Here is a 72,089-nt window from a genome sequence, read left to right on the forward strand (position 1 = left end):
GTGCATTTATGAATTAACCGCCTTGTCTTGGGATATAATCAATATGGAGGTCATTACAAATCAATTTGTTAAAAAGCATTCCCATTTTTGTGATCACTTACAGTTTGACATTCTTCACAATTATCCTTCTTTATAACTCTTCCATGACATTCAGAAACGTCAATACTGTATTAAAAAACATGACACAACTTTCTCAGGCTGTCGGTAGAGCTGAGTATTCCACTGTCCATATTTCAATTCCCTGCTATTACAACCAGTCAAACTAATGCAGAATTTAGATGGAAATATTCAGGCAAAAACTTTGCGTTTTATTGGTTTAATTTGGAAACCATTTCTATTGATTACAATAAATGGCCTATAAAAATATTGAAACACATAAATGAATGTTTTACTGCATATATATCCGAGGTATTGCACCTCAGGGAACAAGACTCATACGGTCGGGATTGACTTTGGTTTATCGATAAACAGCTGGTGTTAGAGATATGCATGCAAGACATGTTCTTCAGATTTAGCAAATGTATTCTTCCAGTCCAAAATAAAATAAGTATCCTGTTATAGTATATTCATCGATCCTTTTCGGAAAGATAACCAAATTTAATTTTAACGATTTTGAATGTTTAACTCTTTAGTGTAAATATGTATCAGGAATCATGCAAAACATCTTCGACTGACAAAATTTGGCACTTGTGCTGACATTCTGGAGCATTCTGGTGAGAGATCCGTTCCTTGAAAAGTGAAGGTTACGTTGCTCGCAATTATACAACAGGCCGAAGGTTTCATATTCTGATGTAGATTCAGATTGCAATGCTACAACCCATTTGGATCCGTGAAGATCCGAGTTAGAATTGTTCCTCAGTAACCCATGCTTGTCGTAAGAGGCGGAGTGCGGAGTTAAAAAACAACCAACAATCCAGTTGCCGGAAACTATGGATAATTTTGCGACCAGTGACTATACAGAAAGTGATGTGTAAATCCATGATTAGACACTACCTGAAACCGGCGCCCAAGGAAACCTTAAGAGTGGCAAATCACCTGTTCCAGAGAGGATTTTAGTAGAGATGATAAAAAGACCTTATGTTACCATTCTTGCATAAAGGTTTGAACTGTGATTTTGGTACTGAAATTATTCCAGAACCTGGGCGATTTCTGTTGTAGTCCTATCACATAGGAAGGGTGACATCAATAATTAGTCTGGTAAAATTAGTGGAAAAAAACCTGAACCCTGGTACAGAAATGGTTTTGTGTTTATATCATTTACAATAGTTATGTAAACAATATATAAAAAGTCCTCCCTTGGATGATTATGCTAAGTGGCTTTTGGGGGGCAAAAACTATGAAAAATGGTATTTTTTCAAATATTTTTCTCTTCTATCTGAAAATAATTCCAGAAAATGGTATAAAATCTTGCAAACATACAATGAAGTGCACAAAATAGTAAATAATGAAAATTGAAACTGAAAAGAAATTATGACATGAGGTTTGAACTTGGATTTTAGACTCTCCAGCACACTGGAAACAAGTAAATGAGAGTTATCTCCCCTTTGTTTACAATAGATTGAAGAAACAGAATGGAAAGGAAAGGTTATATCTTTTATAAAACTCTAACTAGATGTGGCTATAGTTAGCCAAATAGATAAAGGATTAAAAAGACAACTAAAAGCTACAATTAAAAGAGATGAGGAGGACTTAGGTGATTCTGCTCCCATAATTAGCCCACAGAACTATATGCACTGCGGTCGTGTAAGACTACGCACCTTGGTCATAAATGGGACATTCTGTATCAAGATTTAACAGAACTGGAAGAACCATATGCCAGAATGATAGATTAGGAAAATATGTAACCATTTATATTTTCTATGCTATTAATTTTTAAATCAATTTCAAAAGGTGATTGAAGGATAAGTTTGTTCCCTTTTAATTTAAACTGGCAACTACATATTATTATGTAAGCAGAGTGAGTATGTATTTACGCCGCTTTTAACAATATTCCAGCAATATCACAGCGGGGGACAATAGAAATGGGCTTCACATATTGTACCCATGTAGGGATTCGAACCCGGGTCTTCGGCGTGACGAGCAAACGTTTTAACCACTACCCCACCATCCCCCTTATATGAGCAGAATTGAGTGAACCCTTGCAAATATTTATAGTATAACGAGTATTTTTTTATCTGATTTGAAATCTCAGCAACATTTAAAAAACAGACTGAAATCTTCATGAAAAACTTGAAATTAGATATATAACACATATTTTGTCTGAAAAACATCTTTTTCTTAAAATTGGAAAAATCATTAACTTAGGCTCCTTATAGTTAGTGAGTTTAGTTTTACGCCGCAATCAGTAATACTCCAGCTATGGCGGCAGTCTGTAAATAATCAAGTCTGGACCAGACAATCCAGTGATCAACAGCATGAGCATCGATCTACGCCAGTGGGATACGATGACGCGTGTCAAGCAAATCAGCAAGTCTGACCACCCGATCCCATTAGTCGCCTCTTACGACAAGCATGGGTTGCTGAAGATCAATTCTAAACTGGATCTTCACTGGTGCTGGGCTACTTGATCAAAGCTCTAGAAAGGTTTCGAAAGCACAACCAGTATTGTCCTTTTTACTGCTGGTAAAAAATACTAGTATTGGTATTTTTGAAACTGAAATAACAAATGGACAAATACTTTAAGTATTTCAAATACTTAAATAGTAGGTGGTACATGTTTGTTTATCAACCATCTTTAAATTTTGCTCAGGAAACAAAAAAGATCTGACTGACAGAGAGATGACCATATATCCCATGGTATTACATGTCGTTGGAGGTAACTGTCAAGAAATCATGTACAATTCAATGTCCCGGTAAGTGAAAAACTATTGCAAGCACCGTTGAATCAAATCACCTCACCCAACCACATCTCAAATATTCCCTTCAAATTATTGGACTTCCTTTACTCAGAATATATTCTGTTACTGTTAAGTTTTGCTTGGAATAGCCAAGCATGATACTCAAAATTAATTCAAATATACAGACTATGAGACCAAGGGTATCTCTGTCAAGCCCTTGGTGTTCAGGGTCACCATCACTATAGTTCAAGCAAACCGATATGTTAATTAATATCTTGTTCATTATCACAATCTCTAGTTACAGAAGAAGGAGCTACGTGCAGCGCTTCCGAAAATGTGCGTACACAAGTTCAGTTCATTCAGTTTGAAACGGATAATGTAGATCAATCTGAGGACATGGATTAACGCATACCGATGACGTTTCTTGCCAATTAGGTGACTGTTTGAGCTGTTGTTGCGCTAAAAGGGATGGGTTCATATGTCCTGGGTTCATATGTTACGGAGATGCTGAAACAAATTTGAAAATATGCATATAAAACTACACATGGGTCTCAGTATGAGATTTTTAAAATTATTCTCTGAAAATTTTTACTTTTCAATTTTTTACCCCATAATAGGATTTAGCATACATCTATTTGACTTTTATAACCCATGTATTAGTAATACCTTGTGTTCTCTTTGAAAATATCCATATAAAGTACATTTGTGTCTCAATATGAACTTTTTAAAAATATTCTCTGAAAATTTAGTTTTTTAACTTTTTACCCCCAAATAAAACTTTGGGTAACATTATTTGACTTTTCTAGTTCATCTGTTAGTAGTACCTAGTGTATTCTTTGAAAATATATATATAAAAAGGTAAACTTATGTCTCAATATGCGATTTTAAAAATTATTTATTTAAGATTTCAATTTTTAAACTATTTATCTCCCCAAAGAGGACTTAGCATCATTTTAGCAACTTTTAAATACTCATTAGTTATAACTTAAACATTTGGAGGTTTTGTCAAATCTTTGACAAATTGTTTACTTATGTATTTTACGGAAAAAAACTTATTACAAGTTTGTCAGTCTATATAATCATGAATATATCACATGGGCATCAAATATACGGTATCTGCTTTTCCAGGGTGTTGGAAATGAGTGTCTGTTTATGAACGAATTTCGTGAAAGTGCTATGTTTAGTCAGAATTGTTTGCTTCGTTTTTAGCCACGCACAACTGTGTACTTGCTTTCGTCAGGCAGTCTACCTGTACATACAACAGGAAGCGCAAGTCTGATAAATGGCACGCATGCCCAACAGAGCAACCTAAACGCCATGTCATGCTGGCCCAGGACCTTCAAAAGAACCCGGAAGCTCAGCATTCTGACCAATCCACAACTTTATCAGTCTGTACTTTGTACTTCGTTTGTTTGGCAAAAAAGATTTATTGGGTATCCAATGCATAGTTACTTATAGTGTGAAAGGAGTGAGTGTGGTTTACTCTGGTCTTGGCCACATTCCTACAATATAGTGGTGATGGCTTCCTGTGATGTCTGAGATCACGAGGGAAAATATATCCAATATATCCTACTATCGACATCAGCAGTTAAGATGATTGTATTCAGCACGACCTGACACCAGTGGTGACAAATGTGCATTCCCCTTCCAACTCTTTCTGCCATGGGCTAAACCTTGTAGAAATAAACTAACAGTTATGTCTCTGGCACTGCTGAAGGGTTGTTGTAAAAAAGATTTGGCTCCCCCATAGTAAAAGTTCCATTCCAATATTTGTACCTGTAATAGTGCATGCAGAACAATTATTTCGTTCCGCACTCACAGAATTTATTCCCGGTTAATTGGAACTTTCACACACATCCTAAAGTGTCTAAAAGAGGGTTTTGTTTGTTGGGGTGGTCCTAAAAAATGGGACGTGTTTTGTTTGTTTTTGTTACTGCTTGTTTGTTGTGGTTTTTTTTGGTTTTGTTGTTGTTGTTTTTGGCGTTGGTTTTTTTTGTTTTGGTTGTGTGTGTGTGTGTGGGGGATAGGAAAAAGGATTTTTCCTACGGTATTTGTTCTATATGGAACAAATCTTGTGGCTATCAAGAAGCAATTATCATGTGTGAAAGTTCCTTACAAAAGGACTCAATACAGTATTCTCGTCAGTGGCATCATTTGTCTTCATTGTGGGCATTGGTTTCATCTTTTGGTAATGCATACATGAGAAGTTATACTCATAAATGCTACTGTCTCTTTTTATCCCGACACTTTCTTCTAGGTCTGCTATTTTCTATGGTCATTTTTGAAATAGATTCCCCAGAATCCGAACTAATTATTCTAAATGAATCTTGTGTTAAAAAGAGTTCACTTTCGCTTACATCTGTGGAATGTAGTTTAAAAGATGTTTCAACCACATTGCAGTTTCCATCCATATGCTCACCTTTAATAGTTTCTGCAACATCAACCTTGTCAATCTCTTCCTGTGAGCAATTTGCGACTAGCACAACTTCACTGTTCTAATTCTTGTCATTTTGAGGACTACATGTTGCTGCTGGCTCATGATATATTTCTTGATATTGTTTGTATGTGCTGATAAAACCACCTTCCATAGAGCTAACTTGATACGTGTCCTCTCGGGTTTTTCCTGATATCATGTAGGGTCCATTCAATTTTACTTTATAAGTCCTTTTTGTCTCTTTCGCGATTTCACCATCACTTTGTCACCTACTGTAAACTTTTGTGCTTTTTAATTTGATTTTCACCTAGATCTAACGTGATTCACGTGTATTTCGGGGTAGAGAAATCCCGGATATTGACAAGTTGGACGAGTCCATTTTGCATTCAATAATGACTGGAATAGGTTAGGCCTACGGTTTTTGTTCCTGATGGAATATTTGCCGTATGTGCGGAATTTATATTCGTGTCATCCATTCTCTATTTCACGGCATTTTTTCGGACATTTAAACGGAACATTTACTACTCGGAACTAAATCATGTTTACATAGTCCATTGGGAATAGTCATCTGTTAATTGGAGGTATTACTTCCATTCTGGATCGAGTCCATGGTGACAGTCGTCAGGTCGTAGGAAGGGATTATAAGTCTCACAAAGCACTTTCTGGACAGGCTAGACCTCATGGACGGCCCGCTCTGTGGTTCAGTAACACAGTGTGAAAGAAGTGGCTGGTTAATGTTTGTTAACATTTGTGCATGTCGACAAAAACAAATTTCCTTCTTTCATATTACCAGTTCAGCAAAATTGTGAGATGGATTATTTTTGCTTTCTTTCTCATCGGGAACAATAATTGTTTTCTTTTTATAAGTCAATGCCTCCAAATGAAAAAAGAAAGAATCGTTTACTTAATACAAAAATACAATCATAGTAATGTGTGAGATGACAGCATTGGTGCATCTGTTGCCTTCTTTATAGAGTGCAGCCTTGGGAAAGCCATTATGGTGCTGGAATTGGAAATATAAGTATTGAGTGTACAAGTATTGAGAGTTAAAGTATAAGTTGTACAAAAAGAGAGAATGAAAGCAATAACACTACAAACATTGAGAGTAAAGGTAATAGCAGGTTAAATAAGTGATACTAAACGTACCATGTGTACTAGAGTGAGTGAATATGAATTTACGCTGCTCGTAGCAATATTCAATCAATATCACCAAAGGGTGGGTACGCAAGAAACTTCAGACATTGTAGCCGTGTGGGGAATCGAACCCGGGTCTTCGCTGTTACGATCGATCGCTATAAGTAGGCTACTCCACCGACCCAGATGGACTGTTAGTAAGTGTAAAAGCTTTACGATTCCAAGCATTGAAAGTATAAATATTAGTATTACTGGAGTTAGAAATATAACCAAAGAGTACAAACAATGAGAGTAAAAGCATTCCAAGTACGAGCAATCTGTTTAATGGAAACATCTGTAGAGTATTCTTCGTTAAATAGTCCTTGCTTAAACCTTCAGTTATGTTGTTCATTTAATCTGCATGTAATTGACATGACATGTTTCCCTTGAATAACTTCATCGATCCGTTTGTATCTGCATGAATTCATGTTAGCTAAGATTTTAACACGTATTTATTCAGACGAAACAACACGGAACTCAATACTCCTGTAAATGAGTATCGACCAGTATTGACTTGTCCGTGTAAATTCTAGTGTGGGATTACAGAAGTGGACGCAAGCCATTCAGACTCTAATCGGATTACATTTTTGTATGTATACGGTTTAGGATTTTTCACGAAGGCTGAATTCTTATGCAATACGTCAAATGAAGTTGTAGATCACACCTTGTTCCACTTCCGGCGTACAATTTGGTCAGCTGGACAGCTGGTGTTACAACGTGGGTTATGTATAAATAAACTCGTATCACGACCCTAAGGGACATTTCCCACTAGCTGGAATGGACGGTACATTGTTCAAGGCAGAGGTGCCCCACCGACCAATTTCCACAAAGGCAACCCAAAGCAAGCAGCAGTAGCTGTGTAATTATTTCATCGAGTTAAAGCCACAAAACCGTTTCCATAATCACAAGAAACCTCTGCTCCATTTTAGATTTCAACTGCAGGATAAGCATGTGTTTATGTCAGTTAAATGGGGATGACACCAGGTGTTCACGCATAACATTCTCAGTTTAATGTATGGCTTACCATTTTTGTTTTCTTGATTTAGTTCTATTGAAAGATGGCAACTGATGTGTTTCCTTTTATTTAGTTATTATTTGAAATGGTGTCACTAATTCTCATTTTACTTATACGGGTGTGGGGTAGCCTAGTGGTTAAAGCGTTCGTTCGTCAAGGCCAGTATTCGATTACCCACATTGGTATAATACGTGAAGCCCATTTCTATTGTCCCCAGTCGCGATATTGCTGGAATATTGCCAAGAACCGCGTAAAACTAAGCACACTTAATTATACAGTTGAACCTCACTGGTACGGAAACCAGACTTCCGGACGATTATTGTGGGCAATGTCTCGTTGAATACTCAACCCGTTGATCGGAAGACATATGTTGATCACGATGGATCCGGAAGATGAATTTCTCCACTAACTTGGGGGAACCAACTGCAAACCTTATGCAGATGAATTGCACGAGGATCATGCATCAAATTGCTGAAAAGCATGTGCAAATATCGTGCATGTGAACAGCTGAGTTTTGGTGTAAAGTTTTGTTAAATATTCGCCAATTTTCACTGAGTTTCATCATTGATTGAACTCATGATAATAATCTTTTCAACGTTACGAATTTGTTTTTACAATACATCGGTTCATGTGTAAACAGTACCCTTAAACTGTATAGAATATTTTACAAAATCTAATTTAGATCTGAAGTGAGTGGCTACATTTACACTAGTGAGTCTAAACTTTTGATGAGAAGTATATTATAAACGGCGTCAGTGTAAAATTCTAAATGTCAAATCATCCGGTTGGTTGAATGAGGTTTCCAAGAGAATGTTTTATTTAACATACCTAACATATGTTCATTCCATTTTAGAAAAAATCACTCCCATAGCAGTATACTCTCCTAAAAAAACCGCATAGGTGTATTTTCACGAATTTAATATGCAGCCAAAGTTCACAGTATAAAAGATCAAATGTCTGTTAACATATCAAGTTTATAAAAAGTGAAGGTGTCCGTTCTCAGTTGGGTGTTGTCTTCAATATTTGTTGTGGCCACCAGGAGCCCCAAAAACTGCTCTGCACCGTCAGTTATCGGAACCATGTGAATCCTTAAGATTTCGTCTCTACCGAATGGCAGCTTAATTGCCCCGAAGGCGCACAAAGTTAGTTTTGTTTTCTGTGTGTAGGATATGGCTTCCCAAATCTTGACACTTTCACCACCATATCGGTCAACCTGCTGGGCGACACAATTGTGGGTAACACGTTCATTTCGACATCAAGAGACCTTACTCTTCCGTCAGGGCACTGAAGTATAAAGCGTGATTCGTCACTGAACCATACACGTCGTCAGCATTGTAGATTCCAGAATTGAACGTTATTGCCAACGATTCCTCTAATTAAGTACCCGGATGTACCTATAATGCGCTGCAGTTGTAATCCGAGATGTACCACTTCGAGGGCGATCGTGCGTAGAATTGGTTTGTTGATGTCGGTCCCATAAACGACTGATGGTACTCTGATGAACATTGAGGTGACGTGTGACGGCAGATTGAGACTCCCCAGCCTGCAGACGTTCAATGGCAATGTTTCGATTTACAGCAGTGAGTCTAGACATAACGATATTCTTTCATTTAGCAGAAAGAAATGTCAATGAAACTGTTTTTGGTTTAGGCACCAGGCAAGTGAATCTCGTATTGTCGTTGCACATGCTGATCAGCCAAACTCGCAAGAGTACATGACCGAAACAATACTCCCAGCGTCATCATGTGACTCGTCTATTTGTTACATCGATTTGTCTTCGGGGACAGACCTTGTTCACAAGACAAGGGGTAACACCACAGGTTCTACTACACTTAATCAGAATCACGTACTTCTTCAGCGAGTTGTGTGTGAACACCTGAAGAGACAGAGACATGTGACAGCTGTGATTGGATGAAATAGTGTAAGATGTTTATGTTTTCTAAAAGCACATTCATCCAGTTATTAAAAGTGACCACAATTTTAAGTATTTAGTGCCATGACTTATGTTTAATGTGTGTACAGATATTTTCAAGTAGGTGACATTTGGTGCGGAACTGGGGTTGATATGTTCAGCTTCCTGTGCTCGGAAAATTGGCAGGCAAAGTTAGGGGGAAATTGTGTTTGTATTGTAGTTTAAAGGCCAGACTGTACCCGTGTGTACATGGAATGGCTGTTGACAGCCTGGGGGATTTTAAAATATATATAACGTTACTATAGAAGTCTATGGGAAAAGATTTGGTGTTGTGTAACCCATACCGCCTAGCGGGTCCAGCATACAACGAATGTCTGATACCAGCTGGTGGTAATATGAGGCTTGGGTGCACCTACACCAGGGGGAACTTATCGTATTATAGCAAAACGCTACACTGAGTTCAGGCCTCAACGACGTCCCTGACTCCACGACGCCACGTCCACCTCAGCTAATCAGTTCTGATGTTGACGGGGCGGTGGGGATAGCCTATTGGTAAAAGCGTTCGATTTCGCATATGGGTACAATGTGTGAAGCCCATTTCTGGTGTCCTCCGCCGTGATATTGCAGGTATATTGCTAAAAGCGGCGTAAAACCAAACTCATTTACTCACTCTGAAGATGACCTTCAATATTGTGGTTAAAGCGCGGGAAGTGATGGCGTTGTGAAAGATGCAGTGTGACGTCTGAAGGCGTCTGAAGTTGTGACTTGAGAACTGTAAACAACTATATCCGGACGATATTTAACGGTTGTATGTAATTGTACATTTGTTGCTTTCAGTTATTTGAGGTTAAACATTCTCAGCCTTCATCATTATAATCTTACAAGTAAAAGATGTGTACATGTGAGTTGAATATCATGAAAATCGTGATTCTGTTCAATTGCACGTGCATACCATGCAGTATGAAACTGAGTCCATTGAGATTGGAAATGGTATACATGTTACATGTGCACATCAAAATAACAAAATTATGAGCAGCGGGGCAAGAACGAGCCTCTGGAATGTTACAGACATGGGCTTCAAACAGCATATTGCCAGAATGCCAGATCACCAGACAAATGACACTGACCAGACATCTGTCATCCACCGGATGTAGAAGACCGATAGTGACTATCACCTGCGCATTTTCCATCTGTGCAACTAGATGCTCACAGTAACGGCCGCAACAGCATCGTAACAACACCACATCAGCAGGAACACGGTGATAAGACGACTGCGTACTGTCGGCATCCGGACCTATTGACCATTTCGGTTCATTTCGGAACTCGTCAACATCGACTGAATCGTCTTCCTTGTGTACGTTAGTTTGTTTGCAATACATCGTAAACTGTGTAACTGTGTTAATTTGTTCATTCAAACTTGAATTAGTTTATTCATATTCAGTTTTCTCATCAGGTTCTCAACATGTCTTCTACTTCCCCTTACACCAACTCCCTTCACTCGTTAGCTGGTATGTCAATAAGAAATTACGACATTCAAAATTGGTCATATATATTTAAATATATTCATACTGTCCACAAATGTTGGAGGAACGTAATATCTCGTAACGACCAGACTCGGGTTCGCGTCTCCAGGTTGGTAAATTATTCTTGGAGTCACCTGTTTTGATAAATATTGCTAAAGTCTACGGAACCGTAGTACCTCAACCAATGTCAATTGGCCGTTTCCAAACTTCAGTGATCTGCATTTTGCATCTATAGGCTATTGTTTCTATATACTAGTATTATCCAATAACATATATAAGAACCTACACATCTCTTGAAAGGACATTATACAGTTTGTGTTTGTGTCAATATAATGAGACTTGGCAGAGTAATTATCCTTTTGGATGACCTTCGAATAAGTATATACAAAGTACACATAGCAATGTCCCATGTCGGCAATGTATAACAAAGGCAGGGGAAAACACAGCGTTGTTGAGGCTGATATAATGGCCCACACGGGAATAGCTTCATTCATTACGGAGTAAATGAAATGGTCTCTATATTTAACTAGTCCTTTAAGCCAGAATGAGACTGGTGCTATTAATCTGCAATAACATCAAGTAACCCTACAACATTTACGCCAGACTCTCTTATCATCAGGATTAGGTATGACTTGATAGAGTTTTCAGACAGAGCAAGGCGTCTTTTCTGGACATACAGTTACAGGTTTATGGCTGCGTTCCATGCTGACCTGATGGTATCCGCATCGTTATCTCCAACAAACACTCATCTTCGTGACACAAGGGAACAGTAAAACAATGTCGGAATCATTCAGAAGCGACAAAAATGATCAATCGATTTGTCGGTGTGTTTTGTCTGAATCCCGATGGCGTTACTTCTATATTTTCTTTCTTCTTTCAGAGCTGTTTCTTGAAGAAAACGTTCTTAGGTTTGGCCACGGATGTACTTTTGGGTTTTTCACTTCACACAGATGGTACCATGTCTCTACGAGCTGTACAGTATTACTACGTTTCTCTAACGTGTCTGGATCCGTTGGCCTTGACCTTGAATCTTATCCTATAATCCTTTTTTCTCGTTGAGTGGCTGTGATGAAAAGCTAAGTTCGCTAGATAAGCTGGGTGCCCTTTTGAAATTGCCTTGTTAAAGACTGATACATTTTAGCCCCTTTCCCATTCCGTAGTGCCTGGTAACAAACAAAAGATTCACCCCCTTCCAGTATATATATATACAGTATAAGTGTCAATAAAAAGAGTCTTGGTAGAGTAATTGTCATTACGAATGACCTATCGACAACTATATACAAAGTTCACATTGCAATGTCCCATGTTAGCAATGCATAACAAAGGCAGCGGAATAACTGCGTTTTATACGCTGATATAATGGCCCACACGGGAATAGCATCATTTGTTACGGAGTAAATGAAATGGTCTCTATATTTAACTAGTCCTTTAGCCAGAATGAGACTGGTGCTATTACTCTGGAATAAAATCAAGTAACCCTACAACATTTACGTCAGACTTTATTATCACCAGGATTCGGCCTGGTTTGATGGAGTTTTCAGACAGAGCAAGGCGTCTTTTCTTGACATACACATTTGCTGTCTCCATGCTAAACTGATGGTATCTGCATCATTACCTCTAACAAACTCTCATCTTGGTGACACAAGGGAACGTTAAACAATGTTTGGATCTTTCTGAAGTGACAATAATGATTTGTCTATGGCTTTCGAATCCCGATGGCGTGTTTTCTACATTATCTTTCGTTTTTCAGTCCTGTTCCCTGAAGAGAAGAAATCTTAGGTTTGGCATTGATGTAGGTTTAATTTGGGAGGGGGTGGGGGTCAGTTCACACAGATGGTCACGTGTGTCTACGAGTCGTGTGGAATTCTGTAATGTGTAGGGATCCATCTATCAAGATTGACTGAGTTTTCAGACAGAGCAAGACCTTTCCTGACATACACATTTGCTGGTCACCGGCTTTGTTCCACGTTGAAATGAACATCCATGTATGTGCATCATTTTATCAAACGCACTCTCATCTTCGTGACACAAGGGAACATTAGAATAATAGATGAAAGTGATAAAGGGCATCGATCGATTTGTCGATTAATTTTCTTGGAATCCCGATGGCGTCATTCATTCTTATTCTTTTTTCTTTCAGTGCTCTTTCTTGAAGTGAAGAATTCTGAGGTTTGGCATGGATGGAAGTTTGGGGTAATTTTTCAGTCCTCACGGATGGTCATGTGTATCTACGAGCTGTGCGGAAGGTGTCGGGATCCGTACTATTCGAATCCAATACTATTCAACTATTAATTCTATCAAAAATATTCCATGTCCTTGTATATTGTACGAAACGTTTGATAGCATTATAACAAGAAATTTCTCTAGGGCGAATATTTGGTACAAAGTTCAAACCCCGGTAAAACTAGCATGCCTGTCCTTTAGTCCCAAGAGTAGCCGCGGCATGGAGCTAGCTGTTCAGGAGATGCCTGTAAGCTTTGAAAACCGTCTCCCCTCTCGCAATTTCCGGCATCCTTTTTAATCTTTAATTTCCATCTCCGAGAGAATCAGTTTGCCTACAAAGCTCTGGAAATCAGGTAATATATTGTTATCCTCTCGCACCCGATCAGACGGAGTCAGGGATATTCCCCCGCAACAGCGCTCAGTTGTTGGTGATAAGGCCAATAGTAACGGTAATATTGTGATTGACCTTTCACGTTCTGGCCCAATATGGGGGATTTTCTTCCAATTAAAGCAGCGATTTATCAGTGAGTCTGGTTTTTCATTACGTACAATGGAGGTCTTATTACATCATTCTATTACCGGCTTAGATTGAGTTTGCTTCAGACGTCAGCAGACTAGCTCTAGCACCCTCTCTCTCATGATCACGGTCTGTTGATTGCTCTCTCTCAGCTCTCTCTCACATCTCTCTCTCTCTCTCTCTCTACTCTCTCTCTCTCTCTCTCTCTCTCTCTCTCTCTCTCTCTCTCTCTCTCTGAAGTCTCTCTCTGAAATATGAAAGGCACGCATTCTCAAGTGTAATATTACCTTTTGGTGTATAGAGGCTATCGTGCGATATCCGAAGACTGGAAGTCCTAGAGTAACACGTGACCTTAATATCTCACACAGGCACATAGATTGGGCATCAATGGTTACCTTGAATGTGAAATGAGGGATTGAGTACGGTTTACTCTCATTTTGGAAATATTCCAGCAATATGTTGGTGTAGGAAATGGACATTACAAATCTTACCCGTATTTGGGAATCGAAAGCGGCCTTCAGCGTGAAGAACGAAAGCTTTAATCACTAGTCTACCCCGTCGCCTGAATATGATATGTACATATACACAGAGTATTTTCTGTGAAACACCAAACAATTTGATAATTTAGCCATACTCACTCCACCTCTTACATTAGCGAACTCGCGGCAATAATTGAAACAGTACAAGCAATTGCTTTAATGAAAACATTCACATCGTATTTTTATATCGTTAACATAGACCTTACTTTAACCTTCAGTTACAGGATTCATTTCACCTGTATAAATTGTCACAGGCTTCCATAGAAGAAGCTTCCTTGCTGTTATAACTTCATCGACCACTTTGTATCTGTATGAATTCATGTTAGCTAAGATTTCAACACGTATTTATTCAGACAAAATTACACAGAACTCCATACTTCTATAAATATTGAAGAGCATCGACTAGTATTGACTTGTCCATGTAAAGTCTAGTGTGGGCTTACAGAAGCGGACGCAATACATTCAGATTCGGATCACACTTCTGTAAATACGGTTTAGGATTTTTCACACAGTACTAATTCTTACACAATGCCTCAAATAAAGTTGTATTTTCGAAGTGGTTCTCACCTTGTTCCACTTCCGGTGTACATATTGACCGAGTTGGACACCTGGTGTTACAATGTGAGTTACATGAAAAATCGTACCACCGTCCTGACGGACATTCCTCACTCGAATCGACCGTATGTACCAGGCAGAGGGCAAAAGTACTGTAAGTCCCCATGGTCCCTAGTATGGTGATCTACCTTCAGTTGCTGGTGATCTTTATATTGTATTGTCTGCACTATTTGTCTAATTTTAAAAGTTATTTGCTAGTTTTAATTCTCTAACTGTGATAATCTAGTTATTTTTTTGTCCTTTGTCGACAGATGTTTTTATAATTTAATTGCGTTTGTTGTTAATTTATACCTTTTTAAGTCACAATATGGCTGAAATGTTGCCTATGTGACTATAAATCTCAACTCACTCACTCAAGGCAGGGTTCTCCAACAAGCCAGATCTCAGCACCGACAACCGGGGGTAGATCACAGCAGCTGTGTAAATATTTCATCGAGTTAAAGCCACAAAACCGTTTTCTTGACCATGAGAAATCTTTGCGCGAAGCCGAATCCATTTTAAATTCAACTACAATATAAACATGTGTTTATATATCAGTGACACGGCGATGACACCAGGTGTTAACAATAACATTCTCAGTTTAATGCTCATTTGTTTTCTTGATATAGTTCAACTGAATGTTTTCAGTTGATATACACGTCATGAATAAATATTTCATATACGTTTAACTTCATTTAGTTATCTCATATACGTTTAACTTCATTTAGTTATTATTTGAGATGGTGTTCTTAATGCACATATAAATTTATACAGTTGAGCCTCACTAATGCAGACACCTAACTTTCGGACGATTGATCTTAGCAACCCGTTGATCCGGAAACATGTTGATCTGGGTGGGTCCAGATTAAAAGGGTTTGACTTAACACAGTTTATGTTACCTGTTTTTGATGAACGCTCGACGAAACGCCTCTGCTACAACAGTTTACGTGAACCATTTACCTTATACTTTGATCATTATTTTCTGGAAATAGTCACTTTGGAAGTCCTCTAGGGAAAGGTAATTCTGAATTCCACTCCAAAATGCTAAATGTCAAACGAAACATGGTAACCGATCCAAAAAAGCCGGTTTCCTATGTAAATATTGTACATAAGTTTCCTACAACAATATTTTACTCACAAACCTTACAAAAATCACTTCTGTTCAGGAAAGAACACTACCATAACAAGCATATGTGTTCCTCTGGCTGTACAAACCAACTTCAATTGCACAAATAAATCTGCAGACAATTCCTTTCTCTTTAATGATATCCAAAGTCAGAGTCACCAAACAAACAAATTACACACACATTTAGTGAATTATCAAATAGGAGAAACTATGTTGTCGGATGTTGTATGATAAATTGCTGTATTGCTGGTTTCACACCAGATTGAACCTTATGTTTAAGAAGAATCAAAAGAAAAAAGTGTCTACTGCAAGTTATTGTTTATTGTTTAACTCCGTACTCGGCAATCCTTTAGCTTTATGAAGCTGGTGATCGGTTTGAGAGCGGACATGTGATTAAAGTGAATCTCGGCGTTACGAGTGAACGCTTCAACCACTACTCCACCCCACCGCCCCTTACATGTATTGTTTTTACTCATTATCCAATAACATATATAATAACCTGCACATCTCTTCAAAGGACAGTTTACAGTTTGTGTTTGTGTCAGTAGAACGAGACTTTCGTTTTGGGTGACTTGTCAATAAAGAATATACAAAGTACACATAGCAATGTCCCATGTCGGCAATGTATAACAGAGGCAGCGGAAAACACAGCGTTGTGGAGGCTGATTTAATGAAATTGTGTTTATATTTAACTAGTCCTTTAAGCCAGAATGAGACTGGTGCTATTATCTGGATGGAATAACATCAGGTAACCCCACAGCATTTACGACAGACTCTCTTATCATCAGGATTCGGTTTGATGTGATGGAGTTTTCAGACAGAGCAAGGCGTCTTTTCTTGACACACACATTTGCTGTTTCCATGCTAAACTGATAGTATCTGCATCATTACCTCTAACAAACTCTCATCTTGGTGACACAAGGGAACGTTGAACAATGTGTGGATCATTCTGAAGTGACAATAATGATTTGTCTATGGCTTTCGAATCACGATGGCGTGAATTCTACATTCTCTTTCGTTTTTCAGTCCTTTTTCCTTAAGAGAAGAAATCTTAGGTTTGGCATGAATTTAGGTTTAATTTGGGAAGGGGGTGGGGGTCAGTTCACACAGATGGTCACGTGTGTCTACGAGTCGTGTGGAATTCTGTAATGTGTAGGGATCCATCGATCAAGAACCCAATGCCTGGATCCTTAGTTCTCATCAGCATCCAGTTATGCTCGTACTTTTCAGAAGTTCATGTTTTGAGGTTGGTTGGCTGTGATAAAAATATAGTATACGCTGGACAAGTTATATGCCCTTTAAAAAAATCCTTTTGTTAAAGAGAAATACATTTTTCGACCCGCCCCTCTTCTCCCATTCCTGAGAAAAGGTGAATGGAAAACAAAACTGGTAAACACACAAGCTCAGTGCCCTTCCAGTATCAATGGACGGCCCTTTTGATACCGAAAGAATTACCATCATGTTATCAGCAATGGTGGTAATTCTTTGCTGTAAATATTGTACTTGTTGGTTTAGCACATCATCACCTCGACACAGTGGTAATACTGGTGTCAAAAGGACGTCATCCAAGTCAGTTCCTTGAATAAATCATGAAGCCATCAGTGTCAAGCTGGGAGACTTCATGTTTCCACACTGTCGTTGTGGTTGGTCATATCCACACGGGAACAGGTGAGGTGAGGTGAAATTGGGTGTAACGTCATGCTTGAGAATATTTCGCTCATATGACGACGTGCATGCGTATGTGTATGTGCGGCTGCTTGTACTAGCCCAGACTGAAGCTGGTTTTATAGTGCTAGCCCAATGAGATACCATCCCGCAGTGAAGCATGAATACCCCACTCAGACACATTATACTGACTCCGAGCCGACCAGTCCTTGTTGTACCCATTAATGCCGAACGCCAGGCAGGTACCAACAAGTACCATATTTTAACGTCTTTTGGTATGACGCGGTCGGGGATCGAACCCGCGACCTTCCGCTCTCCGGGTGGACGCTCTAACCACTACACCACGGAGGCGGTCCACACGGGTACAGTAACAATTGAGTCTACATTCGACCTATACATTACAAATGTTACAAGGGCTGTAAACTTAACACCCAAAACTCGGTCATACCCGTTTCACATCGAATATATGTGTGTTGGTTTTCTGGGTCTTTCTGTTCCTGGTTGTGGGTTTTTTTCGTTTCTTTTTTTTCTGTTTTTATTTTTATATACTTTATTTTTTTGTTCAGTTTCAGTCACTATCAAACATGAGTGTTTACTGTCCTTTGCCCGGCAGTTTTAAAAACATGAGAAGGACATGCATGTATAGTATACTTATTTTGGAAGGGGCGTGGCAATGGCACCAGTAGTGGTCAAGGTGTATTATTCCATGAATTGGTTGGTACCCAGTGGCTGTTAATCTTCCCAGGGAGATGATCAATGAACATCGAGTATATACCAGGGTAATAGTATATCGCTTTGAGCTTGCTATAACAAATTATAGTTGATATAATGTATACGGCCCAAACATATTATTTTTCTCATTAACATACACATACACACAGACACAGAGAGAGAGACAGAGAGAGAGAGAGAGAGAGAGAGAGATACAGAGAGACAGAGAAAAACGCGCTATTGCTCTTTGGGCGTTATTTCATTCAGTTTATGTTTAAACCTTGGAAATAAAAGCATGCCTGTCCTTAGTCTCCCAATTTCCCATGTCGCCACCTCCCACAGACTACCAAGTGTTACCGCGGCATGGTGCTAGCTGTTCAGGAGATGCCTGTAAGCTTTGTAAACAGTCTTCCCTCTCGCAATTTCCGGCACCCTTTGTTATCTTTAATTTCCATCTCCGAGAGAATCAGTCTGCCTACAATGCTCTGGAAATCAGGTAATATATTGTTATCCTGTCGCACCCCATCAGACGGAGTCAGGGATATTCCCCGCAACAGCGCTCAGTTCTTGGTGATAAGGCAAATAATAACGGTAACATTGTGATTGACCTTTCACGTTCTGACCCAATATGGGGGATTTTCTTCCAATTAAAGCAGCGATTCTTCAGTGTGTCTGGTTATTCATTACGTTCAATGGTGGGCTTATTACATCAATCTATTACCGGCTTAGATTGAGTTTTCATTCAACGGTCAGCTGCACCCGATCAAATGCTAAACGTGTCGTACACTCATGCACTCCAAAACTGTCAGCTGTATGACAGCGGTCTGTTGATAATAGAGTCTGGACCAGACAATCCAATGATTGACATCACGAACATCGATCTGCGCAGTTGAGTGACATGCAACAGCCAAGTCTGACCACACTGGGTTGTTTTTTTTGGGTTGTTTTTTTTTGTTGCTGTTGTTTTTAACTGTTTTGCATTGTATTGATTGGGTTTGTTTTCTTTTTTTTTGTTGTTGTTGGTTTTTGTTGTTTTTTGTTTGGTTATTTTTTTTTTTTGTCTGTTTGTTGTTGTTTAATGGGGGGTGTTGGTGGGGTGGGGGGGGGTTGTTGTCTCTTACCCTCTCGTTAATGACGTCGATCATTGAATTGTCATTGTCTGGTCCAGATTTGATTATTATCAAACAATTCGAATATTCCTGAGTGCGGCGTTAAACAATGTACAAAGGTTTTCACCAAAGCTGTAAACGCCTATGACCTGCGTTACTTCGGGTTGTCCTCCCACATTACACAGACAGGCCGTGGTACAGCAAGAATACTAGTCGGGGTTAATCCCTACAAATTCACTTGCTACATATACCGTTGTAGAACCCGCAGAGTAAATGCTAATCAGTGAGCCTATCGGTTTCAAGGAAACTAACGAGGGTATGTTCTTCCGCTGTGCGCCTACGTTTGTCGTTTGTTAAATCGAGGTGAGGTGAGGTGAAATTTGGGTTTTACGTCGTGCTTCAGAATATTTCGCTCATATGACGACGTGCATGCGTGTGTATGTGTATGTGCGGCTGCTTGTACTAGCCCAGACTGAAGCTGGTTTTATAGTGCTAGCCCACTGAGATACCATCCCGCAGTGAAGCATGAATACCCCACTCAGACACATTATACTGACTCCTAGCCGACCAGTCCTTGTTGTACCCATTAATGCCGAGCGCAAGGCAGGGACGAACAAGTACCGTATTTTAATGTCTTTTTGGTATGACGCGGTCGGGGATCGAACCCGCGACCTTCCGCTCTCCGGGCGGACTGTTAAATCGAGTGTGTCTGTTGTTGTTAAAGCTTACTGGTTAGAATTAACAGTCACTGACGCCGCTGTTTGATAAATGATCTTTCAATTGAGATGAAAGATCCTTTCAGCATAATCGCGAGTTTCTTTTTCTGAGATATCTATCATTTCTGTCAACCGACAAAGACCACATTTCCAAGGTCAGTTCCAGGTCAGCGTGTCCGAACGTAATTGAAATACATGACGGACAGGGGCAGTAATGGAATCGAATGAGGTGTGGGTGGCTCAATGATGACAATGATGAAGTGTGTTTCCATGTCATGAATTTCTGTTTGATTGAAATGCCAGAAAAAAGGAATCCAAGTCATTTGAGCAATTTACCATCATGCGCATGGCAAGGCGTCGAAATTCGGTTGGCATGGTTACATGCCGGGCTTCAGTGATTCTAGATTCTTCTTGATTTTGAATCTGATTTTTTCAGCCCCGTACCGTATGTCAGGGTTTAAAACAAGAAAACATGCTTCTAAAACCTGCATCACACTCCCTGGTAGACTCTCTCGTTCATCCACTCACTGACTCATTCACTCACTCACTCAGGTCATCTAGTGTTTCGCGTCAAGTGCACTTACATTTTACTGGCATATGTTAAGGTACGAATGTTTTCTGTTTGTTTAACTGAAATGCCGCAATTTCTCCCACTCATTTACTCATCTCGCGTTACGTACAGTTCCATGTTATTGTCATTACGTTAAAGGTACTGACGACATTCGTGACGTCATCTTTTGGTTACGTTGCCTGGTGTCATGCCACTGAGGATGAGGAGACTGGTGCCTGTCTGTGTCACGTGATCCAATCAGACATCTTCACGGCGTCATCGGGTGTTTTACGGGGGTGTCCTCCCACTTCACCTAAGTTTAACCCATCAGGTACGGAAATTCTTTTAGGCAATGTGGGTATGTAACGCCTGGATTATTACTAAGGAGTAAGCGAATTGGGAATGGGAGAGTCCACAAGTAGTGATAAGAGGGGTGTTCAAAGAATGACAAGATGCAAGTGTATATAAATACATGTATTATATACTTTATACACATCAGTAACTTATCATTAACACATGTCCCACTCAATCACAATAATAGATGAGTTATACAACACACAGTTTCTGTCATTAACACATGTCATACTCATGTCATACATTCAGTCACATTCACTCCCAATCACCAAGAAGATGAGCAACAGAGTCTATGTAGTGCATCACTTCGATTTCGCCGGCAACCAGCTAGTGTATCTTTAGCACGTCTCAATCGGTTGTCCACAACAATATACTTCCTCTTCCTCTTTGGCACACGTTGATGACCTTGTTGTCAGGCAAGTCTCACTTCTGTCCTTGACTGCTCCCTCTTAATCAGTTTCACAAACGCATAAATGTTGGGATGGCAGGATGTCAGGGAGTTTAGTTTGGAGTGCCAGCCTTCAAGGTTGTTATGTGTTCTGTGGCCGTCGTTGGCAAAATGGTTCTATTCAAGCTTATCCCACAGGCCCTCATCTACCCAGGTCAAAGTTATATAGTCCATAAACTTCGTACACGTTCATCCATGGGTGCTTCGGCAATAGCGTCTGTCGAAAAATTGTCTACTTGATCGAGGGGTGCAAGTGGGAGGGTATTTGCTCTAAGGGCCAGTTGCCTGAAGTCGGCATCCTCCTTGTAGCGTGATGTAAGTCCACGATTTTGAATCTTCCTCCATAATGCCTGGGCGTAGTGGAAGTAGCAGCCACGGATTTCCACTCCATCGAAGACAGCATGGGCAGCGTTCGCGACGGCTTTCTCAAAGCCTATCTGCAGAATCGGTGGCTGGAGATGCAGATGAAGTCGCTCTGTCTCAGCCCTCAACAACTGGAATGCTATGGTGTATGTTGCCTGGGACTTGTCGGGCAGTAGCATGTATACAGAGGATACTGGAGATAATCCTCAGTAAAAACGTCAGCATTCTTCCTCAAAGTAGAAAGTTCGTCGTCGTAGATGTTTGTTATTGGCGTTGTCTCAGTTGCTGCAGGTTCGAGCAGCCTGGTCCTGAAAACATCCACATCATAGAGATGGAAAACTCGGGGTGGTCATGGTCTGGTCCTATCTTTAATAATCGGTCCTCGACAGTTTGGATTGGAATTTGGAAACTGATTGTACAATATTGTCTATTGTCTATATGTAGGTGTTTATAGGTGTAAATGGATAATTTATTTCATTCAGGTCAAAGAATACAAGACGTAATGTTTTACAGTACCTTTTCAGCGAGATTCGGTACAGCGCCAACATACTGTCTCAATATTATTTCTGTTTACTGGTTACTTGTATCCGCCATGGTAAGCATGTCGTCCGCCTCGAAGATGATGTATGAAAGATACTGACACTTGTACATTCGCCATTGCGATAATGTAACATTGTAAACATAACCTGTGTACTTATACATTTCCACATGTCCTGCTCTGAATTCATCTCAAAGTCACATAAAGCTACTTTAATTTCTTTAGCTTAATTTATTGTGTTTTAAGAATTAATGGAGTGCTGGGATACATAAAACAAATACATAAATGGTAATCATAACCTGTGCACTTATATATTTCCACATATCCTGCTCTGAATTCATCTCAAAGTCACATAAAGCTACTTTAATTTCTTTAGCTTACTTTATGTTGTTCTAAGAATTAATGGAGCCTGTTCCAGTGAGACTCCAAGGTTCAGTGATTATAGATATGAGGTGTTCTGATATGTCTGCTCATTAGGCGATGAGGGGAAAATTTAGCAGGAAATTTGGGCGAAGCTGGTATGCACCTTTACGGGGCAGAGCAGTAGACAGCACTGACAAACGATGTGTATGTTTGGGACATAATTCTGTGTGCTCACAAATCTTCTTAAAACACAAACTTTACGAACAGTCACAACTTCATTAGTCTGCTTTAGTTCCAGCGTCGTCGTGGGCAGCGCCCCTGGACCACTCTCAACACCCTTGTCTGCCTCATGCCGTGTCTGCAGAAATACTGCAGTGGTAGATGTAGATGTTTATGGTACAATACGACGCTCCCTTATTTCTCCCTTCAGTGTTTTAACAACGAGCTGGGGCTGTACATTTCTGCTATGCTTTACTAACATTATGTATAGAATCTTTAACATGTACACGCTTTGACATCTATAATTTATAAATGATAGCAGATACAGTTCTATATAGTGTGTTTTTTGTATGTGAATAATGAGATAAGCTTATTGTACGATGGAAAAAAACATCATAAAATTCTTGCAATAGATCTGATTGCGGGTCGTGATAAAATGGACATTCAAGACAGAAATGTAATTCAGATTCAATAGTAGGTCTAACACAGAAAGGGCAAAGCCGATCTTTGCGGTCAAGTTTGAGACGTTTATCACTTATGCATTTGATTTAAAAACAGGCTAGCTGTGATACACATGGGCAACATTGGACTCAACTCATACCTCTTCACGCATCAACTACACAAGCACAAAACATAACATTGGTGTGTTACATGAAGACAGACATACTAGTGGGCTTCGGAGAGCTACCTGACCTATGCAATTTGACGGCGATGGATTTATCATTTGAAACTTCAAGCTGCGGTCTCCGTTGCAGATTCAGTTTACCGGCGTCAAGTGGACGGGAAGCTCAGCTCCACAATGAAACCAGTATATTTAGACCCAAGTTCAGGAACGGAAGAATCGTCTGAACGCTGGCTGGTCTTGATGGATTGGTGACCTTTGCTGATCAGAAATAGGAAACAACGTCGATATCACTCACAGAGGAACATTGGGAAAATGTCCCTGTTAGGCGGGTAGGGATGGGTTGTGTACTGGTTTGTTGGACAGTCGAATAATGAACCATACTATTTTGGTCCAGCTCCTAGCCCTATACTAAACGTCCTGTCCCTCGATAATGTTCAAATGTATCAACAAAACATTTGCACAAATACTACTGTGTCATTTTGTTCGGGACACCTCCCCCTCCTTAATCTCTCCCATCACCATCAACCCCAGAATATACGACCAGTCCCTGTAGCTCACCATTAACGGACACAGGCCCAGTCCTCCACTGATCCCTCGTGAACTAAAGTCTCTGTAATTAGTTGATCATTCAAAGACACGCAAGCCCCTTCTAAGCCAGTCGTTCAAGCTAATACTTAACGGAGCAGTCACGAAGTAATCCCGTCGTTAGACCGCCATTCATTTACTGATGCATACTACCGGCTCTGTGTGGAGCTGACGTGGGTGATTTAGATAAGTCCCCTGAAGTGCAGCACTCGGACCGTCTAGACTTGTATTGGGTTGTTCAGACACTAGGAAGATCTGTATGCCACATTCTAGCCCTACGACCTCAATACGTTGGAGAAGTGTCACTCACTTGATGGTGGGATGGTTTTTAAAGGAGTCAGTTTGAGCACTGTTTATGAAGCGAAAAAAGAGGCAGAAAAGTAGAAAAGGGTTCCTGGTCCCTCTCTCTCTCTCTCTCTCTCTCTCTCTCTCTCTCTCTCTCTCTCTCTCTCTCTCTCTCTCTCTCTCTCTCTCTCTCTCTCTCTCAAAGTTGCTTAAAGCAGCAAAAAGCTAAAGCTCACTCACTCTGTGATGATTGCGATACATGCAAGACCCCACACCACAAGATGTAACCCAACTACGTCGGTAATGATGAAGGTACCGTAAAATAATGTTTTCGCAAGGGTGTGTAATGTATCATATAACGACAACCTCATAAGCACGCAAACACCTTCAGTTGACATATAAACTACATGCAAACGCTTCGATAAGTAAATTTTAGTAACATGGTTTAGTACATAATGTTTCAGTTTATTAGATGTGCCAGTCATTATTCTGGCACGAATAAGGGGCACAACTCTGTACAGGAATTATCAGCGAGATGTTGTGGTGCAGTATAAAAACCTCGTCTTATCATTCTGACAGATCCGACAGAAATAGCGTGTGTCAAAAGATAATTTGTTCATATCGAAATTCTCTTTCGAAAGCAATGCCGATCCCAAATCAAGATTGTGCGCATGACCAGAATAGAGGGACACGTTGACCTTGACCTTACTGACTTCATGCAAAACGTATGAGCCAATTGAGAAGTGTATTCCAGTTGGAATTGTTCCGAAGAAGACACACAAATTGCTTACGACAGCTCCATTAAACCTGCCACTATTGATGCCTTGCCGAAGATGACTGAAGAGTTAATAGTCTGTTATCTCTTGTCAAATACGATCATTTTAGAAATTGCGTTCTCATACAAACAAGCCGTGTATGCAGAATTTTATACTCGGAATGACTTCTTTGTTGTTACGCGCCGCATTCAAGAATATACAAGCTATATGTGGTCGACCTGTAAGTTGTCGAATCTCGACCAGACAAACCAGTGTCTGTAATTGGACGTCACCTCAGTGCTCACCAGTGTACCATCAGTCGTTTATGGGACCGATATCAACAAACCAATTTTATGCATGATCGGCCTCCAAATGGTAGACATCGGATTACCCCCACAGCAGAGGATAGGTACATCCGAGTACTTCATTTACGCAATCGAACTGTCAACGCTAAAGTGCCAGTGCAGTATCTGGTTTGAGGAGAGTGTCTGTGCAAACCATTCTTCAATCGTTTTTACGAGACGCTGGACTTCGACAGCTATTTTGGCCCTGTGCTGCGACGACTACATCGACATCAACGAGTCCAGTGGTGCAATGACGTACGATTCTGGAATCTACAAAACTGGCGACGTGTAAGTTTCAGTGACGTACCACGCAGATCGCTTTAACTGCTATTCGGTGCAGAGACGAAAACTTCACATGGTTCCGATCATTGACCGCGAGTGTGTTCCAGCAAGATAATGCCAAGCCTCACACAGCACATCCACTATTCAATATCTTCAGAATGAAAACATGACAGTGCTTCCATGGCCTTCTAAGTCGGCCGACCTCAGCCCCATCGAGCATTTGTGGGATGACCTCGGCTTTATCTCACTTTAAAGTTAGCATTTCAAATTCGTGAAAATACACATATGCGTTTCATTTTTGGGAGAGTATGTTATATAGCCTCAAATAACTGTCCTGGTCAATACTGTATCTCTGACCTGTACTTAATGCTCACAGAATGTGTCGCCTTGAGAAATATAACATTTTGTCGTGTATTCCTCTGTGTGGAGCGTGGGTTACTGGGGGTGAGTAATCTGCCTCGTAACGTCCTTTAGAACCCAACAGACGCAGGTTATCTATTTAGTGGCACCAGATGAACAAGTTTACTGGAGTAAGAAGTGACGTGCAGACAGGGTCGATGTGTGATTGTCAGATAAAAGAAACCAGCATTCACGGCATTACGTATCCCAAAAGTCGCACAGACTGAGGTTACAATAGTCTAAATGAAGTGATTTTATGAAGGGAGGTCTGTATTAGTTTGCAATACGTACTCGAGATGTGTTCGACATCAGCTACAATGGTCTTGCAGTGACGAGTTTGGAACCATGTCATAGCGCCAACTGTATAATGTTGCAGTAACATATAATTGTGCAGTAACCGTAGGATGATGCAGTAACATATCATTGTGCAGTAACCGTACAATGTTGCAGTAACATATCATTTTGCAGCCACTGTATAATGTTGCAGTAACATGCAGTCATATCATTGTACAGTCACCGTATAATGTTGCAGTAACATATCATTTTGCAGCCACATATCATTGTGCAGCCACCGTATAATGTTGCAGTAACATATCATTTTGCAGCCACCGTATAATGTTGCAGTAACATATCATTTTGCAGCCACTGTATAATGTTGCAGTAACATATCATTTTGCAGCCACCGTATAATGTTGCAGTAACATATCATTTTGCAGCCACCGTATAATGTTGCAGTAACATATCATTTTGCAGCCACCGTATGATGTTGCATGTTGCAACCGTATAATGTTGCAGTAACATATCATTTTGCAGCCACCGTATCATGTTGCAGTAACATATCATTTTGCAGCCACCGTATCATGTTGCAGTAACATATCATTTTGCAGCCACCGTATGATGTTGCAGTAACATATCATTATGCAGCAACCGTATAATGTTGCAGTAACATATCATTTTCATAATGTTGCAGTAACATATCATTTTGCAGCCAGTATAACAGTAACATATCATTTTGCAGCCACCGTATCATGTTGCAGTAACATATCATTTTGCAGCCACCGTATGATGTTGCAGTAACATATCATTATGCAGCAACCGTATAATGTTGCAGTAACATATCCTTTTGCAGCCACAGTACAATGTTGCAGTAACATATCATTTTGCAGTAACCGTATAATGTAGAAGTAACATATCATTTTGCAGCCACCGTATAATGTTCCAGTAACATATCATTTTGCAGTAACCGTATAATGTAGAAGTAACATATCATTTTGCAGTAACCGTATAATGTTCCAGTAACATATAAATTTGCAGTAACTGTATAATGCTGCAGTAGCATATCATTGTGCAGTAACCGTCTTATGTACCAGTAACATATCATTGTACAGTAACCGTAGAATGATGCAGCACGGGATCGAGTTATACTTTCACAGGCAGGTAGACGTCGACCAAAATAAAGTTTGAAGAAGTCACATTTGACATTCAATTTAAAACTTCCGTGTTTCTATTGTGAATAGCAGATAAGGGCAAATGACTTTTTTCCGTGGCCGTCTCTTTATGATAAAGATGACATGTTAGGAAAATGCGGTTCACTTTTAATTGCTGGCAGAAATTTAGTATGTTATGGTCCTCGATGAAATGTTTGGAAAGTGCGGTCCAATTATGTTTTTAATTGCTGACAGAAGTTAAGTATGTTATTGCTCTGGCGTCAAACCATCACTTGACCCTAAATGCCTCTTTCTCGTTTTGCGGTCTTAGGCAATAACTATTTGGGCCGTGAGCAAATCAGGAATACTTCACTGTGACCTAAACGGTATTGACTATATGTGTCTGGAAATCGATGTAAATTGCAACAAACAGTTGAAATTGGAGGATGTGTCGCCTTCACGTACTGTTTATAGACGTCCTACAGCTTACCGATCAAAGCGAGCATGGCGCCTCTTCTAAATAGGCCTCCGTAAGTACGTCGTTGAGAACATTTTAAAGATTCTCGTATTGACCACGGGAAGGACTGTTTTCGGTTGTGACCAGGGCATGTGGTACTAGTTGACATGAACACACGTGATCTTGTATCCAAGTTAGATTTGCCACTGATTATTCTATATTGTGAAGCCTCGTAAATCCAGATGGTACCGTGGAAAAAGAGTCAGATAAACAAAGGTCCGGAATAAGGAAAATGAAACTGTCTCTCATAATAATTACATGCCTTTGCTTGATTGTGGCAAAAATTGAAAAGAGCTAAATGTAATTATATTCAGTGGTGATATTTTGGATACAGCTATAACATTTTCTATTTGGACCTGCGTTTGGAATTTTTGGTGATTATTTCCAGTAGTTTCAGTCTTTAATAACATAAATACTTCATTGGCAAAATGTCATATCCAAGTGTATTCCATCATTTGGCTTAACAGTTTGGTGCGGGAGTGTTGTGCTTTGTCCACATGTTGCTTATTACATTAAATGTCCTGGGAGTGGGATTTCTGGGTTGAACAGGTCCGGGTTATCGTATGTTCATGCTATGCATGTATTTGATATAGAGTAAACTACGTATACTGGTGGTAATATCCTAACTATGAGCAACTCCATGAACAAAGTGACGTAGTCACCTCATGTTTGCACTCTGTTTACTTTTATCCTCGGGTGACGGTAGTTTGTACTGGAACGCCGTAACAAACTGCAGTAATGTTTGTTCTATATTGTCATATTTTTTCCATTAAGTCAGCTCTAAATCACAATACAGGGGTGTTGTCATAACAATAACAATGTAATGACGTCATTCTGTGATTGTACATGGAATGTGATGACGTCGTCTAACCGGGCTTCGTCTCTACATACCTTAATAGGAGACACCGCTCAAAGTGAATAGGAAAGCATCGTAACAGAAAAAACCCTGATATAGATATTGATCGGTTTCGTGTGTGATACAACGAATTCGGAACATATGTGTTCGACAACCAAGGCATTCTCTTCAATCGCCTCGGCAAGTCCTGACATAAAGTCTGAAAGCGAAGTCAGTCGTATCCGTCACAAATACACAAGTGCTCTCTGCGTGTATCGACAAATCTCTGGCGCACACTTACTTTACAACTGTTTAAACGGGTTATCTCTGGAGGCACTGTGTCGCTCTCTCACACGAAGCCGTCTCGGAGTGAGGGTCACCGCTCAGGGGGCAAAATTCGGTCAAAGATTACCGATACATGGTTTTCCTTTTGGTTAACTCCGTGTAACTCTTTTTGTAGTATCACGGAATTGTATTGATTAAAGAATTCAATAAAGTGTGCCCTGTTTTCATGTGTTTGTCTGGACGATGTGATTCATTGTATTGAGGGGCGATGGGGCTCGTCTGATTCCCCACCTGGGTGCTATATATGAATCCATCACCCACCCATATACGTCATGTGACACCATTACTCATTCATGAATATTATTACACATACTGAGATATGATTATATCACACTAATCACATCACTGATAATTACAAACAATCCCGTAAATACAAATGCAACATATGTCTTGAAATAAAAAGCTGCTACCGCAGGTGCATGTTATGTGCCAGCAATATAAAAACACAAAAATGATTTTCAATAACGAGTCAAGAACGAACCTTTGGACTGTCGCATCTGACCACCTCAGAAGCTGAAGACCGATAGTGACCTCCTCGCTAGATGACCATCATCTGCTCTTTCTATCTGTGCAACTGGCCATGGATGCTCACAGTGACGTCATCAGCATCAACAGCCTTGGGTTACTACATCAGCAGGAACACAGTGATGAGGCGACTGGCTCAGACGACCATTTCGGGGCACATCATGAGCACGTCAACATCGACTGAATCCCATTCGTTTGGCATGGAACGTGAGTGTGTGATCTCTCTGTCGTATTTTAGCAAGATGTACACAATGTTGTATTTGTGAGTCAGTCAAACACTTTTCAAAATATTTACAAGTTGTGTACTTTCTTTTGTACATCAGTTTTGTTGCAATACAACGTTAACTGGGTTAACTTATTCACTCAGTATGGAATTAGCTTGTTTTGTTTGATTTTCTCATCGGGTTTTCAACATGTTTTCTATTTCCCTTCCATCAGCTCCTTTCACTCTTGAACTCGTATATTAGAAAGAAATGGTGATATTTAAAATTGTGATTTATATACTTATATAGTAATTCAACACATATAGTAGGAGCAGCGATTCTCCACAGTGGTATCACCTGCGGTGATGAATATTGATAAATACGACAAGGTAGTAGCTCAATCAATGTCATCAGTGATACGCAAGATTTCAATTGGCCGCTTCCAAAGATGAGTGAACTGTAATTTGCACGTATTGTTTGGATTAAGTTTCCAATGACATATATAATAACATACACATCTCTTCAAAGGACATTATACAGTTTGTGTGTGTCAATATAATGAGTCTTGGTAGAGGAGTTGTCGGTAAGGATGACCTATGAATAACTATTTACAAAGTACACATAGCAATGCCCCGTGTTGGCAATGTATAACAGAGGCAGCGGAAAACACAGCATTGGGACGGCTGACATAATGGCCCACACAGGAGTAGCTTCATTCATTACGGGAGTAAATGAAATTGTATCTATATTTAACTAGTCCTGTAAGCCAGAATGAGGTTATTGCTATTAATCTAGAATAAAATCCAATAAAGTCATTCTATATTATCGGTATGGCTTCATAGAGTTTTCAGACAGAGAAAGGCGTCCTTTCATGGCATACAGATGCTGGTTATTGACATTGTTCCATGCTGAACTGAAGGTATTGGCATCACTACCTCTAACAAACTCTCATCTTCGTGACACAATGAAACAGTAAAACAATGTCAGGATCATCCTGAAGCGACAAAAATGTTCAATCGATTTGTTGGTGTGGTTTTTTGTTTCGAATACCGATGGCGTTACTTCTATATTTTCTGTCTTCTTTCAGTGTTATGTCTTGAAGAAAATATCTTAGGTTTGGCATGGATGTAGGTTTGGGGTTTTCACTTCACAGGGATGGTACAATGTATCTACGAGCTGTGCAGTACTACTACGTTTCTCTAACGTGTCTGGGTCCGTCGGTCTTGTCTTTGAATCTTATCCTATCATCCTTATTTCTCATTGGGTGGCTGTGAGGAGAAGCTAAGTTCGCTGGACAAACTGGGTGTCCTTTTGAAATTACCTTGTTTAAAGACTGATACATTTTAGCCCCTTTCCCCTTTCCCATTCCGAAGTGACTGGTAACAAACAAAAGACTCACCCCCTTCCAGTATTTAATGAACTATCCTTTTAATACTGAAAGAATTACCACCACGCACCCTACACTGGTGGATTTCCTTCGCTTTAAATGTTTTACTTGTTGGTATAGCACATCATCACCTCAGCACGGTGGTAATACTGGTGTCAAAAGGACGTCATCACAGTCAGTACCTTGAATAAATCATGAAGCCATCAGTGTCAAGCTGTTCTCCACACAGTCGTTGTGGTTGGTCAGGTTCCAGGGCTGGCAAGTATGCTGTCGGGCACAGCAACCTTGAGACTGGATTTGACCTCTCCATTACAAATGTTACACGGGCTGAAAGCAGCCGCTTTAAGCTTAACACTCAAAACTGTGTGATACCCCTTTCACATCAAATATTTGTGGGTCTTTGTGACCCCAGGGAGATGATCAATGAACATCGAGTATATACCAGGGTAATAGTATATCGCTTTGAGCTTGCTTTAGCATATGGATTTGGCGTATGTTACATATGCACATTACTATGGAAATACAAATTATAGTTGTTATAATGTTAAGGTCAAAACATATGATGTTTCTAATGTCTAAATTGCAGTCGACAAACTCTAAAGAACTCGCCGCCATAAAGCTGGAATATTGCTGCGTAAAACTAAACTCACTCATTGGGGGTTATTTCATTGAGTTTATGTTTAAACCCCGGTAAAATAGCATGTCTGTCCTTCGTCTCCCAATTTCCCATGTCGCCACCTCCCACAGACTACCAAGTGTTACCGCGGCATGGAGCTAGCTGTTCAGAAGATGCCTGTAAGCTTTGTGAACAGTCTTCCCTCTCGCAATTTCCAGCACCCTTTGTAATCTTTAATTTCCATCTCCGAGAGAATCAGTCTGCCTACAATACTCTGGAAATCAGGTACCATATTGCTATCCTTCTCGCACCCCATCAGACGGAGTCAGGGATATTCCTCTGCAACATCGCCCCGTTGTTGGTGATAAGGCCAATAGTAACGGTAATATTGTGATTGACCTTTCACGTTCTGGCCCAATATTGAGGATTTTCTTCCAATTAAAGCAGCGATTTATCAGTGAGTCTGTTATTCAATATGTTCAATGGTGGACTTATTACATCAATCTATTACCGGCTTAGATTGAGTTTCCTTGAGCGGTCAGCAGCACCCGATCACATTATAACGTGTCATACACTCCAATAATATCTCAGCTGTATAACAGCGGTCTGTTGATAATCGAGCCTAGACCAGAAAGTCCAAGTATGCTCTGCGCAGTTCAATTAGGATTACATGCATAGTTTGCTGGAGACCAGTTCTAACATCGTGGTACTGTAGGAACAAGTATCTTTTACAATCTCTGTATTTGGTGTTGTTGTTTTGGTTTGTTCTTTTGTTTCTTTGTGTTTTTTGTTGTTGTCTTGAATTGGGGTCACAATCTGTCTTAGGTCACTCTCTCAGTGTGTCCAGTTAATGAAAGTATTAAATAGTATGCCTATTACATCAATCTTTATCTTACCTCACACATAAAGGTTGCTTTCTGATTGACTACGCCTACAAGCGAGTAACATTTCAATGTACCCTGCTGTCAATGGCAACCCATTTGGTACTTCGTGGAAGTAATTCTTTATCTCGACGAACATTGAATCACGTATGATGTACGGAAATTACTGATGTTTTGCGAATGCAAATCGATGGAAGGGAGATAACTCTAAATCTGTTTTTCTTGTCAGCAAAATCTAGCGATGGCTACAAAAAGATTTGTACCCGTGCTTTAAAACAATTCAAAACTAACATTAAGGTGTTCGGTAAGATAAATACTTTGTTCACTGGTCCCTCGGGGCCCATGGATTGAGACCAGTGAACAACTTATAATAACGTGATCAGAATGCTGCCTCATCGTATGCTTGCCTTTAACATATCTATTCTTTACTGTCCTCTGCTTCAACAGTGTCTTGTTCTTTAAAGTATCTGGAACACTGCCGTTGGCACATGGTCCTCTGCAACAGTCGTCTGACAACCCAGTGCTTGATCTTGGTCTGAACACTATTAATTCAGTTCCATGTCAGTCTGCCTACATTTTTTTGTAAAGCAGAAATCCCCCAAAGCCTGAATTACAGGTTCCCTTCTGTGAAAGAGCTCTCAATTACAGGGGGGCCAGCTGTGATGGTATGTAGTCCAAAGGTTAATTACCTTGATGCTTTAGCTTGGGGTATATCCACAACCCATGTTCGTAGCGGACAATAGTGCGTCTATTTATCGATTAATCGATGTAATTTGCTACAAATGGCACACAGAAATGTGTGTGTAAATTGTCCGGGAAGTAAATATTTGGTTATGTCTGCAACTGAAACGGTAGTGTCTAGTTGTGTTCTTCTATTGTCACTAAATACGTTGCTATACTTTGCCTACTTTCTGTGATGATCTGGCGTCACGTTGGCTTTTCTTTGGCATTTAACTGACCAGTGAAGTAACCCTACAACTGTTCTAAGTGGACGGTTGGGTAGCCTCGTGGTTAAAGCACTCGCTCGTCACGCCGAAGACCAGGGTTCGATTCCCCACATGGGTACAATGTACGAAGCCCATTTCTGGTGTTCCCCGCCGTGATATTGCTTCAATATTGCTTAAAGCGTCATAAAGCTAAAGCTCACTCACTTACTCACTCACTCACTCTGTGATGATCGCGATACATGCAAGACCCCACACCATCAAGGTCTACCCCAACTATATCGGTAATGATGAATGTACCGTAAAATATTATCTTCGTAAGGGTTTGTAATGTATCATATAACGACAATCTCAGAAGCACGCAAACACGTACTGTTGACATATAAACTACATGCAGACGCTTCGATAAGTAAATTTTAGTAACATGGTTTAATACATAATGTTTCAGTTTATTAGATGTGCCAGTCATTATTCTGGCACGGATAAGGGACACAACTCTGTACAGGAATTATCAGCGAGATGTTGTGGTGCAGTATAAAAACCTCGTCTTATCATTCTGACGGATCCGACAGAAATAGCGTGTGTCAAAAGATAATTTGTCCATATCGAAATTCTCTTTCGAAAGCAATGCCGATCCTAAATCAACATTGTGCGCATGACCAGAATAGAGGGACACGTTGACCTTGACCTTACTGACTTCATGCAAAACGTATGAGCCAATTTAGAAGTGTATTCCAGCTGGAATTGTTCCGAAGAAGACACACAAATTGCTTACGACAACTCCATTAAACCTGCCACTATTGATGCAGGGCCGAAGATGATTGAAGAGTTAAAAGTCTGTTATCTCTTGTCAAATCATTTTAGAAATTGCGTTCTCATACAAACAAGACGTGTATGCAGAATATTATACTGGGAACGACTTCTTTGTTGTTACGCGCCGCATTCAAGAATATACAAGCTATATGTGGTCGACCTGTAACTTGTCGAATCTCGACCAGACAAACCAGTGTCTGTAATTCGACGTCACCTCAATGCTCACCAGTGTACCATCAGTCGTTTATGGGACCGATATCAACAAACCAATTCTATGCATGATCGCCCTCCAAATGGTAGACCTCGGATTACCCCTGCGGCAGAGATATGTACATCCGGGTACTTCATTTGCGCAATCAAACTGTCAAAGCAACGCTTAAGTGCCAGTGCAGTGTCTGGTTTGAGGAGAGTGTCGGTGCAAACCATTCTTCAATCGTTTTTTACGAGACGCTGGACTTCGACAGCTATTTTGGCCTGTGCTGCGACGACTACATCGACATCAACGAGTCCAGTGGTGCAATGATGTACGATTCTGGAATCTACAAAACTGGCGACGTGTAAGTTTCAGTGACGTACCACGCAGATTGGTTTAACTGCTATTCGGTGCAGAGACGACAACTTAAGGATTCACATGGTTCCGATCATTGACCGCGAGTTGTTCCAGCAAGATAATGCCAGGACTCACAGCACATCCACTATTCAATATCTTCTGAATGAAAACATGATAGTGCTTCCATGGCCTTCCAAGTCGGCCGACCTCAGCCCCATCGAGCATTTGTGGGATGACCCCGGCACGTGAACCTCAATCGGCGCCCCAGACGTTAGATCAACTGTCACAGGCATTGCAAGAGGAATGGTCCAGGATTCCACAAGGTCGAATTCAAAGACTTATTCAGTCCATGCCGGGACGGGGCAGAGCAGTCTGGGGGCTCATGGTGGCCACAACAGATATTGAAGACAGCGCCCAACTGGGAACGGATTCTTCACTTATTGAACTTCTTATAAGCTAGACATGTTAACAGACGTTTGATTTTCATTATTGTGATATTTGGCTGTAACTGATCCACAATTACATGTGTTATCCCACTTTAAACTTAGCAGATCAAATTCGTGAAAATACACATATGCGTTTCATTTTTTGGAGACTATGTTATATGGCCTAAAATATCAGTCTTGGTCAATACTGTATCTCTGACCTGTACTTAATTTTCACAGAATGTGTAGCCTTGAGAAATATAACATTTTGTCGTGTATTCCTCATTCTGGAGGGTGGTTTTACAGGGGTGAGTAATCTGCATCGTAACGTGCTTTAGAACCCAACAGACGCAGGTTATCTATTTAATGGCACCAGATGAACGTGTTTACTGGAGTAAGAAGTGAACCGTATAATGTTGCAGTAACATATCATTGTGCAGTAACCTTATAATGTGGCAGTAACATATCATTGTACAGTCACCGTATAATGTTGCAGTAACATATCATTTTGCAGTAACCGTATAATGTGGCAGTAACATATAATATTTGCAGCTACCGTATAATGTTGCAGTAGCATATCATTGTGCAGTAACCGTATAATGTTGCAGTAACATATCCTTGTGCAGTAACCGTACAATGTTGCAGTAACATATCATTTTGCCAACCGTATAATGTTGCAGTAACATATCATTGTGCAGTAACCGTGATAATGTTGCAGTAACATATCATTTTGCAGTAACCGTATAATGTTGCAGTAACATATCATTGTACGCAGTGCAGTAGCATATCATTGTGCAGTAACCGTATAATGTTGCAGTAACATATCATTGTGCAGTAACCGTATAATGTTGCAGTAACATATCATTGTGCAGTAACCGTATAATGTTGCAGTAACATATCATTGTGCAGTAACCGTATAATGTTGCAGTAACATATCATTGTGCAGTAACCGTATAATGTTGCAGTAACATATCATTGTGCAGTCACCGTATAATGTTGCAGTAACATATCATTGTGCAGTAACCGTATAATGTTGCAGTAACATATCATTTTGCAGTAACCGTATAATGTTGCAGTAACATATCATTTTGCAGTAACCGTATAATGTTGCAGTAACATATCATTGTGCAGCAACCGTATAATGTTGCAGTAACATATCATTGTGCAGTCACCGTATAATGTTGCAGTAACATATCATTTTGCAGCCACCGTATAATGTTGCAGTAACATATCATTGTACAGTCACCGTATAATGTTGCAGTAACATATCATTATGCAGTAACCGTATAATGTAACAGTAACATATATTGTGCAGCCACCGTATAATGATGCAGTAACATATAATTTTGCAGCCACCGTATAATGTTGCAGTAACATATCATTTTGCAGCCACTGTATAATGTTGCAGTAACATATCATTGTACAGTCACTGTATAATGTTGCAGTAACATATCATTGTGCAGTCACCGTATAATGTTGCAGTAACATATCATTTTGCAGCCACCGTATAATGTTGCAGTAACATATCATTTTGCAGCCACCGTATCATGTTGCAGTAACATATCATTGTGCAGTCACCGTATAATGTTGCAGCACAGGATCGAGTTATACTTTCACAGGCAGGTAGACGTCGACCAAGATATAGTTTGCAGAAGTCATATTTGACATTCATTTTAAAACTTCCGTGTTTCTATTGTGAATGGCAGATAAGTTCAAATGACATTTTGCGTGGCTGTCTCTTTATGATAAAGTGAGTGAGTGAGTTAATATTTAACGTCACATCGGCAATATTTCTGCCATATAGTGACGAGAAATGTTTTATACAAACAATAAATTAAAGTTGATAAATAATCAGTCATCGAAGGACTGTAAAATAACTAGAGTAACACAGATGGAGTCTAAAAACTAGCATGAACATGTAAAACTATTTTATTTACGAAGACAATACAATATAAAAACGGGCTATAGATCGCCAACAACTGAAGGTAGATCACCATACTAGGAACCATGAGGGACTTACATTACTTTTGCTACCTGCATGGACCCTAGTTGGATTTACACCATCCCTTCAGCCATTGGCGACAGAAGAGAAATCTAGCCATAAATTAAAAGCACACATATTCTACGATTAAAAACGTGGTAAGCCTAAATTTACTCTAAATGTGTTGGGACTTACGTACCCGCTCAGGAGGACAATAATTTTACAATACTTCAACCCCCTTTGAGGGTACAGCCACTAACAATCTAAGTTGATAACCTAAACTACCAATTATAAAACCTTATCTATTTACAAAACATATATCAAAATTCATTTAACAGATCTATCTCCTTTAGAAAATCAATGATTAAATGATAATTAACATTATTAAAAAGGTCCTTTACTGTTTTGACATTAAAATATCTATCCCTTATGATAGAGAATTCAACACAGTCAAGCAGGACATGCTTGACCGTGGTTCTCTCATCACAAGGGATACAAAACGGAGGATCCTCACCTTTCAATAGGTACTCATGAGTATATCTGGTGTGGCCAATACGACATCGTCGCATGATGACCTCTTCAAATCTGGACCGACAACCTAAGTAGGTATAACCAATATAGGGTTTTATTTCATGTAATTTATTGATACCTACCTGGGCGTCCCACTTCTTTTTGCATCAGATCACTGATGTAAGTTCTTATGCTAGCTTTGTAATCAGAGTATGGGATAAGAAGTGGTGTCACAGATTTGTTGAGTGCTGCCTTAGCAGCAAGATCAGCCATGGTGTTCCCAGAAATGCCAACATGGCTGGGACTTTATGATAAAGATGACATGTTAGGAAAATGCGGTTCACTTTTAATTGCTGACATAAATTTAGTATGTTATGGTCCTTGATGAAATGTTAGGAAAGTGCGGTCCAGTTATGTTTTTAATTGCTGACAGAAGTTAAGTTTGTTATTGCTCTGGCGCCAAACCTTCACTTGACCCTAAATGCCTCTTTCTCGTTTTGCGGTCTTAGGCAATAACTATTTGGGCCGTGAGCAAATCAGGAATACTTCACTGTGACCTATACGGTATTGACTATATGTGTGTGGAAATCGATGTAAATTGCAACAAACAGTTGAAATTGGAGGATGTGTCGCCTTCACGTACTGTTTATAGACGTCCTACAGCTCACCGATCAAAGCGAGCATGGCACCTCTTCTAAATAGGTCTCCGTAAGTACGTCGTTGAGAACATGTAAAGATTCTCGTATTGACCACAGGAAGGACTGTTTTCGGTTGTGACCAGGGCATGTGGTACTAGTTGACAGGAACACACGTGATCTAGTATCCAAGTTAGATTTGCCACTGATTGTTCCATATATTGTGAAGCCTCGTTAATCCAGATGGTACCGTGGAAAAAGAGTCAGATAAACAAAGGTCGGAATAAGGAAAATGAAACTGTCTCTCATAATAATTACATGCCTTTGCTTGATTGTGGCAAAAATTGAAAAGAGCTAAATGTAATTATATTCAGTGGTGATATTTTGGATACAGCTATAACATTTTCTATTTGGACCTGCGTTTGGAATTTTTGGTGATTATTTCCAGTAGTTTCAGTCTTTAATAACATAAATACTTCATTGGCAAAATGTCATATCCAAGTGTATTCCATCATTTGGCTTAACAGTTTGGTGCGGGAGTGTTGTGCTTTGTCCACATGTTGCTTATTACATTAAATGTCCTTGGAGTGGGGTTTCAAGGTTGAACAGGTCCGGGTTATCGTTTGTTCATGCTATGCATGTATTTGATATAGAGTAAACTACGTATGTTGGTGGTAATACTCTAAGTATGAGCAACTCCATGAACAAAGTGACGTAGTCACCTCATGTTTGCACTCTGTTTACTTTTATCCTCGGGTGACGGTAGTTTGTACTGGAACGCCGTAACAAACTGCAGTAATGTTTGTTCTATATTGTCATATTTTTTCCATTAAGTCAGCTCTAAATCACAATACAGGGGTGTTGTCATAACAATAACAATGTAATGACGTCATTCTGTGATTGTACATGGAATGTGATGACGTCGTCTAACCGGGCTTCGTCTCTACATACCTTAATAGGAGACACCGCTCAAAGTGAATAGGAAAGCATCGTAACAGAAAAAACCCTGATATAGATATTGATCGGTTTCGTGTGTGATACAACGAATTCGGAACATATGTGTTCGACAACCAAGGCATTCTCTTCAATCGCCTCGGCAAGTCCTGACATAAAGTCTGAAAGCGAAGTCAGTCGTATCCGTCACAAATACACAAGTGCTCTCTGCGTGTATCGACAAATCTCTGGCGCACACTTACTTTACAACTGTTTAAACGGGTTATCTCTGGAGGCACTGTGTCGCTCTCTCACACGAAGCCGTCTCGGAGTGAGGGGTCACCGCTCAGGGGCAAAATTCGGTCAAAGATTATCGATACATGGTTTTCCTTTGGTTAACTGCGTGTAACTCTTTTTTGTAGTATCACGGAATTGTATTGATTAAAGAATTCAATAAAGTGTGCCCTGTTTTCATGTGTTTGTCTGGACGATGTGATTCATTGTATTGAGGGGCGATGGGGCTCGTCTGATTCCCCACCTGGGTGCTATATATGAATCCATCACCCACCCATATACGTCATGTGACACCATTACTCATTCATGAATATTATTACACATACTGAGATATGATTATATCACACTAATCACATCACTGATAATTACAAACACTCCCGTAAATACAAATGCAACATATGTCTTGAAATAAAAGCTGCTACCGCACCGTGTGCATGTTATGTGCCAGCAATATAAAAACACAAAAATGATTTTCAATAACGAGTCAAGAACGAACCTTTGGACTGTCGCATCTGACCACCTCAGAAGCTGAAGACCGATAGTGACCTCCTCGCTAGATGACCATCATCTGCTCTTTCTATCTGTGCAACTGGCCATGGATGCTCACAGTGACGTCATCAGCATCAACAGCCTTGGGTTACTACATCAGCAGGAACACAGTGATGAGGCGACTGGCTCAGACGACCATTTCGGGGCACATCATGAGCACGTCAACATCGACTGAATCCCATTCGTTTGGCATGGAACGTGAGTGTGTGATCTCTGTGGTATTTTAGCAAGATGTACACAATGTTGTCACAGTCAAAACACTTTTCAAAATATTTACAAGTTGTGTACTTTCTTTTGTACATCAGTTTTGTTGCAATACAACGTTAACTGGGTTAACTTATTCACTCAGTATGGAATTAGCTTGTTTTGTTTGATTTTCTCATCGGGTTTTCAACATGTTTTCTATTTCCCCTTCCATCAGCGCCTTTCACTCTTGAACTCGTATATTAGAAAGAAATGGTGATATTCAAAATTGTGATTTATATACTTATGTAGTAATTCAACACATATAGGAGGAGCAGCGATTCTCCACAGTGGTATCACCTGCGGTGATGAATATTGATAAATACGACAAGGTCGTAGTAGCTCAATCAATGTCATCAGTGATACGCAAGATTTCAATTGGCCGCTTCCAAAGATGAGTGAACTGTAATTTGCACGTATTGTTTGGATTAAGTTTCCAATGACATATATAATAACATACACATCTCTTCAAAGGACATTATACAGTTTGTGTGTGTCAATATAATGAGTCTTGGTAGAGGAGTTGTCGGTAAGGATGACCTATGAATAACTATTTACAAAGTACACATAGCAATGCCCCGTGTTGGCAATGTATAACAGAGGCAGCGGAAAACACAGCATTGGGACGGCTGACATAATGGCCCACACAGGAGTAGCTTCATTCATTACGGGAGTAATGAAATTGTATCTATATTTAACTAGTCCTGTAAGCCAGAATGAGGTTATTGCTATTAATCTAGAATAAAATCCAGTAAAGTCATGCTTTATTATCGGTATGGCTTCATAGAGGTTTCAGACAGAGCAAGGCGTCCTTTCATGGCATACAGATGCTAGTTAATGACATTGTTCCATGCTGAACTGAAGGCATAGGCATCATTACCTCTAACAAACTCTCATCTTCGTGACACAAGGGAACAGTAAAACAATGTCAGGATCATCCTGAAGCGACAAAAATGTTCAATCGATTTGTTGGTGTGGGTTTTTTTTTTTGTTATAATACCGATGGCGTTACTTCTATATTTTCTGTCTTCTTTCAGTGTTATGTCTTGAAGAAAATATCTTAGGTTTGGCATGGATGTAGGTTTGGGGTTTTCACTTCACAGGGATGGTACAATGTATCTACGAGCTGTGCAGTACTACTACGTTTCTCTAACGCGTCTGGGTCCGTCGGTCTTGTCTATGAATCTTATCCTATCATCCTTATTTCTCATTGGGTGGCTGTGAGGAGAAGCTACATTCCCTGGACAAACTGGCTGTCCTTTTGAAATTGCCTTGTTAAAGACTGATACATTTTAGCCCCTTTCCCCTTTCCCATTCCGAAGTGACTGGTAACAAACAAAAGACTCACCCCCTTCCAGTATTTAATGAACTATCCTTTTAATACTGAAAGAATTACCACCACGCACCCTACACTGGTGGATTTCCTTCGCTTTAAATGTTTTACTTGTTGGTATAGCACATCATCACCTCAGCACGGTGGTAATACTGGTGTCAAAAGGACGTCATCACAGTCAGTACCTTGAATAAATCATGAAGCCATCAGTGTCAAGCTGTTCTCCACACAGTCGTTGTGGTTGGTCAGGTTCCAGGGCTGGCAAGTATGCTGTCGGGCACAGCAACCTTGAGACTGGATTTGACCTCTCCATTACAAATGTTACACGGGCAGAAAGCAGCCGCTTTAAAGCTTAACACTCAAAACTGTGTGATACCCCTTTCACATCAAATATTTGTGGGTCTTTGTGACCCCAGGGGAGATGATCAATGAACATCGAGTATATACCAGGGTAATAGTATATCGCTTTGAGCTTGCTTTTAGCATATGGATTTGGCGTATGTTACATATGCACATTACTATGGAAATACAAATTATAGTTGTTATAATGTTAAGGTCAAAACATATGATGTTTCTAATGTCTAAATTGCAGTCGACAAACTCTAAAGAACTCGCCGCCATACAGCTGGAATATTGCTGCGTAAAACTAGACTCACTCATTGGGGTTATTTCATTGAGTTTATGTTTAAACCCCGGTAAAATAGCATGTCTGTCCTTCGTCTCCCAATTTCCCATGTCGCCACCTCCCACAGACTACCAAGTGTTACCGCGGCATGGAGCTAGCTGTTCAGAAGATGCCTGTAAGCTTTGTGAACAGTCTTCCCTCTCGCAATTTCCAGCACCCTTTGTAATCTTTAATTTCCATCTCCGAGAGAATCAGTCTGCCTACAATACTCTGGAAATCAGGTACCATATTGCTATCCTTCTCGCACCCCATCAGACGGAGTCAGGGATATTCCTCTGCAACATCGCCCCGTTGTTGGTGATAAGGCCAATAGTAACGGTAATATTGTGATTGACCTTTCACGTTCTGGCCCAATATTGAGGATTTTCTTCCAATTAAAGCAGCGATTTATCAGTGAGTCTGTTATTCAATATGTTCAATGGTGGACTTATTACATCAATCTATTACCGGCTTAGATTGAGTTTCCTTGAAGCCGGTCAGCAGCACCCGATCACATTATAACATGTCATACACTCCAATAATATCTCAGCTGTATAACAGCGGTCTGTTGATAATCGAGCTTGGGCCAGACAATCCAAGTATGCTCTGCGCAGTTCAATTAGGATTACATGCATGGTTTGCTGGAGACCAGTTCTAACATCGTGGTACTGTAGGAACAAGTATCTTTACAATCTCTGTATTTGGTGTTGTTGTTTTGGTTTGTTCTTTTGTTTCTTTGTGTTTTTGTTGTTGTCTTGAATTGGGGTCACAATCTGTCTTAGGTCACTCTCTCGGTGTGTCCAGTTAATGAAAGTATAAAATAGTATGCCTATTGCATCAATCTTTATCTTACCTCACACATAAATGTCACTTTCTGATTGACTACGCCTACAAGCGAGTAACATTTCAATGTACCCCGCTGTCAATGGCAACTCATTTGGTACTTCGTGGAAGTAATTCTTTATCTCGACGAACATTGAATCACGTATGATGTACGGAAATTACTGAAATTAGATCAACTGTCACAGGCATTGCAAAGGAGGAATGGTCCAGGATTCCACAAGGTCGAATTCAAAGACTTATTCAGTCCATGCCGGGACGGGGCAGAGCAGTCTGGGGGCTCATGGTGGCCACAACAGATATTGAAGACAGCGCCCAACTGGGAACGGATTCTTCACTTATTGAACTTCTTATAAGCTAGACATGTTAACAGACGTTTGATTTTCATTATTGTGATATTTGGCTGTAACTGATCCACAATTACATGTGTTATCCCACTTTAAACTTAGCAGATCAAATTCGTGAAAATACACATATGCGTTTCATTTTTTGGAGACTATGTTATATAGCCTCAAATAACTGTCTTGGTCAAAACTGTATCTCTGACCTGTACTTAATTTTCACAGAATTTGTAGCCTTGAGAAATATAACATTTTGTCGTGTATTCCTCTTATTGGAGGATGGGTTACTGGGGGTGAGTAATCTGCCTCGTAACGTCCTTTAGAACCCAACAGACGCAGGTTATCAATTTAGTGGCACCAGATGAACGAGTTTACTGGAGTAAGAAGTGACGCTCAGACAGGGTCGATGTGTGATTGTCAGATAAAAGAAACCAGCATTCATGGCATTACGTCCCCCAAGAGTCGCCCAGATTGAGGTTACAATAGTCTAATGAAGTGATTTTATGAAGGGAGGTCTGTGTTAGTTTGCAATACGTACTCGAGATGTGTTCGACATCAACTACAATGGTCTTGCAGTGACGAGTTTGGAACCATGTCATAGCGCCAACCGTATAATGTTGCAGTAACATATCATTGTGCAGTAACCGTATAATGTTGTAATAACATATCATTGTGCAGTAACCGTAGGATAATGCAGTAACATATCATTGTGCAGTAACCGTATAATACAGTAACATAATGTTGCAGTAACATATCATTGTGCAGTAACCGTATAATGTTGCAGTAACATATCATTTTGCAGCAACCGTATAATGTTGCAGTAACATATCATTGTGCAGTAACCGTATAATGTTGCAGTAACATATCATTGTGCAGTAACCGTAGGATAATGCAGTAACATATCATTGTGCAGTAACCGTATAATGTTGCAGTAACATATCATTGTGCAGTAACCGTATAATGTTGCAGTAACATATCATTGTGCAGTAACCGTATAATGTTGTAGTAACATATCATTGTGCAGTAACCGTATAATGTTGCAGTAACATATCATTGTGCAGTAACCGTATAATGTTGTAATAACATATCATTGTGCAGTAACCGTATAATGTTCCAGTAACATATCATTGTGCAGTAACCGTATAATGTTCCAGTAACATATCATTGTGCAGTCACCGTATAATGATGCAGCACGGGATCGAGTTATACTTTCACAGGCAGGTAGACGTCGACCAAGATATAGTTTGAAGAAGTCATATTTGACATTCATTTTAAAACGTCCGTGTTTCTATTGTGAATAGCAAATAAGGGTAAATGACTTTTTTGCGTGGCTGTCTCTTTCTGATAAAGATGAAATGCGGTTCACTTTTAATTGCTGACAGAAACTAAGTATATTATGGTCCTCGATGAAATGTTAGGAAAGTGCGATCCAATTATGTTTTTATTTGCTGACAGAAGTTAAGTATGTTATCGCTCTGGCGTCAAACCATCACTTGACCCTAAATGCCTCTTTCTCGTTTTGCGGTCTTAGGCAATAACTATTTGGGCCGTGAGCAAATCAGGAATACTTCACTGTGACCTAAACGGTATTGACTATATGTGTCTGGAAATCGATGTAAATTGCAACAAACAGTTGAAATTGGAGGATGTGTCGCCTTCACGTACTGTTTATAGACGTCCTACAGCTTACCGATCAAAGCGAGCATGGCGCCTCTTCTAAATAGGTCTCCGTAAGTACGTCGTTAAGAACATGTTAAAGATTCTCGTATTGACCACGGGAAGGACTGTTTTCGGTTGTGACCAGTGCATGTGGTACTAGTTGACATGAACACACGTGATCTAGTATCCAAGTTAGATTTGCCACTGATTATTCTATATTGTGAAGCCTCGTAAATCCAGATGGTACCGTGGAAAAAGAGTCAGATAAACAAAGGTCCGGAATAAGGAAAATGAAACTGTCTCTCATAATAATTACATGCCTTTGCTTGATTGTGGCAAAAATTGAAAAGAACTAAAATGTAATTATATTCAGTGGTGATATTTTGGATACAGCTATAACATTTTCTATTTGGACCTGCGTTTAGAATTTTGGGTGATTATTTCCAGTATTTTCAGCCTTTAATAACATAAATACTTCATTGGCAATATGTCATATTCAAGTGTATTCCATCATTTGGCTTAACAGTTTGGTGTCGGGAGTATTGTGCTTTGTCGGCATGTTGATTATTACATTAAATGTCCTTGGAGCGGGGTTTCCGGGTTGAACAGGTCCGGGTTATCGTATGTTCATGCTCGACATTTATGCATGTATTTGATATAGAGTAAACTACGTTTACTGGTGGTTATATTCTAACTATGAGCAACTCCATGAACAAAGTGACGTAGTCACCTCATGTTTGCCCTCTGTTTACTTTTATCCTCGGTAACGGTAGTTTGGGAAGGAACTCCGTAACAAACTGCAGTAATGTTTGTTTTATATTGTCATATTTTTTCTATTTACTCAGCTCTAAATCGCAATACAGGTGTGTTGTCATAACAATAACAATGTAATGACGTCATTCTGTGATTGTACATGGAATGTGATGACGTCGTCTAACCGGGCTTCGTCTCTACATACCTTAAGAGGAGACGTCTCGCAAAGTGAATGGGAAACCATCGTAACAGAAAAAAACATGATAGAGATATTGATCAGTTCCGTGTGATACAACGACTTGGGAACATATGTGTTCGACAACCAAGGCAATCTCTTCAATCGCCTCGGCAAGTCCTGACATAAAGTCTGAAAGCGAAGTCAGTTGTATCCGTGACAAATATACAAGTGCTGTCTGCGTGTATCGACGAATCTCTGGCGCACACTTACTTTACAACTGTTTAAACGGGTTCTCTCTGGGGGCACTGTGTCGCTCTCTCACACGAAGCCGTCTCTGGGTCGGGGTCTTCGCCCAGGGAGCGAAATTCGGTCAAAGATTACCGATACATGGTTTTCCTTTTGGTTTAACTGCGTGTAACTCATTTGGTAGTATCACTGGATTATATTGATTAAAGAATTCAATAAATTAAGTGTTGTCCTGTTTTCATGTGTTTGTCTGGACGATGTGATTCATTGTATTGAGGGGCGATGGGGCTAGTCTGATTCCCCACCTGGGTACTATATAGGAATCCATCACCCACCAGTATACGTCATGTGACACCATTACTCATTCATGAATATTATTACACATACTGAGGAATGATATTAGAACCAATCATTTGTTTTCACTTAACTAGATAAATCATTAAACATTCACAGATACAATTAGGCATGCAGAGACTGATCATGACATTACGCATGCAGAGACTGATCATGTCGTTACGCATGCAGAGACTGATCATGACATTACCCATGCTGAGACTGATCATGCATTATGCATGCAGAGACTGATCATGGCATTACACATACAGAAACTGATCCTGGCATTACGCATGCAGAGACTGATCATGTCATTACGCGTGCAGAGACTGTTCATGGCATTACGCATGCAGAGACTGATCATGTCATTACGCATGCAGAAACTGATCATGTCATTACGCATGCAGAAACTGATCCTGGCCTTACGCATGCAGAGACTGATCATGTCATTACGCATGCAGAGACTGATCATGGCATTGCGCATGCAGAGACTGATCCTGGCATTACGCATGCAGAGACTGATCATGTCATTACGCATGCAGAGACTGTTCATGGCATTACGTATCTAGAGACTGATCATGGCATTACGTATCTAGAGACTGATCCTGGCATTACGCATGCAGAGACTGTTCATGGCATTACGCATGCAGAGACTGATCATGACATTGCGCATGCAGAGACGGTTCATGGCATTACGTATCTAGAGACTGATCATGGCATTACGTATTTAGAGACCGATCATGTCATTACGCATGCAAATACTGATCATGACATTACCCATGCTGAGACTGATCATGCATTATGCATGCAGAGACTGATCATGGCATTACACATGCAGAAACAGATCATGACATTACGCATGCAGAGACTGATCATGTCATTACGCATGCATAGACTGATCATGTCATTACGCATGCAGAGACTGATCATGTCATTACGCATGCAGAGACTGATCATGTCATTATGCATGCAGAAACTGATCATGTCATTACGCATGCAGAGACCGATCATGTCATTGCGCATGCAGAGACTGATCATGACAATACGCATGCAGAGACTGATCACGACATTGCGCATGCAGAGACTGATCATGTCATTACGCATGCAGTGACTGATCATGACATTGCGCATGCAGAGACTGATCATGACATTACGCATGCAGAGACTGATCATGACATTACGCATGCAGAGATTGATCATGTCATTACGCATGCAGAGACTGATCATGACATTACCCATGCAGAGACTGATCATGACATTACGCATGCAGAGACTGATCATGTTATTACGCATGCAAAGGCCGATATCATGACAACATTACATATCCAGATATATATGTGAGGTGAGGTGAAATTGGGTTTTACGTCGTGCTTGAGAATATTTCGCTCATATGACGACGTGCAATCGTGTGTAAGTGCATGTGCCGCTGCTTGTACTAGCCCAGACTGAAGCTGGTTTTATAGTGCTGGCCCACTGAGATACAATACCGCAGTGAAGCATGAATACCCCACTCAGACACATTATACTGACTCCGAGCCGACCAGTCCTGGTTGTACCCATTAATGCCGAGCGCCAGGCAGGGACCAACAAGTACCATATTTTAACGTCTTTTGGTATGACGCGGTCGGGGAGCGAACCCGCGACCTTCCGCTCTCCGGGCGGACGCTCTAACCACTACACTACGGAGGCGGTCAGATATATATGTACGTATCCTAATGCATCTATACGCATTTAAGAATATCGAGAGACATCTAAAGTTTATCTAAGGACATCTAGAAATGTAAAACAAGCACTTTGGTAAGTAAAGTTGCAGACACACAAAGGTTCAAAACCGGGGCGACACGGACACATTTTCACGGTCCTTGCATATACATCTCTATATTAGCGATTCCGTTATTGCGCTGTATATTCAGACAGCCTAGCGTTAGAATATTCAATGTCATATTTGATAAATGTGCTCCACCAAACTCCTAATTTGTTCTGGAAACACATTGAAATATTACCGTATGCCTTTCACGTACGTAATATCCCGTACTAGACATGTGTGGTGTACACAGCGTGGAAGAAAATGTTACTTGTTAAATTGAGGAACCGTTTCTCATCCATCGACATGTCACGTGTTGGTACTTTTTTCGGGGAGAAACGGTTCCTCCCGCACCAAACGAACTCTTGCGTCCTCCACCTTTCCTCGAAAACCGTACAAGATTAATATCTATCAGCAACCTTAGAAGGAAGACGCAATCAATTATAAACAGCACACACAGTTCAATGACACTGGATGATCTAAACGTCTGAACGTTTAGTAATGTCCATGAATAATGTTTCATATATTAGTAGGCAGATAACTAATATCCATCAACTGACAGCGGCAACGGCTGTTGACCTAGTTTTGATTTAATGACCACGATTTACATACCAGAGCTGTTAGATTGTCTGATACCCCAAAAAAACAAATCACATCATTTGAAAATTCGACGTGAATACGAATGCAACGTGTGTCTTGGGTTTACAAAGCTACGAAACGAGCTTCTGTTGAAACCAGACAGTAGATGTAATGTGGCTTGGCGTGGCGTGGCGTGGCGTGGCGTGGCGTGGCGTGGCGTGGCGTGGCGTGGTTAAACGTCAACGACCTGGATCACCTTCGGCTGCCCAACCATGTTGATCAACCTCAGTATGTGAGGAATCCAGTCCACAACAAGCGTAAAACATTTCGTTCTCTCCACGTCGTGTTTGGTTTTGTCTGCTTGCTGTTTGACGTGGCATTATTTCTACCACATGGCGGTGGTCTCCGTCGGTGTTAAAAGCATGCATGTTGTGCAGTGAATCTCGACGTGTGAACGTTTCGGATGTTGACCTCTTCATCAACGAAGTCAGCAAGTGTACGTGACCACAACAATACTCACATCTTTTCCATATGTTACATATAACCAGTCCGATTGACATCGATTTATCTTCAGGAACAGACCTTGTTTCCAGGGTTAACACTATACCTCCTGGTGAGATTGGTTCAGCATCAGACGAATGTCTGACACCAGTTGATACTGTGGTAATAATGACGACTGGGCTCGAACAATAACACCTAGCTACGTTGAGGTCAGGCTTCACCGTCGCCGCCGACTCCACGACGCCACGACTATGTCAGCGAACTGGTTCTGAAGCTGACCTCCAAGATTGTGGGTCAAGGGTGACATGATGGCATTGTGGAAGGTGATGGGTGGAGTCCATCTATTCACAACGACTTTTAATAACAGACTAGAGGCAGTTATAATGTGTGTGTGTGTGAGAGAGAGAGAGAGATAGATAGATTTGTTTGTTTGTTGTTTAACGCCGCATTCAGCAATATGGCGGCGGTCTGTAAACAATCACGCCTGGACCGGACAGTCTAGTGTGTAACAGCATAAGCATCCATCTGCGCCATTGGGATACAATGACGTGTGCCAACCCGATCTCGTTAGTCCACCTCTTCGTTGCTGAAGGCCAATTCTTACCCGGATCTGCAAGCATCTGGAGGTAGAGATGTTGGGGGTTTAAGGTGTTGACTTCAAATGAGAAATAAAACTTAATTAATAAACAACGAATAAGATTATATGTAAATATTTGTTATATATGATTGCATATGATATTTAGACCAGTAGTGAGTGAGTGAGTGAGTGAGTGAGTTATTATTTAACGTCACATCGGCAATATTTCAGCCATATCGTGACGAGAAATCTTTTATATAAATAATAAATTAAAGTTGCTAAAGAATCAGTCAGCGAAGGACTGTAAAATAACTAGAGTATCACAGATGGAGTCTAAAAACTAGCATGAACATGTAAAACTATTTTATTTACGAAGACAATACAATATAAAAACGGGCTATAGATCGCCAACAACTGAAGGTAGATCACCATACTAGGAACCATGGGGACTTACATTACTTTTGCTACCTGCATGGACCCTAGTTGGATTTACACCATCCCTTCAGCCATTGGCGACAGAAGAGAAATCTAGCCATAAATTAAAAACACACTTATTCTACGATTAAAAAGCAGGTACACTTAAATTGACTAAATGTTTTGGGACTTACGTACCCTCTCAGGAGGACAATAATTTTACGCTACTTCAACCCCCTTTGAGGGTACAGCCACTAACAATTTCAGATACTAATTTAAATTACCAATAATAAAATATGTATCTATTTACAAATCAGTCAACAAATCTAATTCTTTTAAACATGCAATAATTAAATGAGAACTTATATTACTAAAAAGATCCTTCATAGTTCGTGATTGGAAATAGATATCCCTTGTGATGGAATATTCAACACAGTCAAGCAAGACATGCTTGACCGTGATTCGTTCATCACAAGGGATAAAAAACGGAGGATCCTCACCCCTCAATTGGCACCCACGAGCACACCCCGCGCGGCCAACACGACACAGGATCCTCACCTTTTAACAGATATTCATGAGTATATCTGGTGTGACCAATACGACATCGTCGTATGATGACCTCTTCAAATCTGGACTGACAACCCAAGTAGGTGTAACCGATAGTTGGTTTTATTGCATGTAATTTATTAATACCTGCTTGGGTGTCCCACTTCTTCTGCATCAGATCACGGATGTAAGTTCTAATGCAAGCTTTGTAATCAGAGTATGGGATCAGAAGTGGTGTCACAGATTTGTTGAGTGCTGCCTTAGCAGCAAGATCAGCCATTGTGTTCCCAGAAATGCCAACGTGGCTGGGTAACCAACAAAAGACGATGTCGCATAGGCCAGTAGCAAGCTCATTATATAATTCGATTATTTCAGTTAAAAGTGGATGTTTGCAAGAGAGATTTTTAATAGCCTGAAGGCAAGAAAGAGAGTCAGAAAATATTATATATTGTTTATGTTTGGGATGTCTTTGAATATATTTAAGACGTTAATATGGCGTTTGCTTCTGCTGTGAAAATAGAGCTGTTATTGGGTAATCGAGAAGAGATTGTTCTGGATCCAATGACGGTGGCACAAGCAACCGCACCACCATCCTTGGACCCATCTGTAAATAAGGATGTGTATGTAGTATATTTAGTGTTTAATTGATTAAATTCTTGTTATATTGTAATTCATTTGTTTCTGATTTTTTAAATGTTGTCAGTGTAAGGTCAACCTGTGGCCTCACCAATTGCCAAGGAGGAGAAGAAATAAGACGGGAAGGAGCCCTATGTTCTAGCTCAATGCCAGCAGCAGAAAGGAAAGGTTTCACTCTTATACCAAGAGGCGGAACAAGAGAAGGCTTCTTGTTATACAGATCTTCATATATTGGATTAAAGACACAGTCATATGCAGGGTTTGACTTATTGGAATAAAGTTTTGTTATATACTGTAAAGTTAATTTTATACGGCGTTGTGTAAGAGATGGCTCATCAGCCTCGACGCAGAGGCTGTCAACAGGTGAAGTTCTAAAGGAACCAAGACATAGTCTTAGACCTTGGTGGTGGACAGAATATAAAAGTTTTAGGTTGCTTTTGCAGGCTCCACCATATACGATGGAGCCATCATCAAGTTTGGAACGAACCAATTATCGATATAATTGTAGTAGGGTAGCTTGATCCCCTCCCCACTTAGAATTGGAAACGACTTTCAACAAGTCAAGTGCTTTCATGCATTTAGTTTTAAGGGCCTTAATATGTGGAAGAAAAGTTAGATGCGAGTCAAAAATTAAACCCAAGAACTTGGCTTCCTTAACAACTTTGATGGGAGAGCCATTTAGAAACAGTTCCGGGTCTTTATGCGGTTTATATTTTCTACAAAAATGGATACAGTTAGTTTTGGATTTAGAAAATTTAAATCCATCCTCAAGACACCATTTATCTATTTTGTTTAAACACAACTGCAGTTGCCGTTCAATAGTATGCATATTTTTACCACGACAAGAAATATTAAAATCATCCACGAATAGTGACCCATCGATTGAATCACTTAAGACCTTTGATAAACTATTGATCTTAACACTAAACAGTGTGACAGACAAAATACTACCTTGTGGGACACCCTGATCCTGCTTATAATGGTCAGACAGGGTAGAACCCACGCGGACTTGAAATTGCCTATCAGTTAAAAACTCGGTTATAAACTGAGGCAAACGGCCTCTCAAACCAAAATCATGTAAATCTTGTAAAATGCCGTGCTTCCATGTCGTGTCATAGGCTTTCTCTAAATCGAAAAATATTGACACTGCATGCTGCTTGCTAAGAATGGCATTTTTAACGAATGACTCCAATCGAACTAAATGGTCAATGGTACTGCGATTTTTACGAAAACCTCATTGAATATTTGTGATTAAATTATTGGACTCTAAGTACCAAGTTAATCTGTTATTGACCATGCGTTCCATGATTTTGCAAACGCAACTAGTCAAGGAAATGGGCCTATAATTAGATGGATCGGTATGATCACGTCCAGGTTTAGGTATGGGTACAACAATGGCATCACGCCAAGATGAAGGAAAGTTACGAGATGTCCAAATGTCATCAAAAATATTTAATAGTGTTTCTAAACAAGATTCCGGTAAGTGTTGCAGGAGTTGATAATGAATGTTATCAGCTCCTGTTGCAGTATTGTGAGCTTGTTCAAGAGCAGTATGAAGCTCGTGGATAGAAAAGATTTCATTATAGTCTTCCCCATTATCCGAATGAAAATTGACTTGTTTCTTTTCTTGCATTTTTTGGAATTTTTGAAATTCGGGAACATAGTTTGACGAGGAAGAATGTTTTGCAAGTGTTTCACCCAGTTTATTTGCGATGTCAGATTTATCTGTTAACAATTGGTCCCCAGTGTTGAGATGATTAATGCTTGATTTGGTACCCTTACCTTTAATTCTCTGGATCATGTTCCACACCTTGGACATCGGCGTCCGTGAATTTATTTCGAAACATAATTTGGCCAAGACTGGCGCTTATTTTGCTTAAATGTTCGACGTGCTTTAGCGTTTAAAATTTTAAATTTATCTAAATTATGCACCATTGGGTGGCGACGGAAATAGTGTTCAGCTTTTTTCCGTGCCTTTCTAGCTTGCTTGCAGTCATTATTAAACCATGGTTTACGTATATGCGGATTTGCAGAGGATTTAGGAATACATGCATCGGCTATTTTGTTTAGTTCATCAGAGAATAATTTCACTGAATCAGGAACATCAAGAAAACGATCAGGATTTAAGTTATCCATACACAGTAATTCGAACAAAGGCCAGTTAGCCTTGTTGAAATTCCATCTTGATGATGGAGGAACGTCAGCTGGACCTATTGTTTGAAGAATGGTCGGGAAATGATCACTGCCACACAAGTCGCTGTGGACCAACCATTCAAATTCATTAAGCAGACCTGTATCAGTAAGAGATAAATCTAGATAAGAGTACGTACCTGTACCAGGATGTAAGTATGTTTTCGAATTATCATTGAAGATACACAGATCGTTGTTAGAAATAAAATCTTCCAACTTGTTCCCATTTCTGTTTGTATCAGAACTACCCCAAAGGGGATTATGACCGTTTAAATCACCCATGATGATACATGGCTTGGGGAGCTGGTCATAGAGAGTCTGAAGATCAGTCTGCTGAAGAGAAGAAGATGGTGGTACATACAGTGAGCACAATGTGAAAACGATGTTGAGAGTCATTCTGACAGCAACAGCTTGAAGACATGTATTTAGGGGTACATGGCTATGTATAACACCCTGTCTAACTAAAACGGAAAAAAACCCAGTAGCTCTAGGCCCTGGAGGAGAAAAGTAGTTATATGAATTATATTGTCTTACATCAAATTGATCTGTATTTTTAAGATAGGTTTCCTGTAAACAAAAAGCCGATGGTTTGAAATCTTGAATCAGTAACTGTAAATCATTATAATTGTTCCTTAGTCCTCTACAATTCCACTGAAAAAATATTATTTGAGCAGTTCATGGAGGCTCAATGAGAGGTCTTACATTGGAGTGGGGTTTCCTCCCATGGCTAGGGAGCGAAGAATTGACCTCTATCTCCAAAGGTTCAAACTGATTTTGAACCTTTTCTGAAGGTGTCTGAGAGGAAGGCACCTCCAAATGCTGGAGAGTTCTGGTCTTAGTTTTTTATTGCTTTTTCTCTTTTCTTCCAATTTGTGATATGTTTGATTGTGCAGGTGTTGATTCCGGCACAGATACTGGTTCAGATGAATGATCCATTGAAAGTTGTGATGCTACACGTTCTGTCTGGGAAGCTGAAGAAGATATATTTGACGGAGATGGAGAGATCTGATGATTGTTTCATGAACCCAAGATAGGGATGTTTGACAGGCTGTTGAAGTCAGGGAAGGTCTGGAGGCAGTGGTACGAGAGGACACAGCATCTGAGTACAATATAGTTGAAGCAGTTGAGAGAGGAACAAGCTTTTTCGCTTCAACATAAGAAATATTGTTCGTGTGTTTGATTTTTTTAATTCTTGTTTCACGATCATATAATGGGCAGGATTTTGATGAGGCCAAGTGGTCTCCGTCGCAGTTCGCACATTTGATGTCATTGGTGCATTCAGAAGACTCATGAGCGCCTCCACAACGGGAACAGACCGTGTTGTTACGGCAGAACTTGGACCCATGACCAAACTTTTGACATTTAAAACATAGGAGTGGAGTTGGTACATATACCTCCACCCGAATGTTAAAGTATCCGGCTTTTATACACTTTGGAAGAGTCGAAAGTGCAAATGTAAACAGATAAGTAGTAAGTTTAGTAATACTGCCATCATCTCTCTTTTTGGTAAATCGCTTTACAGCGATCACCCCTTGATTTTTCAGCTCAGCTGCAATGTCCTCCTCACTCATATCAGAAAGACAATGAGCCCTGTCTCTGACTATACCTCGGCAAAGGTTTAAAGTTCTATGTACCGAGACAACAACGGGTGTATTGACGAACTGGTTTAATAGTAACAGATTATCCGATTGTTGCTTCCGCAGACATTCCACTAACAATGATCCGTTCCGGAGACGTGTCACGCCCTTCACCTCCCCACAGACACCTTGAATGCCCTTGGAAATAGCGAATGGGTTCAGTTTCAAAGGATTGTCATCTATAGATGAAAGCACAATGAATCTCGGCCAAGAGTCAACTGAATCAGGAGATCCTTCATCTGATGATGTAGATACTAAATGTCTACGTTTGTGTTTTGATGAACCAGATTAAATTGAAAAAGCCATGGTGTAGGAAAAGTGTTCAACATCCCTGCTCCCCACCCGCCATGGAGTGTCAACAAGGACGGTGTTACAGCGGAAGCCAGGCTGTTCCACCAGGGCTACAGGGATGTTATACTCCAGCAAATAAAAACATAAATAGCTGTAGAATCTGAAAGAAAAAATGTCAGGCTGGTTCGCCCATGACATCATTCTGGGGAAACACAGAATTCAGCGGTTTATATTGCCAGATTGGCCCTTGAGCCACCGCCTTCTGGCATAGGACTCTAGGCATATTAATCTATTAATAATTTGTACATAATAATGCAAAATAGCCAAGACCAAAATAATAAAGTTTGTGCAAAAAGATGAACCATGAACAGGGCTCGGCGTGAACCGGGCCCATTCTACCACCCGTCTAGGTGAAGTAAGGGTCGAAGAGGTGTGTTGGGCAAAAGGAACACTGTTCCTGGATCCCGTGCCCTCAACCACCAGAATCCCGTCCTCCACCGACACAGGGGCGCAACCCACGGCCAACAGGTTGGTGGACCAAATATTCCCCCGGGTCCACAACGGGGGGTTGAAGGGCGCTTAGCGTGACCCAGCACCCACCACGAGGAGGTGGCCCTTCATGGGTGCCATTTAGACCAGTAAAGGAGTTCAATATCTGCGTCACTTGAAGAAACCACCCTTCCACTTTTTACACGCCATGAAGGAACGGTATCTATAAGAAGACAAACATGTCTTATGAATTGGCAACTTTCTATTGCAGTAGATGCGACGTTTCGGTACTAACGCCGTTATTAAGCAAGTGATACACAACATAAGGATGATGGTGATTTGGAGATTTAACGTGCGCTTTACGACATAATGCGTATTTCGCACAGGGGGTCGTGACCAAGGAGAATATATACTTGAAGAATAATTGAGTTTACACACTTGAGGAAGTTGATGTACAGTGTGATGACATTACTGATACTTGTGATTATAGATGATAGGTATGAAGCCAGATGGACAAAGTGAGGAAAAGGGTTACTGCTGATTGGCCGTGATTAGATTATGGTAAACTGGAGGGATGTAATAACTTTGATGTTGCTGATTGTCTTGTTGAATCGTGTGATTTGATTGCCTCTGAGTTTTCTGATCTGGAAGTCTAGCCGGTTGGCTTCAAGGATGTTGATGTTATTTCAAAGGATGGGATGATTAGGATGGGCTTGCATGTGGTAGGCAACGACTGATATAGTCATTTAGCTTCTGCAAAGGTATCTTACGTTCAGCTATAGCAGTAAAGAAGTCGGCATTCGATAAAAAATGTTGGTTTTCGTCGTACCAACTTCTTAAAGAATTGGGATACGATGACAGCCAGCCTGACCACCCGAACCCGTTAGTCGCCTTTCACGACAAGCATGGGTTACTAAAGGCCAATTCCAACCCGGATCTTCACGGGTGTTTTGTTGTTAATATATTCATGGATTAATTATGTCCATACATATGGACAGGGTAGCGAAGTGGAAGCATTGTCTCGTAACGACCAGACTCGGGTTCGATTCACCTGCAATGAAAAATATTGCTGAATGCGACAAAACCGGCATAGCTCAATCATTATGAACATTGATACGCAAGATTGCCATTGACCTTTTCAAAAACACGAGGTGAATTGATTTACGTGATGGGTTCCATTTGTTGCTACTCAGGACAAGAAACAGGATGATACAAGTCGTTGAGATAATTGATTGGACATGTTCGTTTTGACAAGGAAGTACATCTGAATGTCGGAGAATAAATGAGCACCCACGTCGATGCGTGTGCAGTTGGTGAGGATAGCCCAACAGGGACATCGCTTTATCCAGTATAGGTAGCGAAAAGGTGATATGAGACAGGAAAGCGTTTGCATGAGACGTATATCGCTTTCTCTTCTCGTGTTGTGGGTTTCTCGTCTCGTCCTATCGCTTTCTCTTCTCCTGTTATCGCTTCTCTTCTGTTATCACTTTTCTTCTGTTAATGCCTTCTCTTCTCCTGTTATCGCGTTATCTTCTGTTACCACTTTTCTTCTCCTGTTATCGACTTCTCTTCTCCTGCTATCGTCTTCTCTTTTCTTGATATCGCCTTCTCTTCTGTTATCGCTTTTCTTCTGTTAACGCCTTCTCTTCTCCTGTTATCGCGTTATCTTCTCCTGTTACCACTTTTCTTCTCCTGTTATCGACTTCTCTTCTCCTGTTATCGTCTTCTCTTCTCCTGTTATCGACTTCTCTTATCCTGTTATCGCCTTCTCTTCTCCTGTTATCGCTTTTCTTCTCTTGTTGTCGCCGTCTCGTCTCCTGCTATTGCTTTCATTGCGTATCGCATGGTGACAATCACTTGATTATCTAGTCCAGACTTGATTTGTTTACGAATAAATCGTACAGCTGTAATATCCATGATATAGTCACAACTGTACAATCGACTCTGCTTTTAGCAGAGATTTCTTATGGATGTGGACAGGGTTTTGTCGCTCCTACTTCACTTGCTGTTGCCTTTTCATTTCTAGTTATTGCTTTCTCATCTCCTGCCATCGCTTTCTAATCTTCTGGTTTCCCTCTCGTGTTATCGTTTTATTGCTATTTGATTGCCGTAATTGAAGTCGACAAAGCGATGTCCCCTGTCGGCACCGTACATCCGGAGCTGTGTCTTTTCAGTTTCGTGAATGTTAACGTGAACCGAAATGAAGATCGATGGCGCTTTCTAAACACACCTGGAGGCACACATGATTTAATCACTCTCCTGACGTCGTGAGTGAGTGAGTTTACGACGTATTTGGCAACATTACAGCGGGATGGTTTTCACATATTTGTATTTCCAAAGAAATCTGGAGTGGTAAAGAAGCAGCAGGGTGTCCATGAACGAGGCAAGTGAGTGATTGATATCTAGAGGAACGGCCCACGTCGTCTTGTTGCGATGGCACGCTGTCAGCAAGACCGCATACTGTAGTAAGTGTAATGTTACGACGTAGCAATAGGACAGTATAGCTAGTCAATTTTTCACAAAACGTAATAAAACGTTCTTAATGAAGTAAATGTTGCTTAGCATGAAGTTAACTTTTCAAGTGTAAAACTTAGGTATTACGACATAGTTTGAGGTAGAAATATTTGAGAAGCCCAAAGTGGTTAACATGTGACGTGGCATGAAACATGGCTACTGCCATTGGGGCAATTGTAACACTTTGTTACAATTGCCCAATGTAATTTTCCTTGTGTTATTATGATAGTATTCGGTAGGGTAGCCTAAAGATTAAAACGTTCGCTCGTCACACCGAAGACCCGGGTTCGACCCCCAACATGGGCACAATGTGTGAAGCCCATTTCTGGTGTCCTCCGCCGTGATGTTGCTGGAGTAAAGTAAAAAGTGTTAATTGACCCCGGTCTCCCCTACCAATGCTCGGTTACCCCCTTCATGCCGAGCGGCAGCCTGGGATAAATAGGAACCCTTTTTAACTTCTTTTGGTATTAAGCGGCCGCGGCTCGAACCACCGACCTTCCTCTCCCCAAGAGGACACACTATCCAAGGAGCTATCCAACAACGTACATCATCATCATCATCATCATCATCATCATCAGTTAACAAGAGACGAGCTTCATAGACCCCGTAGAATAACAATAGTTGACATCACAATTTTGCTCCAAACCCACAGTCGAACGTAAATCCAAACACATTAATAAATGAATATCAGACGACATAAAATAGTGGTATTATGACTAAATACATTGATATATACGACAATTACATCTGAATGCAATTAGTTCAGGTCCCAGTGGTATTGCATAGTTGATAGCACAAAATGGAAAACAACTTTGAAACTCTGTTCTGACAAAGCGCGAATCAGTGACTGCTCTATAGCGTTTGTTTTTTAACGCCGCACTCAGCAATATTCCAGCTATACGGCGGCGGTCTGTAAATAATCGAGTCTGGGCTAAAGGGGGTGTTGTGCATGCGTGACCGCTCTGTTGTTTGTTAATTGTTTAACGCCGCGCTCAGCAATAAAACATCTACGATCTACGCAATTAGGATGTCATGAGTGAGTGGGTGGATCGATGGGTGAGTGAGTGAATTTAGTTTTACGTAGCACTCAGCAATATTCCAGCTATATGGCGGCGGTCTGTAAATAATCGAGTCTGGACCAGACAATCAAGTGATCAACAACATGAACATCAATCTGCGCAATTGGGAACCGATAGCATGTGTCAACCAAGTCAGTTATCCTGGCCACCTGATCCCGTTAGCCTCTTACGACAAGTACAAGAATGGGTTGCTGAAAACCAATTCTAACCCGGATCTTCACGTCTCCTGCAGGCTTGGCTTTCGACGCCTGTACAATCAGTGTCTCCTATGTCAGGTGGAATGGGTAGCCTACTCGGTAGGATGAGGCAGAGATGTAAAGCCTTATTGCACATGACGAATAGCCTAAGGTGTATATTCCCCAGGGAACAATTACTGGGCTCAAAAGCCTTTAACACGCGCGATGTACAAACATGTACGTTAGCATGTGATCCCAGGGAGTTCAATGATAAATGCGGATTTGGCTTGAAAAAGCACGTGCAGCAGGAGCTGACCATGGCGTTGCCATCTTATTGTTAGGTGGAAAATGCACGGACAGCACGAGGTAAATGTGACGGTGTAATAAAACGTCTCCACGCTTCTGCTATACAATTGAATGTGCACTTGCAGCACGAGATAAATGTGACAGCGTAAAAGCCTCCACAGGCTTCTGCTGGTAAGACTGACTGTGCACGTGCAGCACGAGCTAAACGTGGAAATGTTGCGCAGTAGAATGTGTTTGCGTGTACTTGTCAGTCATACTTGATCGATTAACGTCTGCGAGAACACATACATATACTTTGCCTGGGTTATGCCTAGGTCACATATCCACTTTTGCCATGAGAGATTAGTTTACGATGCCCGTCCGGGCTAAAAATAGGCAAACTTGAGAGATACCCGACGGGGAGCTGAACGATTATCCGTGGGCATCGGCTGTATTTGTTTACATCGAAAAGAACTCCGGTGACACATCGTAGACAAATCGGAAGAAAATAACTCAAAAGTTAGTTTCTTACGGCGACCGGTGGTCCACACTTATACCGAGTATTATATGCGATTAAAAGTAAATATAGCCCTTCGCGTCACGCAAACCAGTGACTGAAATCATGAGCATTCTCACCACCCGATCCCCATTTTAATCGGTTCTAACAAGTGTACGTATGATGCCCGGGGACCTATCTGACCAGAAAAAACCCATCTGGAGCTAATGCTCGACTTTAAGTGATGTTATTAATCATTATTTTTTAACCAAACGAAGACCCCAGTTCATCGTGAACTCGGTAAATTGAACTGGGATTGTCGCAAAGGTCATAGTTCGTTAAACACCTCGACAAGACCAGGAGGAAGACGTGAGTGTTTCGAGGACTGTTGGAAATAGAGAACTCAGTCGAAGCTGTGAGAATGATAATTACCTACAAGGTCATATTTGTAGCAAGCAAGGGGCTGATTAACAGAATGTCATTGCTTTCTTTTGTATGTTCTGTGAATAGCGTTGCACGGTTATGTTCAATCCTGTCATTAAACGTTTGCAAGTTAAGGAGTGCTCAGAGTTTGATTCCTAACGTGGGTATTCCCCACGTGAAGCCCATTTCCGTTGTCCTCCGCCCTAATATAACTGCCATATGTGTTATTACGGGAAATATCCGAAGACTGGTTGGTTTGTTGCTTAACACCGCACTCAGCAATATTCCAGCTATATGGCGGCGGTCTGTAAATAATCAAGTCTGGACCAGAACATCTAGTGATCAACGGCATGCGTATCGATCTAAGCAACTGGGATACGATGACACGTGTCAACCACTTCAGCGAGCCTGACCACCTGATCCTGTAACTCGCCTTACGACAAGCATGGGTTGGTGAAGATCAATTCTAACCCGGATCTTCACGGGTCCCAATATTGGAAGAAAGTTTTCACATTACACAACAATATCTGTAGGCAGTTGTTTCAAAACTGCTGCATGACTGCAAATTGTCCACCTAATTTAGAATTACTACAAACAAGGTCTCTTTCGAAGATGAACCACCAAGGATCAATCTATACGCGCTGTTAAAATGAGATCATGCTAGTTCAATGCCGCCCAAGATAATGCGAAGGGAACGGATTGACCCGAGCAGATCCGAACGTTATGTGTCTTGCCACATTCCACCTCTGAATAAAAGGACTGTTTACATTTCCCGAACTGGCATGTATCTTTTCAAATACGAACATTGGATTTATCTCTGAGACTAGAATCTGTGAGTGAGTGAGTGAGTGAGTGAGTGAGTAAAGATTTAAAGTGAGTGAGTGAGTTAGAATTTAACGTCACCTCGGCAATATTTCAGCCATATAGTGACGAGAAATGTTTTACATAAACAATAAATTTAAGTTACTAAATAATCCGTCGTCGAAGGACTGTAAAATAACTAGAGTATCACAGATGGAGTCTAAAACTACCATGTACATGTAAAACTATTTTATTTACGAAGACAATACAATATAAAAACGGGCTATAGGTCACCAACAACTGAAGGTAGATCACCATACTAGGAACCTAAGATTTAAAGTCACATCGGCAATATTTCAGCCATATCGTGACTAAAGACTAGAATCTGTACTTTACTGAGAAGGTGTAAACCAAACATAGTGAGTGAGTGAGTTTAGGTTTACGCCGCACTCAGCAATATCCCAGCTATATGGCGGCGGTCTGTAAATAATCGAGTCTGGACCAGACAATCCAGTGATCAACAGCATGAGCATCGATCTGCGCAATTGGGAACCGATGACATGTGTCAGTCAGCGAAACTGACCACCCGATCCCGTTAGTCGCCTCTTACGACAAACATAGTCGCCTTTTTATGGCAAGCACATGGGTTGCTGAAGACCTATTCTACCCCGGATCTTCCCGGGTCGTAAACCAAACATAACATATGTTACATGTCTCAGACACCACCCATACATACAGTGAGTGAGTGAGTTAATATTTATCGTCACATCGGCAATATTTCAGTCATATCGTGACGAGAACATTTTATAATTATATTAAAGATGAATAAAGTTAGAAATTAAACCATACATACAGAGAGGAACACAAACTGTATATGCTTCCTAAGGAACATTTTGTAAAGAAACACGTGTATGTAAATCAACACAATGGACAGTTTCTATAAATGGCGATTTTTGTGTGGAAATATACTATAGGTGGTGCTTAACATTTTTCTTGTCGTATAGTATCTACTTGTGTTAGTGTTGAGTCAGTTGTTAGTAGATACATCTGGGTCGTGACGAGCGAACGCTTTAACCACTGGGCTACTGTCAACAGATATCTCAACGTAATTCAACAGTTTCTATGAAGGAAGGAAATATACAGTAGGTGGTGTTTAACGTTTTTCTTCACGTTTAGGCCTCTGTCAGTAAGTTATTATATGTGGGTCAAAGGTTGGATGAAGACATCAGGATGATGCAGTCATATTTTCCGCCACATTTATCAGTGAAATACCTGGCCAACTCAGCCGAGTTAACTACCCTCTGAGACAGACTGTCATAATTAGGACATAAGGGAAATGAGCGGTAGCACCCGGCAGGAAGATGGCGTCTGTGTCTGCACAAAGCACGGTTCTGATGGATCGGTATTGAAGTTCACTTCTACCATTCAAACAAATCTATTTTTCAGTGAGGAGAAAGTAAACGACATTTTTATGCTTCCAGACTGATGGAAAATCATTCGGTGTTCATCAGAAACCAATTAAGCCTGGTGTTTCCACTTGTGTGGTTACAGGTTTAGTGTGTCAGTAAACTCCTTGTCTGTGCACTTCTATTTATTTATCTTCTTGGGATACACCTAGGTTAAAAAGAATATACCAAACAAACGTGGGACTAGCGAAACAATTGACTTTAATAATCTGTAAAGTTGTAAACTATACTTTTTAATTATACGTTGTTATCCCAGTAAGAACATCGGTCTCAAGCAACCTTTGTCGTAAAAGGCGAATGTATGGGATGATTGTATGTTCCATCGATGCTCATGATGTCAATCACTAGGTTGTCATATCCGGACTCGATTACTACTGTAGTATTGCTGAGTGCAGCGTTACACAATAAAAATAACAGCTTTTAGTAAATATGGGCTTCACACATTTCACCTATGTCGGGAATCGAACTCGGGTCTTCGGCGTGACGAGCGAACGCTTTAACCACGAGGCTACCCCACCGCCCCCAATAGGGGTACATGTGATTCGGGTTGACATGGGACGTAATACTGTTTGTGTAAGAAAAGTGAACAAAAAGGTAAAGGACGAGATAGAGATCGGGATGGGGTGGGGGGTCGGGGGTGCGGTCTTTGGTATGGGGTCGGGGTGATTTTAACAGTATATGTTTGAATAATAAAGAGTTACTACAAATAACTTTCACTGACATTGACAACTTTCCGTAAGTGATTTAACGGAAACCTGGTATACATTGTAAGTTTAACATGAGATGCGTAGCAACTGACAACTGGCGCTTCTACCTTCGTTATTTACTTAGGTATGAAACACTTCACCGAACATGACCACCCGATCCCGTTAGTTGTCTCTTACGTCAAGAATGGGTTGCTGAAGACCAATTCTAACACGGATCTGAACGGGGACGCTTGGCACAAAAAGTACTCCTTAACTGGCCTGTTTATACACTATGAATACACCCATACATGGCTTCAGCACCAGCTATCAGTGAGGACCAGCCTTCATCCGTAGCCCAAGGGGTTAATTGACTAGTCATTCCGATCGCGCGATTTAGCACCGTATACTATCCGCGTTGAATGGAGTGGTTTCTGCTTCATAAGTCGACTTAAACGACACATTAGCATTGTAAATAGAAGGATTAATATTTGACGTTAAATTCCCCAATTTAGAAAGATCCATTGCTGACGATGTTGGTTTTAAACGACATTGGCTGATTACAAATATTGATTTTCATTCCATGTAGAGTTATCTGTTGAAGTTTACGCACACAAGGCCAAGCAATCACATCAAACATTCATTTTTATATAAAAGAAAGCCAAAGTGGCAGTAAATTCATAATTTACGGCATATTCTGTTTAATATTCCGCCCAGTTTACATGCATAGTGTTTCAAGATTATACTGATCGTAGTGTAAGAAGGAATGTAAAGAACTCTCAGCTTTTCACAAAAGTCACAACTTGCATACTGAAATAAGGTCTTCTGTTGGCAACATTCGAACGATATGGGGACCTGGGGTTCGTTCAAAAGACGAAATGTTCAACTGCAAAAAAACCCAACTCTTTTTACGAAAACAATACAATTGTGTTGATGGATGCACTGAAAATGTGTTGTGAACTTTCTTTATTGTAGGCACTTCCTTTCTCAGAAAAAAATGTCTGTTTTGAAACAGTGATCTATCACTTTCCACCCTTGGAAAGGCCTCGAACAATGTTTCAATTAGAACTTTTATCAGCTTAATGAGGGTTGAACATGACCGAAGTGACACACACCAGCCGCTCATATCATAAATAACATTCCAGGTTGTTGGGGCACGATGACACTCAAACCGGTTCACGTAGTGGGATCACACAGCTCTGACCGGACCCATGGAGTAGTGAAGGAGTGAATCACCAGACATAGGTTTCACATTAGGTCCTTCTGAGAGGGTATGTAAGTCCCAAAACATTCGAGTGAGTGAGTGAGTGAGTTAATATTTAACGTCACATCAGCAATATTTCAGCCATATCGTGACGAGAACATTTTACATTGTAATGGAATATGTATATATTATAAAACCTGTCATCGAAGGACAGTAAAGCAACTAGAGTATCACAGATATAGATATGTAAAACTAGTAATTGAATCTAAAACATTTTAACTATAGGGGACAACACAATCTAAAAATGGGCTATGGATCGCTAACAACTGAAGGTAGATCACCATACTAGGGACCATGGGGACTTACAGTACATTTGCTTCCTGCATGGGCCCTAGCTGGATTTATATCATCGCCTCAGCCGTTAGCAATTAAGACATATCTAGCCATACATTAAAATTACAAATATTCTACGATTAAAAAACGGAAAGTTGAAATTTACTTTGAATGTTTTGGGACTTACGTACCCTCTCAGGAGGACATTAATTTTACAGTACTTTAACCCCCCTCGAGGATACAGCCACTAACAATCTATGTTACTAATTCAAACTTCCAATCATAAAATATTTAGCTATTTACAAATCTGTCAACAAATTTAATTCTTTTAAAAAAGCAATAATTAAATGAGGACTTATATTAGTAAAAAGATCCTTCATAGTTTGTGATTTGAAATAGATATCCCTTGTGGTGGAGTACTCAACACAGTCAAGCAAGACATGCTTGACCGTGATTCGTTCATCGCAAGGGATACAAAACGGAGGATCCTCACCTTTTAATAGGTACTCATGCGTATATCTTGTGTGGCCAATACGACATCGTCGTATGATGACCTCTTCAAATCTGGACTGACAACCCAAGTAAGTGTAACCAATATAGGGTTTTATTTCATGTAATTTATTTATACCTACTTGGGTGTCCCACTTCTTCTGCATCAGATCACGGATGTAGGTTCTAATGCTTGCTTTGTAATCAGAGTAAGGAATAAGAAGTGGTGTCACAGATTTGTTGAGTGCTGCCTTTGCAGCAAGATCGGCCATTGTATTCCCAGAAATACCAACGTGACTGGGTAACCAACAGAGGACGATGTCGCATTGGCCAGTTGCAAGATCATTATATAATTCTATAATTTCTATTAAAAGTGGATGTTTACAAGAAATATTTTTAATCGCCTGAAGGCAAGACAGAGAGTCAGAAAAGATTATGTATTGTTTATATTTAGGGTGTCTATTTATATATTTGAGAGCTGTTAGGATTGCGTTTGCTTCAGCTGTGAAAATTGAACTGTCATTGGGTAATCTGGAAGATATTGTTTTGGACCCAATGACAGTGGCACAAGCAACCGCGTCACCATCCTTGGACCCATTTGTAAATAAGGATTTATATGTATTATATTTACTTTTTAATTGATTATATTCTTGTTTATATTGTAATTCATTAGTTTCTGATTTTTTAAATTTAGTGAGTGTTAGGTCGACTTGTGGCCTAACCAATTGCCAAGGAGGAGAAGAAAGAAGACGGGAAGGAGATATATTCTCCAACTCAATGCCAGCAGCAGAAATATATTGTTGGATTCTTATCCCAAGAGGTGGGACAAGTGAAGGTTTTTTATTATACAAATCCTCATAAAGAGGATTAAAAACGCAAGTGTGAGCAGGATTGGATTCATTAGAATATAACTTTGAGATATATTGTAGGGACAATTTGATACGGCGAAGTTTTAAAGATGGCTCATCGGCCTCAACGTAGAGACTGTCAATGGGAGAGGTTCTGAAAGACCCAAGACAAAGTCTTAGACCCTGGTGATGGATAGAATCAAGTAGTTTGAGGTTGCTTTTACAGGCCCCACCATATACGATAGAGCCGTAATCAAGCTTCGAGCGGACAAGTGATCTGTAAAGGTGTAGGAGCGTAGCTTGATCCCCTTCCCACCTTGAATTAGATACGACTTTCAATAAATCGAGTGCCTTCAGGCATTTAGTTTTCAGGGATTTGATATGCGGACGAAAAGTTAAATGGGAGTCGAAAATGAGACCTAAGAACTTGGCCTCTTTTACAACCTGAATGGGAGTACCATTTAAAAACAGTTCTGGGTCTTTATGTGGTTTATATTAACGGCAGAAATGTATGCAATTAGTTTTTGATTTAGAAAATTTAAAGCCGTTTTCAAGACACCATTTATGTATTTTATTTAAACACAACTGCAGTTGCCGTTCAATAGTATGCATATTCTTACCGCGACAAGAAATATTAAAATCATCCACAAAAAGTGATCCATCAATGGAATCGTTTAAAACCTTGGATAAACTGTTGATCTTAATGCTAAATAAAGTGACAGACAAAATACTCCCTTGTGGGACACCCTGATCCTGATTGTAATGGTCAGACAGGGTTGAACCCACTCGGACTTGAAATTGCCTGTCTTTTAAAAACTGTGATATAAAAAGAGGTAAACGACCCCTCAAACCAAAATCATGTAAATCCTTTAAAATGCCATGCTTCCAGGTGGTATCGTATGCTTTCTCAAGATCAAAGAAAATTGATACAGCATGTTGTTTATTAACTATTGCATTTTTTACAAAGGATTCTAAACGTACCAAATGATCAATGGTACTACGATTTTTCCTGAAACAACATTGAATATTTGTTATGAGATTATTGGTTTCAAGATACCATGTTAAGCGATTATTTACTATTCGTTCCATGGTTTTACAGACGCAACTCGTTAAAGAGATTGGTCTGTAATTAGACGGATCAGTATGATCCCGGCCAGGCTTTGGTATAGGGACTACAATGGCATTACGCCACGAAGGTGGGAAATTCCCTGAAGTCCATATTGTGTCAAAAACATTTAGAAGAAGTGAGTGAGTGAGTTAATATTTAACGTCACATCGGCAATATTTCAGCCATATCGTGACGAGAACATTTTACATTGTAATGGAATATGTATATATTATAAAACCTGTCATCGAAGGACAGTAAAACAACTAGAATATCACAATTAGATTTAAAACTAGTGTGGAAGGTTAAAACTAATAGCACTATTAGGACAATACAAGATAAAAACAGGCTATAGATCGCCAACAACTGAAGGTCGATCACCATACTAGGGACCATGGGGACTTACAGTACCTTGGCTACCTGCATGGACCCTAGTTGGATTTACACCATCCCTTCAGCTGCTGGCGATTGTAAGAAATGTTAGCTACAATTAAAATGACAAAAATGCTACGTTTAAAAATCCTGGTAAGTTTAAATTGACTTTCGAAGTTTTGGGACTTACGTACCCTCTCAGGGGGGACAATATTTTTACGATACTTCAACCCCCCTTGAGAGTACAGCCACTAACAATCTAAGTTACTAATCAAACTACCAATTATTAAAACACAGCTATATACAGAACATATTAATCAAAATTCATTAATGAAATCAATTTCTTTTAAAAAAACCAAGAATTAAATGAAGATGAACAGAGTTAAAAAGATCCTTAACAGTTTTAACATTGAAATATTTATCCCTTATGATGGAGAATTCAACACAGTCAAGCAGGAGATGCTTGACTGTGACTCTCTCATCACAAGGGATACAAAACGGAGGATCTTCACCATTTAACAAATATTTGTGAGTGTACCTTGTATGGCCAATACGACATCGTCGCATGATGACCTCTTCAAATCTGGACTGACAGCCCAAGTAAGTGTAACCGATATAAGGTTTTATTTCATGTAATTTATTTATACCTACTTGGGTGTCCCACTTCTTTTGCATCAGATCACGGATGTAAGTTCTAATGCCAGCTTTATAATCAGAATATGGAATAAGAAGTGGTGTCACAGATTTGTTGAGCGCTGCCTTGGCAGCAAGATCAGCCATTGTGTTCCCAGAAATGCCAACGTGGCTGGGTAACCAACAAAAGACGATGTCGCATTGGCTAGTAGCAAGATCATTATATAATTCGATTATTTCAATTAAAAGTGGATGTTTGCAAGAGAGATTTTTAATCGCCTGAAGGCAAGAAAGAGAGTCAGAAAATATTATATATTGTTTATGTTTGGGATGTCTTTCAATATATTTAAGAGCTGTGAAGATGGCGTTTGCTTCTGCTGTAAATATAGAGCTGTTATCAGGTATTCGAGAAGATATTGTTCTGGATCCAATGACAGTGGCACATGCCACCGCGCCACCATCCTTGGACCCATCTGTAAATAAGGATTTGTATGTATTATAGTTATTCTTTAATTGATTATATTCTTGTTTATACTGTAATTCGTTTGTTTCTGATTTTTTAAACTTTGTCAGTGTTAGGTCAACTTGTGGCCTCACTAATTGCCAAGGAGGAGAAGAAAGAAGACGGGAAGGAGATATATTCTCCAACTCAATGCCAGCAGCAGAAATATATTGTTGGATTCTTATCCCTAGAGGTGGAACAAGTGAAGGTTTTTTTATCATACAAGTCCTCATAAAGAGGATTAAAAACGCAAGTGTGAGCAGGATTGGATTCATTAGAATATAACTTTGTGATATATTGTAGGGACAATTTGATACGGCGAAGTTTTAAAGATGGCTCATCGGCCTCAACGTAGAGACTGTCAATGGGAGAGGTTCTGAAAGACCCAAGACAAAGTCTTAGACCCTGGTGATGGATAGAATCAAGTAGTTTGAGATTGCTTTTACAGGCCCCACCATATACGATAGAGCCGTAATCAAGTTTTGATCGGACCAGTGATCTATACAAATGAAGGAGGGTGGTTTGGTCCCCTCCCCACTTTGAACTGGAAACGACTTTCAACAAGTCGAGTGCTTTCAGGCATTTGGCTTTTAGATTTTTGATATGTGGCAGAAAGGTTAAATGCGAATCAAAGATGAGACCAAGGAATTTAGCTTCCTTGACAACTTTGATGGGTGTGCCATTTAGAGATAATTCAGGATCTTTATGGGGTTTGTATTTCCTACAAAAATGTAGACAGTTGGTTTTGGATTTCGAAAATTTAAACCCATTTTCAAGACACCATTTATGAATTTTGTTGAGACAAATTTGTAATTGTCTCTCAATAGTTCGCATGTTTTTACCACGGCAAGAAATATTAAAATCATCCACGAAAAGAGATCCATCGATTGAATCACTTAAAACCTTTGACAGACTATTTATTTTAATACTAAAGAGTGTGACAGATAAAATACTGCCTTGTGGGACACCCTGATCCTGATTGTAATGATCAGACAGGGTAGAACCCACTCGAACTTGAAATTGCCTGTCCGTTAAAAACTGTGATATAAAAAGAGGCAAACGGCCTCGCAATCCAAAATCGTGTAAATCTCTAAAATACCATGTTTCCATGTGGTGTCATATGCTTTTTCTAAATCGAAAAAGATCGACACTGCATGTTGTTTTTTAATAATGGCATTTTTAATAAAGGATTCTAAACGCACTAAATGATCGATAGTACTTCTGTTTTTTACGAAAACCACATTGAATGTCTGTTATAAGGTTATTAGTTTCCAAGTACCACACAAGTCGATTATTTATCATGCGCTCCATGGTCTTGCAAACGCAGCTAGTTAATGAGATTGGTCGATAATTCGAAGGATCAGTATGATCACGTCCAGGTTTAGGGATGGGTACAATAATAGCATCGTGCCATGAAGAAGGAAATTGTCCAGAAGTCCAAATATCATCAAAAATGTTTAAAAGGGTTTCTAAGCATGAATCCGGTAAGTGTTTCAGGAGCTGATAATGTATGTTATCAGCACCTGTAGCCGTATCATGAGCTTGATCAAGAGCTGTATGAAGCTCATGAATAGAAAACAGTTCATTGTAATCTTCCCCATTATCGGAAATGAAATTAATAGTTTTCTTTTCCTGTTGTTTTTTATAATTTTGGAATTGAGGTAAATAATTCGATGAGGAAGAGTGTTTGGCCAAAGTTTCTCCAAGTTTATTTGCAATATCAGATTGACTAGTTAATAATTCGTCTCCATCTTTAAGATGTTTAATGCTAGATTTAGAACCCTTACCTTTTATTTTCTGGATCATATTCCATACTTTTGATATCGGCGTTCGTGAATTTATTTGTGATACA

The 72,089-nt window shown here is 40.1% G+C and overlaps 1 protein-coding gene across 1 annotated transcript; it reads right to left on the bottom strand.

Moving 5' to 3' along the window:
* Nucleotides 1–18,646: 18,646 nt before the first annotated feature.
* Nucleotides 18,647–21,988, bottom strand: LOC124266959. Its single transcript, XM_046701815.1, has 2 exons — nt 21,683–21,988; nt 18,647–18,754 (listed from the first exon to the last, which is right to left on the bottom strand). Exons 1-2 carry the CDS (start codon nt 21,986–21,988, stop codon nt 18,647–18,649), a joined length of 414 nt encoding a protein of 137 aa, XP_046557771.1.
* Nucleotides 21,989–72,089: the final 50,101 nt, after the last annotated feature.

The sequence above is a fragment of the Haliotis rubra genome, unplaced genomic scaffold (genome assembly GCF_003918875.1).
Source record: "Haliotis rubra isolate DU_JTF1 unplaced genomic scaffold, ASM391887v1 Scf100, whole genome shotgun sequence".
Lineage (NCBI taxonomy): Eukaryota > Metazoa > Mollusca > Gastropoda > Lepetellida > Haliotidae > Haliotis > Haliotis rubra.

Coding starts and splice junctions, on each gene's coding strand:
- LOC124266959 (XM_046701815.1), bottom strand. CDS start 21,988: ATGCTACTGCCCGACAAGTCCCAGGCAACATACACCATAGCATTCCAG. Junction 18,755..21,682: donor CACTTGCACCCCTCGATCAA/GTAGACAATTTT, acceptor CCTGATTTCCAG/AGCATTGTAGGCAGACTGAT.